At 34.3% G+C, this 72,089-nt stretch overlaps 5 protein-coding genes across 14 annotated transcripts; all 5 read right to left on the bottom strand.

Moving 5' to 3' along the window:
* Positions 1-4,064: 4,064 nt before the first annotated feature.
* Positions 4,065-5,747, bottom strand: LOC114184598. The gene is made up of 5 exons (XM_028071915.1): positions 5,729-5,747; positions 4,966-5,423; positions 4,792-4,845; positions 4,572-4,706; positions 4,065-4,490 (listed from the first exon to the last, which is right to left on the bottom strand). Exons 1-5 carry the CDS (start codon positions 5,745-5,747, stop codon positions 4,065-4,067), a joined length of 1,092 nt encoding a protein of 363 aa, XP_027927716.1.
* A 12,604-nt stretch (positions 5,748-18,351) lies between these two features.
* LOC114183776 (putative callose synthase 8) lies at positions 18,352-34,032 on the bottom strand. Its single transcript, XM_028070906.1, has 41 exons — positions 33,645-34,032; positions 32,843-32,943; positions 32,369-32,484; positions 32,171-32,258; positions 31,962-32,060; positions 31,724-31,843; positions 31,452-31,544; positions 31,275-31,366; positions 30,969-31,095; positions 30,439-30,576; positions 30,281-30,357; positions 30,018-30,186; positions 29,590-29,715; positions 29,385-29,502; positions 28,082-28,410; positions 27,592-27,644; positions 27,432-27,492; positions 27,257-27,335; positions 27,130-27,179; positions 26,787-26,873; positions 26,572-26,703; positions 26,398-26,489; positions 26,245-26,329; positions 25,989-26,149; positions 25,769-25,892; positions 25,577-25,668; positions 25,332-25,500; positions 25,014-25,165; positions 24,613-24,719; positions 24,411-24,533; positions 24,260-24,328; positions 23,987-24,155; positions 23,792-23,903; positions 22,991-23,110; positions 22,772-22,887; positions 22,331-22,414; positions 20,599-20,711; positions 20,283-20,512; positions 19,203-20,048; positions 18,933-19,118; positions 18,352-18,775 (listed from the first exon to the last, which is right to left on the bottom strand). The coding sequence occupies exons 1-41, from the start codon at positions 33,895-33,897 to the stop codon at positions 18,539-18,541; spliced, it is 5,895 nt and encodes a 1,964-aa protein (XP_027926707.1). The 5' UTR covers positions 33,898-34,032; the 3' UTR covers positions 18,352-18,538.
* A 10,477-nt stretch (positions 34,033-44,509) lies between these two features.
* LOC114186140 lies at positions 44,510-47,722 on the bottom strand. Its single transcript, XM_028074169.1, has 5 exons — positions 46,576-47,722; positions 45,824-46,300; positions 45,357-45,599; positions 44,679-45,268; positions 44,510-44,585 (listed from the first exon to the last, which is right to left on the bottom strand). The coding sequence occupies exons 1-5, from the start codon at positions 47,542-47,544 to the stop codon at positions 44,549-44,551; spliced, it is 2,316 nt and encodes a 771-aa protein (XP_027929970.1). The 5' UTR covers positions 47,545-47,722; the 3' UTR covers positions 44,510-44,548.
* LOC114184597 (disease resistance protein At4g27190-like) lies at positions 47,681-49,746 on the bottom strand. The gene is made up of 2 exons (XM_028071914.1): positions 47,781-49,746; positions 47,681-47,706 (listed from the first exon to the last, which is right to left on the bottom strand). The coding sequence occupies exons 1-2, from the start codon at positions 49,744-49,746 to the stop codon at positions 47,681-47,683; spliced, it is 1,992 nt and encodes a 663-aa protein (XP_027927715.1).
* Positions 49,747-63,161: 13,415 nt separating this feature from the next.
* On the bottom strand, positions 63,162-68,173 carry LOC114183552 (pentatricopeptide repeat-containing protein At1g53600, mitochondrial). Of its 10 annotated transcripts, XM_028070619.1 has the most exons (5): positions 65,730-68,173; positions 64,489-64,898; positions 64,245-64,383; positions 63,755-63,834; positions 63,162-63,628 (listed from the first exon to the last, which is right to left on the bottom strand). In XM_028070619.1, the coding sequence occupies exon 1, from the start codon at positions 68,097-68,099 to the stop codon at positions 65,964-65,966; it is 2,136 nt and encodes a 711-aa protein (XP_027926420.1). In that variant the 5' UTR covers positions 68,100-68,173; the 3' UTR covers positions 63,162-63,628; positions 63,755-63,834; positions 64,245-64,383; positions 64,489-64,898; positions 65,730-65,963. The 10 variants fall into 10 exon arrangements, with proteins under 10 accessions (XP_027926420.1, XP_027926415.1, XP_027926421.1 ...); XM_028070614.1 differs by having other exon boundaries at positions 63,755-64,383; XM_028070620.1 differs by lacking the exon at positions 63,755-63,834.
* Positions 68,174-72,089: the final 3,916 nt, after the last annotated feature.

The raw sequence follows: 72,089 nt of genomic DNA, 5'->3' as shown, positions 1-72,089 counted from the left end.
TTACGATATAGCTGAGGTTGCTTGTGACTCTGAGAATACAACAAAATAGTTATGTGATGAACTCCACCTCATAGTAAAGTCATTAGAGGTCCCAACTAAACCAATGGAATGTGTAGCACCGAACGGAGGTGGGTGCCTAACCAGTAATGATGTTACTCCATCTGCAACCAACAGCGGAATGGTTATAAGCCCAATTCATGTTAAGAGGAAGGGAAGACCACGTTCAAACAGACTACAACCAACTGTGGAGAAAATATGTAAGAGGAGGAGAACAAACGCTTCTAAAAATAAGGCTTTAAGAACTACAATGGTAAAATCATATTATTTTATAAAAAGTCCAAATATTATGTTTTCATTAATCACTGCAAGTAACTGTTGGTTGTATTTTTAATAGGACACTTCCTACTTTGGTGCAACATCGGACCATCAGCATGTCTCCTTTGAATGCCCACCATTACTGAACACACCCATTCGTAATAGTGGATTTATGTCTTTGTTGACATCTGTGGAGTCTGACTTTGGAAACACTCAAATTTCTTCAACAACCCACATTTGAAAAAGAAATTTAGGTAGGTCCACCAAGGTCACGTACATATACAATGTGGTGGTAAAGGGATGTTTTTGTCGCCAAACTAATATCACTGTTTTGTTATGCATACATAGTTAATTTTGGAAATGCACCTCCCATAGTTTATCTTTACTACCACATAGGTTTTGCCGCACATGAAATGCACAAACATAATATGACTGAAGTCTTCTTGTTTGTGAATGACATGTGTGTAAATGGATGGTCATTTCATATTGTAATGGTTACTCCATTTAATGAAATATTATTTCGTTCAACGTTTATGGTATTATTTATTACATTTACATGAGTAATTAATTAGCTTAATTCCATTTCAGTATGCAATAAATTAATTGTTGTCTGTTACCATTCTCATTACCTTAACGGATACAAATTAAGTGGCCAATATTAAGTTGTTGCGACACACTAAATGACGACATCTAAGACACCCTTGTGGGGGAACCCAATGTTCAACTACCACCGCCTAATATTAAATTTCCCTTCACCATTCAAACCTAGTGCTGCGTCACCTACCAATCCGCCTCCTTCGTCCACCTGTCCTCAACCACCATAATTTAATGCCTTTAATGTCACGTTTTGTGGCATACCACCCTCCCTCATCTCTCAAATAGGCCAACAAAGAACGCAAACATCACGCCCAACCCAATATTATGGAATCGACTGGTTCGTGCAGTATTGGCGATATTAATGTTCGTGATGCATCTCCTACTGCAACCAAAGTGCTGTGGACCTTCACCACGATTAACATACATGACTAGGTGCGTGGTACCCTTTATTTTGACACTGTGTTTACATACATTTCCATTATTTGACATATAACCTTTCTGACTTTCAATGTAGTTGTTTGCTCATGTGGATCGACATTTTGCTGCGGCATTTGAAAATGAACTGACCCACCAATGGACTTTGCTTGATAGCTTTGAAAATCGCTTTGTAGTTTCCTATAACATGGATAAAATGAATCCAAAATTAACGGATGGGTGGAAAGACCTGGAAAACACATACAGCACACAGATATGGGACTCATACGTCCAATTTCGTTATGTGGGCAACTCTACTTTCGAAATAACGGTTTTTATTGGCCAATGCACACCAAAGAATATGAAGGCATTCTTAGACACAACAGCGGTGGACCCTGGTACATCCCTTTTTGCGGTCACATTGACTCAATGTCAAGCAAATGCAAGTCACCTGGTAATTATTATTCTTATTTTCTCAATCCTATTCAAAACTATTAATATCCATGGATTGAAAATAGAATGGGTAACCTTATTGTTGATTATCTGAGCAGGACTTGAATGTTGATTTTGCTGAGGTCATCAAGAGCCTTGAGATGGACGTGATATATCTAGTTGGACGTCGAAGAGGAGTTGAATGCAAACTGCTTGTGTCGCAAAAAAATGAAAGAACAAAGCTTGGACAAGGATAAAGGAAGTTTTGTGCTCAAAATAGGTTGAAGGAGGGAGACAGATTGGTGTTTGAGGTGGACCAGGTTCAAAAACAACCTATAGTTGAGGTTTACATTAATGGGTGCTACTGTGATGTTGCAAAGTCCATAGATTTAGTTTGATGTTATTACATTCAGACAAATGTGTGTTCAAGTCTTGTGTGTTTTTATGTTTTCGTTCAAAAAATATTATTGAATTGTGTCATTATGATACTTTTTGGTAACTTCGGACTCCGACCTCATTTTTGTAATCAAGATCTGTTTCATGTTTGGGGAGTGAAAGTATCCCAAATGGGGAGTGGTGGTATATATTCTAGTTCACCGTACCAGGTTTAATAACCATCTAAAATTTCAGAATTTTATGAAGCAATTAAATATTTTATTTTTAATTATGACCAATCAAAATTTACAATAACAGTTTTAATATCATTTTAATTTTGGAAGGAAATAAAATGATCTTTAAACTTTCAATTGCGTTACCAAGTGGGGAGTAAAAGAATCCCAAATGGGGAGTGGTGGTATATATTCTGGTTCACCGTACCAGGTTTAATAACTAAAAAATTTCTGAATTTTGTTAACCAATTAAATATTTTATTTTTAATTATGACGAATTAAAATTTACAATAACAATTTTAATATCATTATAATTTTGGAAGGACATAAAATGATCTTTAAAATTTCAATTGCGTTACAAAGTGGGAAGTGAAAGTATCCGAAATGGGGAGTGGTGATATATATTATGGTTCACAGTACCAGGTTTAATAACCATCTAAAATTTCTGAATTTTGTTAACCAATTAAATATTTTATTTTTAATTATGACCAATTTAAATTTAGAATAACAGTTTTAATATCATTTTAATTTAGGAAGGAAATTAAATGTTCTTTAAACTTTCAATTGCGTTACAAAGTGGGGAGTAAAACTATCCTACAAGGGGAGTGGTGTTATATATTCTAGTTCACAGTAACAGCTTTAATAACCATCTTAAATTTCTGAATTATGTTAAGCAATTAATTTTTTATTTTTAATTATGATCAATTTAAATTTAGAATAACAGTTTTAATATCATTTTAATTTTGGAAGGAAATTAAATGTTCTTTAAACTTTCAATTGCGTTACAAAGTGGGGAGTAAAACTATCCTACAAGGGGAGTGGTGTTATATATTCTGGTTCACAGTAACAGCTTTAATAACCATCTTAAATTTCTGAATTATGTTAAGCAATTAATGTTTTATTTTTAATTATGACCAATTTAAATTTAGAATAACAATTTTAACATCGTTTTACTTTTGAAAGTAAATAAAATGTTCTTTAAACTTTCAACAACGTTACAAAGTGGGGAGTAAAAGTTTCCAAAATGGGGAGTGGTGTTATATATTCTGGTTCACAGTACCAGGTTTAATAACCATCTGAAATTTCTGAATTTTGTTAACCAATTAAATATTTTATTTTTAATTATGACCAATTTAAATTTAGAATAACAGTTTTAATATCATTTTAATTTTGGAAGGAAATTAAATGTTCTTTAAACTTTCAATTGCGTTACAAAGTGGGGAGTAAAACTATCCTACAAGGGGAGTGGTGTTATATATTCTGGTTCACAGTAACAGCTTTAATAATCATCTTAAATTTCTGAATTATGTTAAGCAATTAATTTTTAATTTTATTATGACCAATCCAAAATACGAAAAACAGTGTTAAGAACAACTTTTATTTTATGTAGGAAATAAATTGTTCTTTAAAGTATCAATTACGTTATCAAGTGGGGAGTACAAGTACTGAAATTGGAGAGTGAAGGGAAATGAAGTGGGGTGTTGTGTTATATAATTTGGTTCTACCACTCAATAAACCAAAAAATATTACTGCTGCGCAAAATAAATGCAAAACATCTAAATACCTGCAACATACATTTTCAAACACAAAAACACATAACAGAATCATGGACATACTTTGTCCTGTAAAATCAATCCAAAACAAACATTCTTAAATAACTCTAAATGAAATAGCAATGGTGTTTTCAAATTAACAAAATCAACCAATTTGCAGTGATTTCAACTTCTTCTTTCCATAAACAGAATATGGTGTTTTTGTGGCAACACTCTTGAATCGCATCCTAGGTCGGGCCTTCATACGGTCATACATATTGCTTTGTTGTACACCATCATCTTTTTCAACACTCATTACAGATGCACGTGGATCAATGAAAACATCATCACCAACTTCATCTCGGACCTCATCCTTCGGCTGTTGACCTTTCCAATTTGCAACCAACTCATCCAATGCAGACATAGATTGTTCCAAATCAGCTATCTCTACTTCATGATGTTGTACCAAACGCTCTAGCTCTTCCTTGTCCTTCAAATCTTGGGTTTTGTATTCAGTGCCGAAATGTTCAAATGCTTCTCTTACAATAGCATGATCAAGTTCTTCCTTTGACACCGCCATATCAACAATAGCCTACACAACAAAACACATGTCTGAGTTCAATAAAACCTTACAGATTTCAAACATAACTAATGTAGTTAAACACGTCCAAACCATGTCGTAATCAAACGCAGTCTTCATGACCTTGTCACCCACGCTCACATTCATCCAATACAACAATCGTGGGAACAAGTTCATCTTACACTTGAACGTTGATTGGCAAACAACCAAATGATCAAATGACCATAACTGAAAACAAAAATCATTAATAAAATCAATTTATGGAAAATAAAAACCATATGTAAACAACATTACAAAAAATAAATGAATTTACCTCAAGCAAATACGCGCATCCAACCACATAAAACTCAAATCGACTTGGTTCGTTCTACAACGCCAACGAAGCACTACACAAGCTAAACACCAAATACTCATACACTAATGTACCCCAATTATATTTCCCAATATTTTTCATGTCATCAACAACTTTAAAAATAACGGGAAAAACACAACCCTTTTTACTTGCAAGCAAGAACTCTGATATTCCTAACACAACATATAGCTTGCAAAATAATTCAACATCACCAACATCATCATCAAATTTCATCAAAAAATCATATATGAACTTAACATCAACTCTTTGACGCCCAAAAGTATTCCACGTCTCACTCTCCACAACTTCCTCATTTAAATCAATTTTTTCACCGACCACCCTCAATCCTAACCCTAAACAAATGTCTAATAAACTAAAGTCCACCACTTCACCACCAACATCAAAACCACCCATTCTTTCAACCCATTTACTACATAACTGAGATAAAACGTTTCTACTTATCTTCAATGATTGCTTTAACATCGCAAACCACCAAAACGGGGTGCTTGCAATATACTCCTTTTGTGCCACAGTTAACTTTTCGTTCAAAGCACCAATAAACTTCGCTTTACAGCAATGACGAAAATACATATCTGTAAAAAATCATAATGTTACGACTTTCACAAATATTATATACATTAAATGAACAATTATTTGACCACCTCAATCAATTATTTCAACACCCAAACTGCCCTGTTTTGTACACTGATAAAATCAAAAGCAGCAATAAACCCAAATGGAAATTTCACTTTACTCAACCAAAACCTCAATACATGATTGGGAAACCCTACAGATAAGTAAAATGGAATTCAAATCGCACACTTTCTGCCATATAAGCGGTTATTAAAAAATCAACCATTAACAAATACATTTTTTCTAGAAAAAGGTTTCTACTCACCGTGCTCGTTTCTACCCATCGTGCTCGTTGTTGTGTGCCGGAAATCTTCGATTTGTGGAAGCCCTAGTGGCCGTCTTCTGAAAATAGCACTAACCCTGAATACTACGCCATCGATGAGTTCTGGTCAGACACCTGTTCTCCGGCAACGCCTTCCTCTGCCTCTACTCCGACTTTCTATCTCAAGCGAACTCCGATCGCCTTTCTCTCTCCCTCTCTCACCAAAACTACCAAATTTTGCATTTTGTGTTACTTTCTCTCTCCATTTCTGTTTATTCGAACATAACCTCCGCGCACGTGACCATGGCTTCTGTTTGATTTAAAAAAAGTAAAAAAAGAGAAAAAAAGGGTGCCACGTCACCCATGTCAAAATTGAGTTCGAATTTTATGCTCGAATATCATTTTCGTTAATGCATGCTACTGTTGCATACAATTCTCACTTGTTGTTGCCCTATTTGAAGAAAATAAAAGAACGGTCAAACAACCAAGACGTTGGGTTGTTTTTATTTTTCTTTGTTTTTAAAGTATTAACTGAAATATTTAATTTTAAATATTAATAGAAAAGATTAAAGATGTTAATTATAGACAAAAAGATAAGATTTTAGGAAAGGAGATATATTAGTTTTAGGGTTTCTAAGATGTGAGACAAAGATGAGAGGGAGAGAAGAGTTGGAGAAACATGGAGAGTGAAAGAGGAGGTTGCGGGAGAAATGCTTAGTAAAGAACCAACTCCAGGTAGGGGAAGCCAACCTTCTCTTCTTCTCTTGTTTTCTTGTTGTTTGTTTGATGAATGAAACAGGAAAAATATGCATGTGTAGGGGAAGCTACATTTTATTTTTGTTCTCCTTGCTTTCTTGCTTGATCTTGATGTTCGCTATGTGTGATGCTAGCCATGGATGCATGTGTTTTATTGCTTTCACGTTGAGATTAAGTGCATAGCACAGTTTCTGGTTTCGGTTTACGCCGCACGTATGCTTTGGTTGGGGTCTGTTTCTTTTGTTTGTTGGTGTAGCCACACTTTTATTCTAAAGCCATAAATTTCTCTTTCTTTTCTTCTTTTGCTTGGGTGTTTATGGAGGACCTTAAGTGGGAATGGACTTGTTATATGTTGTGCAGAGGTTTCTTTCAGGGTTCATTACTTTTTTCCGCATCATAATGATAATTGCATAGGGTTGGTTTCCTTTCGTTTATCTCTAAGCTTGGTTTGTTGTGGGTGTAGTTTTGGTTGCATGCATGAGTTGATTGGTGGTTTTAAGTTAGTGTGTGTAGCCTTTATCACATTGTTTCTTATCATTTTATTTTGGTACAGTATATTAGTTGGTAAAGATCATGGACCATATACATACAAGGTTAAATCGTTTTCCTTTTAAGCTTTTGGGTTTCATGCGAAGAAAGTTGCAGTGTTGGAATGGGTCTCCATAGTGTTTTGGTTCCATGTTTAATTGTCTAATGGAAACCACAACCACATATAAATTTAATCTCTATGTCTTAATCTTTGAGTGCAAACCACGTAATCATAATGTAAGGAAATATATTACTATCACATTCTACCTTTCGGGATGTTGCATGATGAGGTAGTCTAGTTGTTTATTCTCTTTCTTCATCTTTTGAAATCCATGTGGCATTGGTTCCAGCATTTACGTTTCACGTTTCTTTCTTCTTCTTAGCCATAATTCTCTCTCTTTCTTTTGGTAATTTGACTTTAGCATGGTAGGGCCGTTTTTGTTTTCCTTTTATTTTACAAATCAAGATTTGGTTTGTTGGTAGAAAACCATGGTGCAGCCTTCACGTAATGCAATATTGTTTTATTTCATTGGTTTATGTATACCACACGTAAATGAGGTCCATTTGCTTTTGGTTTTCTTCAACCACGTGAATGCATGGATTTTTTTGGTTAAGGCAATTAATCTTTTTATGGGACATTTATTTTTTTTTACGTTAGCTAATTTGTAGTGCAACCGTGCAGCCATCCTATTTCATTCTTTAAAAACTTTTGGTTTTTCTTATGATTAACGTTAAAGGTTAAGAACATGGCCAACTTACCTTTTTGGTTCAATCTTTAATGCATGCAAACCACGCGTTTCTATCTTTTGCCAGTTATAAGAGAGTATATTTAAAGCTTCAAGACTTTTGAGTTGGTTTAGTATGCATGACATATGGGTTGCGTTAGTGTTCCATTGACCTAAGTCTTCTTTTCTTTAGCTTTGTTCCACAAACTTTATAGCTTGTTTATTTTTTTTGGATATCTATGACTCACTTGTGGCTTTTATGAATTTATATTGCATGTTCAAAATCATGTATGACAACTTTTGGTTCTATTTAAATTCTCATACTTTTTGTTTGGTGCTTTTTATTTTGGTTTTATTAATTGTGTTATATTTCAATGTGTTGGTGACCATTGATGAGATGAGTGTGTGGTTTGGCTTTACTTTTGGACTTATATAGTATGATGGTTATTTTATTAATAATGAGTTATATAGCCATAGTTGCAATGTCAATGCTATGTCTTTTGCTTGGCTATATGTAATATTCAAGTTGTATGGTTGTACAAGTAAAATGGTGGCTTTGTGCTTTAGCTATTTGATGATTCTTCTGGTTTGGAAACCACTCGTTGGATTTGTTGTATGAATGTATTGTTTGATAAGTTGATGGGTTTATGTTATGGAACTTTATTTTCCATGCATGATGTGATGATGTGTATTTTGTTGGTAATATGGAATCTCATGTGATGCATGTTGGGAGTGTTTTTCCTTACTTGAAGACTCTTGTTGGAATTAAGTGTTGTATAAGGTTTTTCGTACCTAGGAACCAAGTGAAGACCCTTTCTCTTGTGTGAATCAGTGGAAAGGGTCTTATTCGCCTGCGTGAAGTAGTGGTAGAGGATTAGTTCGAGTGTTGTACCCTCTTGCCTGTGTGAAGCAGTGGGGAGGGGAAAATGGTTCACCTTATTTCGGCTCGTTGTGAGTATAGTGCCCGATGTGCGATGCATCGACGTTTTTACTCATAATTCCTTGAGGAATAAGGGAGACAGTCTGGCTGCGATAGTGGGACACATCGAACCATTTGTTTTAGGAAACTAGATGTTGTTGTGGGGTGAGAGGCCGTGGAAAACCAAAGCTTAATTATGATCACTATGTGTGAAGATTTAGATGAATGTGATGTTATGATTGGATTTCAAGGGTGGTGTGTTCAAACCAAAGATTGATTGTGATCATAGTGCTTCAGTGTTTTATTTACGAAATTATTTTATATATCATTGTTTATGGTTACCTTACCCCTATTTGTTTGTGTGTTTCATGAATGTGCGATGATCGTATAACGTGTGTGTTATATGGGAACAGATGATAATGCATATGTTTTTGGCATGGAGTAGATCGACGAGAGGCTGTGATGAACTCGGGAGTTTTTATAAATATTTAGTTATTTTTAATCAAATACTGAAAATTATGTAATTTTCTTTTGTTGCAATTATTATTGGAAGTTTTTTTGACAAGCTAACATTTTGAACTACGTAATTTAAATTAAATTATAAGTTTTTTTATTAGTACATTTTCCATAATAATCATTTTCCGTTAAACGCAATAATTTTCTAACTTTCCATGACATCCCAAAATTGGGGTGTTACAATGGTGATGATGGCAGAATGAGCAGGAAACAACATCTGCTTTCAACCTTATCCTATGTCTCGAGGTTGGAAGGGACAGAGAAAAAGAGAGCAGAACAAAGAGGGAGGAAGACACCAACAAAAGAAAAAAAACTGCCTCACTTCTCCACCCACGGGTTCAGGGGATTACACATTCAGGAAGAGAACACAGTGAGGGGGATTTGACAACCAGAAGGTAGCGAAGCCGTGATTGATGCAGTGGATTTCATCTTCAAGGTAAGTGTCTTTAGCGGCTTAACTTCTGTTAGCTTTGTCTAATGATGATGCTTATGAATGTATGCGTTGAGATTGGTTTGAATTAAGCATTGTTGTTATTTTGTTTACTTCCTTCCACACTCATCACAACATCATTTTTTCTTATGTCCTTCATTCATCTCATCTTCATTTCCCTTTATTCCACAATCCACGAATACACCTTCTCTATCTTTTTTCCTCCTCCCAAGCCCCATCGCCAACTCACGTCCAACACTATCATCGATCACACCTATATTCATCTCCTCCAACCTTCTTCCAATTAAACCACCGTCCCTCAATTATCACCTTCATCTCTCACCTGCATAAAATCAAAGAATAGATACCCAAGCAACCCCCAAACATTCACGTACCATCTTCCGCAATTATTTCCACCCAAATGCAAATCTGAAACAGAGAAAGGGAGAAGCGATAATCACTGGTGGCATTATCGTCGACGCGTCTAGATACAAATGGCGACGATGAGGAGGTACAATGCCGAAATAGGCACAATGTGCTAGCTGCGAAGCGCGCGAACCCTAGACTAAGAAGAAACCCTCACGTAGGGAAGGGGGTTGACACTATTAGTGACACGCACTGGTTGCGACAGCAGCGACATTAACGGTAGTGGTGGCAAGCGTTGCGTCGACGCACTTTGGTCGCGGCAGCAACGACATTCATGGTGGTGGTTGCAGGCGCAACATCGACGACATTTTCAAGAGCAGCGGATGCCTCTAATTTCATGAGGAAGGAGAGGTAGAGTCAAGAACCTCGATCGCAGTTGCAGCGGCACTAGAAATGGCATGGAAGTTGTCCACGTGAGATGGTGGAAGATGATGAAGGATTATCTTGTTCCTTTTTAAGATTATTGAATATGGTATGAGTTGATTAAGAAAGCTAAGTGAAATTCCCACTGGACATTAAGATAGCAAGCTATCTAGATGTGAAGGTTCCTTTCACAAAGCTCAAGAGAAGAAGATGATGGATTGATTCAAAATAAAAAGGAAATGGAAAGCACATAAACCATAAAAAACCAAGAACAATTAAAGGAAGAAGAAAACATAAAATGAAAAGGAAAGAAATGGTAAAAATGTGAGAAGCACGCCACTACAAGGCTAGGCTAGAAGCCATGGCAACCTTGAAGATGAGTGGATATGTGTCGCCACTTGCTATGCAAGATAAGGCTTAAAAGTATTCACTCCCAAGGGAGGAAACTCTCACAAATGGTTAAGGCACAAGAGTGTTTTTACTTCAAAATCTTCAACCCTTTTACATGTCTAGGAGCACCCCTTATATAGAAGAGTTTAGGGGCCTCTAAGCAAATAAAAGATACCTAAGGATGTCTATACAAAAACCTAACCCTAGCTTCTAGAAACTAGGTCAAATAAGGTTACAAAAATGAGAGACAAAAGAGCTAACTATGATGTGTGCAAGGCTAATTTCGTTCTAGCACAAAAGGAGACAAAAAATATGTCTCATATGTCTCCAAAAAGTGGCCAAAGTGTGCTAAAAACAAAGGAGACCAAAGTGACACACGTACACTTGCTTCATGCCTTTTACTTTATGCTTTATGCCTTTGCTTTACTCTCTCCTCCACATCATTTATGTTCCCCAATCACCATGCACCACCTAGCATTGATTTCTTACTCCTAATTAACCTACAAAGCAAATAAACATAGATTAGCATGTTGGCTTAAGTCAAGTCAACTATAGTCAACAAGTGAAACCTAGTCAAAGGTCAACAAGTCAACTAAAGTTGATTCAACTAAGTCAACTTTGAGAATCAAAAATAACAAACACAAATGAAAGGGATGAAGGATTAGTGAACTTCCTTTCTAAAATTGCTTATTCTTCTTAAGCATGTGCCTCCATCCTTAGTTGGGGTCAATCCTTCATCATCCTCCCCTTCTTGGAGAGAATTTGACCACAAATTCTTTAAGCCTTTGTAGATGGAGCTTGACTTAATTTGGGGGAGGTTTTGCGCCTCCCTTTTATGAGCTATTGTTCCATCCTTTCTAAGGGTACTACCCCTAGCTTTGGTTAGGCCATCCCTCTTTTCTAGACCATTCTTCATCTCATGCTTGCGCATTGGGTCTTCCTTTTGAGCCTTGCAAGAGAAGGAAGAATGGTGATGTCCATTGATGGATATAATGATTGTCATAGTAATATGTCTACTGACGGACATATTAAGGATGTTGCTGAAGTTGATGAAGAAATTAAAGATTCTCACAAAAACATATCTACTGATGGATATGTTGATGATGCGCAATGTGAATATAAAGTTGTACCCGTTTATGAGGATATGAGTACAAATGATCATTTTCAAGAGCAAAGTTGTGAGGATAATACAATGGAGGAACTAAGTGTAGTTGAAGAGCCAACAGTATTCGAAGATGCATCTGAAGCATTTACTATTGCAACTGACTTGGTTAATGATGAAACAGTAGATCATCAGTAATCCTCATAATCTCATCTTCTGAGCAAAAATTTTCACCTGGTGTTGTTGACTCTACAACCTTGTAATGCGTTTTTATTTTGAGCTCACCCTTTCTGTGTGTGTTTGGCGATGATCATGTAACTCGTTACATGGGAGCAGATGTTGATGTAGGTGAGCACGTGGATACTTAGAGTCGGAGTGGGGTTAGCATGGGAATTTTTACATGGAATTATTTTATGGATTATTTTTGTACTCAGTTACTAAAAATTGTTTTATATTTGTAGGCGTTGAACGCATTTATGGATTTTGTCTTTTAGTGCTTTTAATAAAGTTTGAAATTTTCCCGCATTTTGGGAAAGAGCTTTGGTTATTAAATGCGTTTTATTTTATTTAAAATAGTAATATCCGACCGAGATGTTATAATAGGCATAACATTTCAATTATAGAGGAACATCTTCATAAATATCATTATAGGAAGCGAAAAACATAAAAACCCATAAATCCTATAATTAGGGTTCATCAAAAAATATCCTAAATTCTTAATTAGGGTTTTATCTTATTAGGGAAACATCATCACATAACTGGAGAATCATAAATCCTACAACACATGCTTTGATACCACATATAAAATAGTTAAGAATCTTTAAGATTTAAGATTCTCACACAATAAAATATAATAGAGCACTAATCCATAAGAGATCATGTGAGTATGCATTCTTCAATTTGTAACTTGTGTGCTCTCTAACCACAATTTCCCAATATATCTCTTTTCCTTTCTTTTCTCCTCTCACACGCTCTTGATGAGTTACTATGAAAAAATCTTATGGCTAGAGACAAAACTCCAATTCCTTTTATAAACCAACGTCCATCAAGTTGGTTTTTATTTTATCTTTATTTTATTTTATTATCATTTCTCATAATAACCAATAGGCCCTTATATTTTATTGAATCATAATTGGGCCTATCATAATATTTTAAATGAGTCACATAATAGACTTAATTTGTCAATTAACTCTAACATGCTTATAATAGGGTAGTTCATTCTACTACGTAGATGTCTCCTTTGAGGTAATATATAGTTTTAGTCCTTTAACTCCATTAGATTTGTTACCTTTACCTAATAATGATTCTATGACTATCAAAGATGAACTAGCCAAAGCTAATTTTTTCAAGAACTTGTATAAAAAGGTAAAGGCTCGAATAGAAAAAAAAGATGGAAAAGTTAGCCTTTAAAGCTAACCAAGGGAGGAAGAAGAGACAAGAAAGGTTCCAGCGCCTCAAGACGGTTCTTGACGAGATCGACAGTTGGTTGGATCAAGCCCGAGAAATAGATCGGGTTTGTGACAACGAACGTGCTTGGTTCACTTTAGGAAGAAGAGATTTCCTTCTAAAAAGAAAAACTTTTACCAGGGGGAGATGAACCATTTCAAGTTCTTAAAAGAATAAATGACAATGCTTACGTTGTTGATGTACCAGAAGATTATGGGGTAAACTTCAAGAAAGAGGGAATAATAGAGGATTATCCCTAGATTTCATACAAAAAAACTTGATGAGCCTTTATAATTAAATGACCTATATATGATAAGGACAATGAGCAAGAGATTGGAAAAACAAATTTATTCAAAGTTCACAATGTTACAAGTAACTAGAAATTCAAAGGATATGAAGAGTATAGCTTGGAGCACATTTGGAGAATAGTTCTTAGGAAAATTAGTTTATGGTTCTTTGTTTTTGGACTTTGGGCTTTCTTTTAGAAATTAATTTATGTTTCTATGTTTTTGAGCTTTAGACTTTCTTTTATAAATTAGTTATGTTTTTATGTTTTTGGGCTTGGACTTTTTTTTAGGGTTTTTAGGTTTTCTTAAACTTATGTGCTTAAATATAGAGGTACCAAAACTAGTGCAGGAAAGAGTTTTGGCCGCAGTTATTTTTGTCATTTTGTCGTGGTACCAAAATCGAGGCATATTAAGGGGAGGTAAAAAGGGTTAACTTTTGGCTTCGGTTGTGAACTGAAGTCAAAAATTCCATATTCTGCTTCGGTTCAACAAACAATAAAGACCATATGTGTGGCTATTTGGCTTTAGTCAAGGGTGGAACCGAGACCATATGTCAACTAATTTAGTAACTTATTTTAATTTAGATGATGTTTTTAGCTTCAGTTTTCTTATAAACCGGGGCCAAACATCCTTACTTTAGCCATACAACTGCAAGGATGGGAAAACATACAAAGTTAGCCCCCTAGCTTTTACTGCTTTAGATGTCTCTAATTGCACCACTTATCCAACCTTATACCTTTACAATGAAAGCAAAATACTAAGCGCACAAAAAGTTAACTTGAGAATTAACACCGTCCATTCTAAGCTGAATTAGCTATAATGATCTTATTGTGCACAAAATTCAAAATCCACATTGAGCATAATAAATACACCAACATCCATTTCATAAAGCTCATAAAATTTTCCCTACATTGATCATTAATTGCGACATACTACTATTTCCCGATAGTTATGCATAAAATACCAAATAAACTACAATATTTAGGGGAATTAAGAAACTAATATTCAAAGAGCTTGAAAAACTAACCACTTTAAAAAGAGCCCAACATCCATATATTTACATTTGACACTCAAATACCGTTTTTGTGATGCTTAAAATTTTGTCAAAACTTCTTGAGGAATATAAAGAGTCGTCTTGTCATACAAATGATTATTTGGTCGTCTTCCATTAGCATCCCTGATTCAAGAAGGATCAAGCCACTCAAAATTGTTGGCCATTTCTACTTCCTTCTTAGTCATATCCAATGCCATTGAATCATCGACAAACTTGACTTGTTTGCCAGAATTTAGCTAGGAGCCAAACTTCGATCTAGCATCACGACTACGCTTTACCTGTGAAGCAAGTCATCCCTGGGTTTCTAGTCTAACAACATCATTATTGATTACAATCTTACAAAAACATAAGAGATAATAAAAAAATAGCATAACAAAAAGCTAAACAAACAAAAACCTTAACAAAACACAAAACAACAACCCAAATCGCAATAATATTATACAAAACGCAAAAAAAAGGGGGAAAACACAACATTTTTCGCGTCTTCAGCTAGCCACCATGTAGGGAGAGTGTGGAAGAGCGACGACGGTTGGCACGAGAGGTGCAATAAAGAGAACGATGTGGATGAGAAGAAGAGAAAGAATAATACTACACTCATGAATTTGAACCCTAATTAAACGTTATGGCATCAGTTCCTCACCACCTGAGGCCAAAAAACACGCTTCCAATGGCATTTTTGAAATATTAACCAACTTTTATGCTTCAGGACTGTAAAATCGATGTATATAAGGCCTTTTGGCACTGATTATTGAGGAATCGAAGCAGAAGACAATGTGCTGCTTCAGTTATTAAGTGAACCGAGGCAAAAAAGTTGGCAAAAATTACAAAAATGCCATTGTGTCGTTGTATACTTTGGTTTTGCAAAAATCGAAGCATATAACGCGATGTAGATCCCCCAAACTGAACTAGTGAAAAAGCTAATGTAAACACTTTTGAGTCATATTATATGCCTTTGCATTATTTGAGAGAAGATTCTCTTGGTTCTTGGTTTAGAACTCCAATTCTTATAAAAAACTAACATCTTTATGACGAATCTTTACTTAACTTATCAATCTGCTAGATTGTATCATCCCTATCCCAGTCTTATTTCAAGTTATTATCTGATTTATTTTTGTTATACTTATCGAAGATTCAAATTAAAAAAACAATCATACTTTTTTCTATATAGAATCATATCAGGAGATGAAACATGTTGTGAGACACTTATGGGAGATAAACTACAACTGTGTTTATCTTTACCTAATTGCATAAGACAAACTCGATAATGTAGAGATAATATAAAAAAAATCTTAATTACCCATAGATTATTTCTCACGAAATTTTTGAACAAATAAAAAGTATATTTCCCACATTATTTCCCACAATTTTTTGATGGGTAAAAAGTGTATTTCCTATGCATTGTTTCTCATTTTTTTTTTCTTGGATAAGAAATGTACTTTTCATTTTTCTTGGATAAGAAATGTACTTTTCATGTATTAGTTTTACACAATTTTTTTTTTCATGTGTAAAATGTGTATTTTTCATATATTATTTTTCACGTACTTTTTTATGAGTAAAACATATTTTTCATAGATTTATTTTTTCATAGATAAAAAATATATTTTTCATTAAATATTTTCTATTATTTTTTTTTTAAAATAATTATAAGTTTTTCAAGAATGTAAACGTGAAAAATCTAAATAATAACATGTAATCGTCTGCAAAAGACTTTTAAGCAGAAAATGCCAAAATAAAATTGTGGGAAATTAAACTTCCCACGGATTCCTTTTGCAAAAAAACTCATTACAGAAATTCCCTCCTTCACACAAAATTTCGCGTTTTGATAAATCTCATCTCGATCGAACCTCAGCTCTCGAGCATTCGCGAAATCAAAGTCCTAATGTTGTCTCGCCCAGAAGCTCTGTCATCATCGTGCCCTCATGCTGTCGAACAATTGTGCGTCATCGCAGTGGCCTCTGCACACTGCCTGCGTTATCAAGCCTTATAGTCGCCGATGCTGGTATGTATGTTGTGTGTTTTTGCAAATTGGTTCTTGAAAGTTTTTGTATTGTTTTTTTGATTATAATGTTCAATATCACTTTCTGTTAGAAGGGTTTAGGGTTTCAGAGTCGCCATTTTGTTTTCTTAACAATGTCGTTTCACACTTCACTTTGCACCACTCACAATGAACTCCGACACTATATGATGTCTTTTCTAGACATCCTCAACACTGATTCGACCAATACTTCAAAATATCGTCCAACACGGTATGCTATTTTGATCCTTCACAGAACTTGGTTTTCGATTAGATTGATATCCATCGTGTAGTTAGCACACAAGTCTTCTGGAAGCTTCCACTGTAAGGAAAGTCCATTCTACCATTGACCAAATAGCAGTTGTTGCTCATTTGTTAGAGATGATGTGTTAGGATTTGAACCATGAATTCAATGGTCCTTTTAGGCCCAAAGATGGTCCACAAATTTTCTCATTCTTTGATTATTTTACGAGAGATTATGTAGCCATCCGTTTGATGGTGGTAGATTTGAATGCATTGAGGAGACTTTGAAAATACTAGGATTAGATTGTGATTCCATTGTGGATGTAACCAAAAGCAGTTTTCACTTAGAAAAGGGTCCTTGGGGTTCTCCGGGAAGATGGTCCCGGTCTTGATGCGAGGTTGGTTTTGGGTCAGTTGCATGTAAAGCCGTTTGGGCTTCTTGTGATGAAAGTTCTCTTTGAAATTTTGGAAAACATAACTTTTTGAGAATATTTGTAAGATTTGATTTTTAAATTATTAAACTATTTATATATGTTTTCTTTTTAATTATGAAGGACCTACGAATTTAGACTATAAAATTCTGATTTTTAATGTAGAAGTTATTGCATTTAGACATGGTCCAATTAAGCATGATTGAGAGAGGAAGAATCTATTACCGAACTAAACATGTGTAGAGGATAAAGACTATGAGACTCATATCCAATGTCAATTATATGTCCCAAATTCTGGTACTGTAAATAAACAAAATTTTTGGTAAACAAGATAATATTATCAATGTAACCAGTGAAATGACTTAAGGATAATAAATAAAGAGAGCTATAGACATAATGAATATAATTAATAGATAAAGAAGGAAGGAGATGAATAGTACTAATAACACCACGTGAGGAGTCCTTAAAGCCATTGACCATGATAACAAAAGGTAATAACAACCAGTAGGCAGAGATGAGAGAAAAAATATTTATTATCCTGTGACATGTGAGTCTACAGCCCCAGAGCCAAGAAAGTTTGAGTAAGTAAGTTGAACAAAAGATGTATTTGTGTGTGCAGAAGTAGAAGTAGTGGAACCAAAGTTTTGGAGTATCCTCGTGCCATTTGAAATATTCGATGAAGAGAGTAAGCTGACCCGAATTATCAAATGAAGTGTTGCAAGGGAGCAACTTGGGCAACTGAAGCATATGAAGAAGGAGAATCATGTAAGGCATAACACTTGATGAATTCTTTGACCGAGCCTATGACAATTGTTCACACTGGTGTGTCCTTTGTCTAACTTCATCATGCTGAGATAGCGATGGAGAAGAGGCCGTACATAGTTACCAGGAGAGAGAAAGAACCCTAAAATAATTTATAAATAAGAAAATACAAAGAGAGAGATGGACGTCCATTATATCTATAACTGAAACAAATACTTTTTTAATTCCCTTTTCTTTAACTTATTCAACTACACATTGAGAAATAATAGTTTTCTTTTTGTACATTAATGAGTGTGTACTAATGTGTACTAATATGAATGCAGCTATACATGCTGTAACCATTATCTAGTTCCTAAAATCTTCCTATAGAATATCAAGACGTTAATGTTTGACTGTACAGAAACAAGTACAAGAATGATGGTCAAGTCCTGTGCTTCTTCTTTTTTCCTGATAGAATTGGTTGAATTTGTAAGTGCCTTTTGAATGCCTCATTGAAAAGAAAACGAGCATGGAAGGCTTTAATGATTGGTAGCCATGCTAAAATAGCTATAGGTCCGAAAAGAACTATCCCCATTCCATAATCAAATTCTCTAGCAAGTGCACGTGTGAAGTCCCACAGCCCCGTGTGCTCTATCTTTGGTCTTACAGCTTGTGCAATCTGAAGTCCAGGGAAAACAGAATTGTTATTTTCATAAAGTTGTTTTTTGGTCGTGGATTATCCAGATGAAACTCCAATTGTAATTGAAAAGTTTATGTAACTGCATCTAAGTTTTATTTGCCATGAAATTGAAAATGTGATAGCTTAAGATTATTACCAGTATCAATCCCCATGCAGTTGGCATGAATGCTAGACAGCAAACGAAAAGGTCCATCAATGACAATTGACATATAATAGAAAGAGTAAAGATGAGGGCAAGAACAGCCAGGAACAAGAATGCTTTGAAAAGTCTGAATCCAAGCTGATAGTTAGCACTGAGTAAATTCCTTCCCATGTTTACGGCCTGCATGAATTGTAGAATTTGAAGGATTTTTGCTTACACTATTTGCTCATATATAGAGTAAGGGAGAGGGCATGAAGAAGTTACCTTGACCAAGAGGAAAATTGCAACAATGACAATCCACGAAAGGACATAAACCAGAAAGTTCTTGCTATGCTGAGAGATGTCTAGATGATAGACGAGACCATACTGATAGATGAAAAAACGGAGAGAAAGCAATATTTCAGTAATCTTAGAAGCAAGACCTGACCAACGAAGATGAGTTTGCTCATCATGCCACCAAGAATGCCAACTTTTGTCTTGTTGAATTCCTATACCACCCCGTTGTCTGATCCATTTATTCCACTCTTTCCAGTCATCTACGGTCTTGGTCCAACTGAAGCCAGCAGGGTTAAAAAGAAAAGGTGCACATAACCAAGTTAGAGACATGAACCAAATGGCATACGTTATCAACACATATGCCATGTTACTTTGGTAGGACCTCCTGAACATGTTATAAACAATCAACAGCAGCAATAACTCAAATGCCTTAACAAAGTGGCTTCTTGAATACAATCTATAGTTCTCAGTGAAGCTAGCATGGAAGACAACTTTACGTCCAGTTGGTCTGTACTTTGCACCCCCATGCAAAAGCGTTCGTCCATAGTAATGTGTTTTTGTTCCAAGGGCAAAAGTGAAGAAAACAGCAGCCAGCTGCAATTGCATCAGGACAAAGTCCTTTAAAGCTGTCAGGAAACCTTTTTCAAGTCCTATTTCCATCACCATTGGCAACCCAGTCAGAAGTCCAAGTTGTATGAATGATTGTGAGGCAAGAGCTGTTTCTAAGGATTGCACATTCTTCAGTCGAGCCTCAACGATAAGTGCTCTTTCCAACCCACTAAGCACCAGGTATAGCTGTCCGTATAGAAATACATATATTCCTATCACTGAAATCTGTCCAGTTATTCAATACAAATTTAGATTAGTCAAACCAGATGCCACTGTCATTTGCATACATAGCCTTAGTGGGCTTAAACTTTTTTTGCTTTATAAACAATGACTTGTTATCAATTTCAATACTTGATGACTTGTGGTGGAAAGGTGAAATGGATAACAATAATAGGATATGTGAACATTGTGTTTGAATTAAAAGAGTGTAAAATGAATTTGATGGTTTAATGAAATTACCAAGCTGCTGAAGTAAAATCCAATTGTTGTGAAATAGCATGACAGCATCCGGAAAAAATCGAATTGCCTACCAAGGCGGAAAATGTCACGGCTTATAGTTTGCTCACAGTTTCCATTTGCTACTTTAGCTTCAAATTTTGAGATTTGGTTAAGAGCTACATCACGACCTTTGCCAATTTGCAGGTATTCATGATAGGAAATACATCCTCGTCTTAATGTTGAATTGAATCCTGCATCACATAAACACATTTGTAGTTGTCTCCGTTATCAAAAACAATATTTTCTCAGAATATAGTTTTGAACTCATCACTCCTACCAGCAAAAACATCCTCACTCAAGTTAATTGTTTTAGATGCTTTGCTTATTCCTCCTCTTGTGATATGAAAAATCCTATCAAATACATCTGGATGGCCATAGTGGAACCGCACCCTGAGTGAGATAAGAGTTAAAAAAACATGATTAAAAAATTTGGTCATGTGATGAGATGAAAGTAGTAATTAGAGGAATTAGAGCCTTTTGAGAGCTGAACTGAACAAAAAGGAAAAGCAGAATGAGCCAAATGTACATGCAAGAAAATTCTACTTTACTGATACAAGTATACTACTTTAAGAAAATAAGATTCACCTTTAGTTTATTAAAGAGAAACTAGAGTATGAAATCGTCCTTGAAAAACTTTCAATGAGTAAAAAAAAAAATTACTCTTTCGATTGCAAAACGCCAAATTTTTGCTTGCTTTGCAGCACAAGTACAAAAATTACTACTGCATGTGTATACAACTATAAAAACAAATCAAGTATGTAAAGTTATCAATTTCAATTATTGTAGGTTTGCTAGATTATTTGGACACTTAAATGAACTTTTACTATTTTAGAATATCTCTAATGAGAAAGTTTCTTATAAGAATTTTATAGTAATTTAAAACATTATTTTCATGTAGGTTATACAAAAATGAGTTCCTTGAAATTGAAAAAAGTTTCTTATATAAGTAACCTTTCATTTTAAAGAACTCATATTTTTGGAGTTCATATTCAAATAACTTTTTTTTAATAAAGAAATGTTGTAAGAAATACTTTTATGGTGTGTTTGAATGAGGCAATTTAGGAGAGTAATTCATTTATTCAGAGAATTTGAATTTCTTTTAAGTAAAATGACTTGTTTGGTTGAGGAAATTAAGAAGAAATTGAAATAGAGAAATTTTAAGAAGGTATTTCAAATCACTAAAATAGTAGAATTTGAAATTCACTCAAAAAGGAAGGAAATTGAAATTCCACAATTTGTGAAATTCATCATAGTTCAAGATTAGAGGTGTTAATTTGGCCTAGATGACCCAGATGACTTAGATGGGTCAGGCGGACCCAATGACATACACAGGTTAGGTCGACATGATGATCCAAACAGATCGGGTAGGCCCATCAACACAAACTAGGTAGGCCTGACGACACAAATGGGTCAAGTGGGTCGATGATCAAGGCAAGTCAGGCAGACCTGACAACCAAAACGGGTCTGACGATCCATACGAGTTAGGAGGGCAAGATGACCTAAACAGGCCCAATGACCCAGACAAGTCAGACGGGCTTGAAGATCCACAAGCTGGATGGGCCCGATAACCCAAACAGGTCGGGCAAGCCCAACAACTAAGATGGGTCGAGCGGACCGATGACCCAAACGGGCTGGGTCGACGACCTTAACGGGTCTGATGACCCAAACGGACTTGATCGGCTCGACGATCCAAATGAGTCCCACCGACCCGATGATCCACACGGGCCTGATCAGCCTGACAACCTTAACGGGTCAAGCCCGCCTGACAATTCAATTATTAAAATGAATTTTTATTTCAAGAGAAATTCAATTATTTTATCCAAACAAGAAATTGAAATGTAAGGTATTCCAATTACGCTATCCAAATAGATTATTTAGAAAATGAAGGGAATTCAATTACAAGAATTTCAAATACAATGCATTTCAATTTCTTTGAATTGTTGAAATGCTTCATCGAAACATAATGTTAGTTTCTCTCATTTTTTAAATAATGTTCTGTGTTTATTTACCTGAGAGGATTAGCCAGAAGCCTTTGACCAATAGTGACAAAGCTGGTCTCTTGATATGACATGAACCAAGCCAGAGAAGACACACTGAAGTTAAAACGCATAGACAAATCCTATTAGTATATTTGATTAACTTACTAATATTAATGCAAAAGACATCTATGGGTAAGGGGAAAAAGCAAGTAGAACAAATATGAGTGTAAAATAAGACATTTGGTTTCAAATTATCCTCTGGAAACACGTTTATATTCTATCCTGGAGACATTTGATTTTATAAGGTTCTCATATTATGGTATCATGAAATGCTGTCTTATACTTAGTACCAAGTTTATGCATTCAAGAAACATGTGATCAACATTGTGCATAATATGAATATGTATATTTTTCTAATGAAAGGAACCTTGTTGAATTTCCCTTACTATGTATGAGATACAAAGGACTAACCTTCCTGTAAAAATGTGTTCCCTTAGGCCAAGTATTGTAGGAGGACGCCTTCCTTGGCGTCGAAGAAATTCTTGGAGAAGGTTTCTCATCTTCAGAGCTTCTTCCAAGTAATTATCCTGTTAAATCAGATACTCGTGAGAACATTGAAATGAACAAGTTTTATAATATAATGACAGAAAATAGTTAATTTGTTAGAAAGTAAACAAAAATTAGGCCTACTTGGTTCATATCAATTGTTTGGAGTGCTTCACCACGAGTGAATATTATTGCATTGTTTTGGTTTTCAGGCTTCCCTTCTCCAAGATGCGGTGTACCTGGTAGTTTTATCTGATATATTGTCTATAAAAGAAGCAACAGTTTTATCATGTCAATAATGATGCATCTGAATTGTTACATGGTTATACGTGTAATAATAAAATCAAAGATTTGAACTGTATCAAAAAATTATCTGATTTGATAAAATATTTGAGTTTAACTTTAAAGAAATATAGTAGTTTTGAGCCTTGGCCTTATATAATTGCACTTTTAGGGTAGTTGTACTCATGTTATGACATCAAAGTTTGCTAAAATAAACTGTGAGGAGGATGTTCATTCCAATCTCATTCTCTCAATCTTATCACTGAGAATATTGTAGTGTTTTTTTGTAAAGGGTTACAATTTATCTTCTCTATGAATAATATTGGTACATATAGTTTGGAATTTGCCATACCAAATGGAATCTATGCAATGTGAGCTTTTACCTCCTACCTCATTTTTCAATACTTCCAAATTTACATTAATGCGTTTAGAAGAACTCATTTTTTGTTTTAAATATATGAAAAAGAACTAGTGACTAATACTTGGTATCACTAATGTCATTAAGTAACAAGATTTTGGGCTTAGGAAACTATAAGAAATAGAACAAGCACAATAAAAGTAAAAGGCAACTCAATACTTTTATGGCAACAAAAACTCAACCAGCTTGTAAATACAATCCTTAATATCTATAAGACATTCTTTTGACGATGTAGAAAAAAATACCTGTTCAAAACCATTGACAACTTTAACCAGTTTAGATGAATATACTTTGTGAGGCCTACCCTGCACTATCTCTTCCTTTTCCTCAACATAAGCAACACGAAGAGATGGATACCTGCAATTAACACGTAAGGTTTATTGTGTGCTTATTTTATAGCAACAAGAAAGTCATCTTTCTCTTTGCTTGAAAAAGGTTACCTTGTCATCAAGTCGATCATATCTTGATAACGTGGATCATTCATAGCCTTTTGGGATGCAAATGATTGACAGGAAATAACATAGGTGTATTTCATGTCTGCTAGTGCTTCTAGACGAGCAAACAATGCGCGGTTACCTCTTTCAGCAGTCTCATAACCCTCAAGAATATCTGCTCTAACAGAAACAGTCATCAAGTTATTTGATTATGTTAATTTTTTTTCCCTATATTTCTTTTCACCATATAGACAATGTTACTTATACTTGGTCACTGACCTTCTTCTTCAGCCATGTCAAGAAATGCTTGTAATTTTAAGGCTTCTCTGTAGTACATCATCCCTCTAACTGTAAAAAATATGATTGCAGTGATCACATAATGACTTATAATTGAATGAATATCCAAACGAAAATAGCAAGAAAACTGAACCTGTTCTGCTTAGTGTTTGGCCACGGAATGAAGCCCACAGTCTAAGATCTTCCACTTTGTGTTCATCTTCTAAACTTCGTCGGTTTTCACAACCCATGCGTTCCAGAAAATTTGTCCATTCATCTATTGAAATCGCAGTAACAATTTATGATATAATTCAAATAGAATGTTTAAGATACACATAATTTCACATGTAAAGAACCTGGATATATCTTTTGCATGTAGAAGATGATGGAGTCCTCCTCTTTATCTGAACCAAGCTCCTTAACCGAAAAATTAATGTCCTCGATGTAATGTGGAGTTATAACACTGCCAATCACGTTATATATATAAGAGAGGGTTTTGTTATTGAACTACAGGACTATAACAATTTTCACTAATCCTTTTTTTACTAGTTTTTAAGTCATTATGTTATTTATCTCTGAAGTGTTGTTTCTTAGTTTGATGTGCCTGTCACTGAATAAAGAAATTCTCATTACGTCTTTTATGATTGATGAATGTTGGATAGTAAGGTTGGTGTGGTTGGTTCAGATTAAATATTAAGTAGTGTACAATTTATTGTCAACCTATAGAAGGAAATGCAATGGTGAGATATGTAATTACCAGAATGGCATCATATTGTGAACTTTTGGAGCATCAGGCATATCTGTGAACAGAGAAGTAGCAAAGAATGATATGCGTCTTCGAGCATCTAAGTTTGCAGGCACATCCATTGCTGTTTCTTTGACCGTAAGCAACAAATGAAAACGCTTGATCTGCCATGAACAGGTTGATTATATCAGAGCATAACAAGAGTTGATTTCTTTCTCATTACTATGTAAATGTGCCAGCATTTTTAGGTGAAGTTGTGAGTATAATAACCAGTCCCTTATGAAAAGAGAATGAATGACAAGAAAACGTTATAGGGGTATTAAGGATCACCTTTTCCATCATAGGACCGTTTTCTGGCAACGGAAATTGGATAGAATTCTCATTGGAAAATGGATAAAAATCCCTATTCATTTCCACGGTGTCAAATAGTTGATCATCATTTCTAAAATAGACAAAGCCACACTCATTTTGTTCGGGAAAGTGGAGCATATCCAATATTCTGTACAGATTTAGTAAGTCATTAGAAGCTGAAGCATAGTAATATATTAAAGGACGAGATTGTTAAGCAACAATACCTGGAATCAACCATCATATCATTTGCCACCAATTCAAATATATCTAGCAGGGCTTTCACAACTTTGTGCTGATTGTCTTTTTCTCCTTCCATCTTAAGGAATTTATATCAAAGTTACTAGGACTGAAAGTTACAGATCATGCAAAATTTTTCAATAAACTTATCCTTTAGTTTAGGTCTAGGAAACAATTACCAGAAGTTCAGCTAGCTCAACAACTTTAGCATGTAGGGCTGGGAGAACTTTCATGTTAAAGTTCTGCAGAAGAGTTGTTTCTTGGAGACTCTTTTCAATTTCGCTCAGTATATCACATATGATCCTATTGTCCATAAATAGGGTCAGATTATCAAAAAGAAAACTACAGTAGTTCAAGAAGGAAGATTGAAATCCAGGTAAACATTCTATTTCTTTTTACCTTTTCTCCATGCTACCCTCAACCAGAATTTCAAGAACATATTTTAGAGACTGGTAACACTCTCTTACAGCATAAAACATGTATTTGTCTTTTGTGATTTTCTTCACAAGAATCTCTTCCTTTCCCTCAAAATCTTTAGCAATGGTCAAAGCTGTAGAAAACTAGAATATGTACAAGAGGAGTTCATTAATGAATAAGATGTACATGTACTAATTCTACAACTGTAATCTCATACTATTTTGGTTGAAAGTACTACCTTATATGCCAGGAGGAAAACGGGCCAACGAACCTTGGAAGAAAACAATTCAGAAGACACAGGCATCATCATCAAATCCATCTCTCTGTTCAAAACAAATCACTGTGAGGTGATTGAAACATAGCAGTGCTAGAAAGTTACAATAAACAATACCTGTTACTGATCAAGTCTTCAAGACGTAGCTGATTTACTATTTGATTCCATACTACAACAAATTTGGCAGTGGCATTTTTTTCATCCGGCAACTGCAACACAAATTACTGATCAACATAAGAGAACAGGTACACTGAAATAATGTTATCTTAAGATTGCTAATTTAGAACACACCTTCTGAAATATATTGCTGAGGAGACCTTTTCTTTTCTTTTTACCACGTTTGGAAGATGGTGGGATCAGACAGACGTTGAATGCTGAAGGTAAGGAGTCAAATCTACTTCTAAGCATTCCGAGTGTTCTTATCTATTTTCAAATAAGAAATATAAGATGACCATTTCGATTCTGTGGGAAATCAAAGAAACAAGCAAATAAAAACCAGAGCTTACCTCACCAAGGTGATGCAGAATGCCATAAAGTCCACCAATTATTGTACAGAAAACAGAATACCAAATTTGTGTGTCCATAAAATATACCTTTAATAAACAAAGAATGAAATGTTATTAACTATCCACCAATATTGTTTTCTTAAATTTGAAGGAATTTTATTTAAACAAGTAATTAGAGATGACAATGTGAGACGGATCGACTGGCATAAAAAAACATGGGACGAACTAGGATTTGAATACTTCAATCAGTAGTACATGTTTTCCACCAAGGCTAAATTTTAAAATGATGATTTGAAATTAAAAGCAAAGAAGTCTACGAGTCAGAGCAATGATTCCAACTCACAATTACTACAGGGCTCCATACAGCTACAATTGCACCAGCATTGCTCTTGACTGCAGCACATTCCAAACGTTTATCAGCGACAATAACGATCCCTCGTGTAATGAAAACAATTAGAAATGCACCTTACCTCTTGGAAAAAGCTCATGCCATTCATAATGAACCCCAATTTTCATAATCTGTCTGGTAGGTGCTATGAGTGGTTTTATCTGCATGCATTCATATTGCATTGCTCACTAAGAGTAAGTTGCTAAATAATGAAACCAAATTCATGTGGTCGCATAATCGTGTTCTGTTATTATTACCTCAAAACTGTAGCTAAACAAAAATTTACAAGATAACACCAGTATCCAGAATAGTGTGTACCTGTATTGGAAAAAACAAATTCACCATATTTATATAAAATATAAATTAAGATGGATACACTAAAGTAAATAATCAGAACAAATCAGCAAGGTACTGTACTTTAAAACGGAAACCTGGTCTTCCTGCATCCCTCGACCAACATAGATTCTAGGCTGTATGATAAACACATGGTGACACTCATGTTACAACATATATGACATGAATGAATATTAAGTCAATTTACATGCACATGTAAATCACTCGAAAATAATTTATACTTGTGAAATTCTTGAGCTGATAGACGGGTGATGAAAAAGGAACAAATCAAAGAGATGTAGTCCTCCCAAATGAAGGAACAGAAAGAATAAAAATTCATTGCTCTAAAAGATTGCGTATGTATAGTAATATCACTAAAATGATGTTAAAAAAAATCACATTTTTGGGTACATGCACTCATTAAAACAAGAAACAGACAAAAGTAGACGCTGAAATGCTTACAGAGATCTGGAGTGTAATTGTATCAGAAGTTCACTAAATCGCAAATTAGTCTAGCAATTCTGCAAATTTAACTTGGTGTTCGAAAATATAGTAATATATAAGAGGAACTTACCTGAGTCCACCAAGACAAAAGTCTGCATATCTTGTAATTAGAGACCTCAATATACTTGGCAACAGCAGGGACAAAAAATAACACAACTTGAACTGCATTAGTTGTCAGGTATATTGCCGCTGCAACCATATAGGAAGTAAAGCACCATTCCTCAATCAAACTTCCATACTTGGTGGAATAACAAGTATATTTTCTTCTCGAATTAGCATAGCATACAGGAAGGACAATAGTCCATATAATGGCTAAGACCAGCTTCGTCACTAGTTTCACCTTTTGAGAATATTCCATCGTATGTCTTGCTTTCCACAAAAGGGCAATGTCTAAAATTGCTGTCATCAAAACATGGCAAACTTTATTATCTTGATTATATGAGACGAAGAACAACGGGCACACTGTTTATATATAATTTCAAGAATGTTATTAGGAGAATTGAAAACTACACGGTAAACTAAACTTTTGGTCCTTTAACTTTTTTTTTTTATGTTCAGTTTAGTCCCTGACTTCTAAAATTTTCACTGTAGTCCTTTAAGCTGTAATAATGACTTATTTTGATCCTTTCCATCATATACAGTTAACTAAAAAAGTTAATATAATCTGATGTGACTGTTGTGTGTGTATGTACATGTTACTGAGTTAACTATTTCCAATTTGGTAATATTTCTGTTTGAAAAAGAAGAAATTAATCATTGAGATGTTACCGTTATGGTTGTGGTAGGATCTTCCTCCCCAAATTGGCAAATTAGGGTTAATGTTGAAATTCTCATAATTTTATAACTTTTAGTTGAGTCCATATAGAAAATAACTTCCCAATATATATGTTTGTTATCAAGAGAGTATTCACTAAAATCCTACATTGAATAGTATAAAAAAAGATAAAAGTAGAAAACTACTATAAAGTGAAGAGTTATGTTGAGAGTTGTCATCATAACTTAATTAGTAAGTGTCTTGGGTGCCTCTTGGGTGTAAGGGTAAGGATAGTTGTGTGTCATACAACTTTTGCCACCAAATTATATGAAAAGGTTTGCAAGTTTATCTAGAAAAATTTATAGTAATTTAACTTTTGTTAAGTATTTCTGAATGTAATGGTGCCGAATGACATTAAATGCGACATTTGTGGGGTATGTCATTCTTCTCAATATAGTTTTGTCCCACAAGGAAGAAGGGGAACCGTTTTGGACAGCTCCTCCTTAAAAAGTTGCTAATAAAGTGTAACATTGATACCGTAGTAGCAAGTTTACTTCTATATGTTTCATCCAATTAAACAAACTTCAATGCCAATTAATGATATAAAAGAGCACCATACCTTGAATAAGTTTTAGAGCTGAAGAGGTGATGAAGATGCTAATAATATCCTCAAATACTATTGCATCAAACAACTGCAGTGGCGAGCCCAAGTCATGACAAGCAATGATTATTATGGCCTGAGAACCAACAAAAGTCAAATTTCAAGATTATATATTATAAGTAGCTGAAATTTGTATATTATCTGCACTGGATTTTGAGTAAACCTGAAGGGATAGAATAAAAAAGCTCCACATTCTATCAAAGCTTCTAAAAATTTGCCAGAATGAACGAATCTCTACAAAATTTGTCTTCCCCAGCCATTGTGGTTCATGGATTTCCTCTGTTTTATCCTGTGCATGGGAAACAAATAAAAACCAGTATATTATTCAGTATAGAATGGTATAGTGTATTACAAGAGAAATTGAATAACTGGGTTAACATTTAATTTGTCAAGTGGGAGTTCAAAAGACTCAATTCATGGTAGTTGTATCAAATGAAAAGAGGGTGTTTCAAGATTTCAACCTGTGTGACCTAGAGGTGACAATGCTCAAGCATTTGAAATTTGAAATGTCAACATATAGCTTTAGTTTAATGGGTCAAATTCACCAATACAAAATCTGAAGTATAATGCATTTGAGAATCTGGGAATCACCTCTGTTTCTTCTTCATCCCTCTTTTCTCTTTTTTTCTTCCCTTTTGTTTTACCAGGTGACCTATCAAGATCATTCTTGACATCTGGTTTTGGTTTAGTTCTAAGTTTTACAAAGAAAAAGTCATGATCTAGACGCATGGGCCAACCAATTTTGAAACACTCAGGAGACCTGCATATGTCGAACAACAGTAAGGATCTGATGATATGGAATGAAAGGAAAATGAAAAGAAGTGGAGAAATCTCAGTCTAAATGTAATGCTGACCAGAAATACTCATTCAGATCATCATAGTTTCTCCATATAGAATGATCAGCTGCCCCACCATTGCTATTGTCTACTTCCTTTTTATTCAAAATAAATTAGTTATATTGAAGAAGACGATCCAAAACAAAAGAAGGAATAGATTAGATATCTGATACTACCTTTCTTATGACAGTGTATATTGGTGTCACAACATTGTTAAGGAAAGACTCTGGTTCTCCTCCATACGCAGGCATGACCTTTTCCCATGTTGTTAAGCTGATAGCACCACTTAAAATACCGTGCAATTCATATGCCATCTTCAGAACTCACAAAAGAAGGAAAATAAATTAGACAATAATCACATGATGTAATGTTGTTAGAAATTTCAGCCAGTGAAGAACATAGTTGTATTCCTGAGTGCATTATATAACTTCATCATGCATGCTAACTCAGTTTTCTGTGATAAAAGAATAGCAATGATATAAACTTATTAAGATTCTATCAACAACAAAAAGGTACTTACATGGATCAAACAACACTACAATGTTCTACTGTGAATCAAGGATTCAAGATTCTACCTATGAACTAAATTTCGTTACATACCCTTTGCTCATGAAATGTTTAAAAATTTCAAATGGCATTTGTAGTATCACATAAAAACAAAAGATGTTTTCATAAACCAATAGACACTTGTGGAGTTTCAACATACATGATGAAAAATATAGCAGAGACATTCCGGCATGAATCTCAAATTAGCTGCCTCCCCCCATATGAGCAGGTAAAGCCCAATGTACAAAATTTTATATTGCTGGGCTTCCTGTTTCACAAAAGGTAAACTGCAACACAAGTAACAGGCTTACTAAGTAAAAACAGAAGGTCAGAAAAAAAAAATAATGTAGACAAAACAAATTATGGTTCAGAGAAAAAGAGAAAGGTAACACCCTGTATTTTATCTGAAGAACAAATACAGTATAAATTATTGAAAGTTACAACAGAATTGGATCAATAAACATACCGTATATTGCTTTTTCTCTCTAAAAACTTACACCAGTTGGTATAGTTTTTGAAAAACTTTCTCATCAGTTCATCCACACCTCCTTCCCCTAACTGGTTTATAAAAAGGATGATATAGTTTATATTGTCAATTATCATAAAGTAAAATCAAAACATACATGTTCAAAAGCAAATGCACCTTCAAAACAGATGTCTGGTTGTGAGTTTGACGAGTCTGCATGTTGGATAGGAGTAGAATAAGATGTTCCCTTTGGTTGGCAACATTGGCTTCCTGAGGTCAAGCACAAGTATAGAATGAAAAACAATGAAAGACTAGAAAGAGCAATGCTGATCATACATTGCTAAATGATGTCCTCAAAACTGAACAAATAGGGAGTAATTTTTCTTTTTCTATGCAACAATCAAAATTTTAAAGAAAAGTTTGAGTCCAATTTAACTAGGAAAAGTGACCTGAAATCCAAAACAATGCTGAAGAAAATCAAATAGATCCACAAAGGCTCCATGCTTATTGAAATCTTGGGCTGGGGGTAAACCACGAACGTTGCGAATAACTGCAATGGCAGCCTTAATCTGTATCAATTTTGTTAGTGGAAAACTCAGTCCATTGAATTAAAAATGAGTCTTGTGTTGCTTGGACATAAGATATCAATGAAATGGGAAAATGTGAATCATTCAAGAAATGACAGACCTCAGGTTGCTGCATAATGGCATGCTGAATATCTCCTTGCTCAAGTGGAAGAATGTTAAATTCAGTTTTTCTATGGATTCCATTTCCTTGAATAAGTGCCTATATTATAAAAAGTGAGAACTCTAAGGTAAAGAAATGCATGGTAAATTCATATTATTCTTATTTCTGACTAAGCAGATCATGAAATTACTAGGAAAGGGAAGATTCACCTGAGAAGCAGCTGGATCTGTAACTGTCTTTAGCACTTCAAACAGAACAGAAGCAATATCTCGTGCATTTATCAATTTCTGTCTTCGACTGTTTGAATATAGCATCATATGAGTCGGTTTAGTAGGCAATTAAGGTGTTTGAAAATTTTTGTTAAATGGGAAAATGAGGTAATTCAAAGTTTAAGCATGCTTAGGTACCTTTGTTCTAGATCGAATGCTTTATCATGTCTGATATAATAATCCCTGTAGGCACGGTAAACACTCTTAAGTTCACGAATATCACTTGTTCCCCTCTTTTTTGTAACGTGCTCATCCTGTATGTCACAATTCACAAAACAACATGCAATGTTTAACTCCCTAACCTTATAACCAAAACTAGGCATCAAGTATTAATCCTATAGATGTTTCTGATAGAGAAAATATAAATGGAAACTAATTGAAAACTTTTTATCTCATGTTTTTCTTGGGTATATAGATAAGTCACAACTCCAAAGCTCAAATAGATCATGACTTCAAATTTATCTGAAACAGAGACCATTCTTACTTTTACATTCATTTACTGCAATACTTGATTTTGCTATAGACTTGTTATATTAGGCAATAAAATCTGTTGAATTCATATTCACATCGAAATGAATAATCTTGAAAAGGAGTTTCAACATTCTTGTTTACCTGTTCAAGTCTATGAAGTAGTGAAGTTTTGAATTGTCTAACACCCCTTCCACTAGAATTTTTGTCCAAGTTGTGTGCAATCACAAAGGCATGAACACGGCCTGCAAAATTTGGTTTACTGGGACAATTTTAAATGCATATATTGATGATAATCAACGGAGAATCTCATTTTGGTCAAGTAAAACACTACCTACAACACAGGAATATATAAAATTCTAATGGGAAGTCTTTCATGGCTTTATGGCTTACAATCAAAGCGAAAAGTCCAACACCTAAAAATTGCACTGTGCATGGTACAACTGTTTACCAATTGTAGAATGATTTAAACAAGATAACAAAATCAGGAATTTGAACAGCACGGATAATTCTCCTCTCCTTATTAGGTGTAAACTTTTATTGAGATAATTTGCGCTTTTAGTGCAATTTCTGGATTGAGATTAAGGCATTTGATATATAAATTGAGCCTTCTTTCTAACTTGTATTTATTTGCCACAGTTAGTAAAAATACACTTCAGTGGAAAATTGATTAAGTCATCCCCATTATGTAACAACCACTGGCTGTGGCCGTGACCTTCTAGTCCTAGATACTCATGTCCCAGTAACTAATCATCATTTCTTTCAAAGGACATTAAAAATCCCACTTTATGCACTCTCCTTTACACAATAATTCTTCATGGAGATAAAAGAAAGGACTCTGTTTTCTAAGTATAAAAAACATGGTCAATCGAAGTTCACACATTTCAGAAGAACCAAGAAAGAAATGAACGAAGAGAGCCAGACAAAGACAATGAAAAGGACTCACAAAGATATGCAACACGAGGCTCCTCCTTTCCAAGCAAGTTAGCCACTCGAAGGAACCTTTGAATTTCGGAAGCAAAAACTGTTGGCAACCTTTCACTGTCAAAGGGTTCTGGAGCATATTCCTCGTTGCTGCTGCCATTGGTAATGGCCAACGTGACATGGGGTGCCTCTGATGTCGATGCTGATGCTGTTGATGTCTCTCCTCGTTCGAAATAGATGCCTTCAATGGGTTCTGCAGGCACAATCTCTGACATTGCTCTGAGCTAAGAAACCAGCAAAAGGGTGATGACACGCATGCAAGGTATATATGTTGAATCTTCTCCATAGTGTTTGCTTAGTGAGGTAAGCTTTGGTGCACTTTGCTTTGTGGACTAATTGGAAAGTTGAATGCATTCTTTTACTTTTTCTTTTGGACCTGTTTCTGATTTTGTTTTAGCTTTAGAGTGTGTGTGTGTGTGTGCGCGCTTTGCTTTGTGCACTGATTGCAAAACTTAATGCCTTCTTTTTCTTTTGCTTTTAGAGCTGTTTTGTTTTGGCTGTAGCATTCTTTCCCTCTAAGAAGATGAAGGAGGGAAAAAACATAAACAAAGACACGTGTTCCTCACTCACTGCTTTCTTTACCACAAACACGAGTTGTTAATTCTGAATATATAACATTATACTGGGTCCTGTAACGTGACATGTTTTCCCATAAAAAATTTCTTAATGCTTAAGAAAGTAAAAGAAAAAAGTGGCCACAACTTTTTTCTACCGATATTGTAATCCACCCCACTATAGTAATCTTATTTGCTTCATGCAAATTGTTTTATAATAAGGGCTCACTGAATATCACATGCGAGAGAAATGTTATTTGCACAACAAATTTTACAACAAGTGGAGAAAGAAAGAGAATTAACAACAGAGAGGAGGCATATAGAGAAAAAAAATTGCTGTAAATAAATTATTGCATGATTTGTTGTACAACACAATTCGAAATTTAAATGGAAAGTATGACAGCTTATTAAAATGACAGAAAAAGAAAATATAAACATTAAAAAATTTGAAGGGTATACAAAGCAAAATACAAAAATACCTTAGGTCTCTAAAGTGAGCAAATAAATAACAAATTAATTAACATAAAGACTGAAAGTTGGAATTAAAAATTGTGATTCATGAGATTTGGTTGAAGCGTTATTATCTTTCCAGCGTGGTATTAAGGTCACCATCCTAACAGTGTAGTTTCCGCTGTTCTTATGAATATTGTAATTTTGAAAGTCTTGGAGCAGTGAGTTTCCATGACAGAAACTTGAAGTTGCAACTCTTTGAGGAGTTGAGAGTGTGAAGAAAGATGAGAGAGGTAAGCAATATATACAGAAAAAAACTCACAAGCCAATTATCTTTATTACCAATTTTTTGTTTTAATTCCTTTAACTTGAAAGAAGCAATCTCATTTTCATTTCATGTTGCGCATCACATCTATGTCTCTTTTCAACATGATGGAGTGGCATCGTATCTAGTAATTTGTATTTTATTTAGGTTGCAAAAGGATTTTTGAGCTTGTTAATTGTTATTGACTTCAAACCATTCATGGCTTTGATAACAATGACTCCTTGGGTTGTGAATGCCTTTCAAAATGGATCTAAGGCTGTTCTTTCTGGGAGTTTCCTCTTTTGTCGCTTATTTAATTACATTTATTTAATTTCTCATTGCCACCTGTGTTTCTGTCAAAGTCAAAGGTCTTTCAAACTTATGTGTTGTTCCGATTGTTCTCGGAGCACTTTTTAAGTGAGTTAACTATACGAGTTGACTCAGGGTTGTGCTAAAAAGTCGTTAGTTCAATCCGCTTCACATTTCGGTGAATAGGAAATTTTAAAATTTGGTATTACGAATCGGTAGATAAGTGAGTTGATTTATTTGCAAATATTTTAGTTTTTGTAATTTATTTTATATATTTATTGTACTATAATAAAAGTAATTTGACACAATTTATTTTTGATAATAGTGGAATCAAAATATTCACTTGATTCTTGAAATATTTTTATAAAGATAATTGTTAGAGATTAAAATATTAATGTATTTAATTTGACAAATAAATAAATTAAACATTCAAACTATTTAAATATTATTGAACAATATTTTAATATTTAAACATATCAAATTGTGAACCTATATAATTAAAAGTAATAAATATTATAATAAAAAGAAATTAAAAAATTGTAAAAAAAATAATAGTGTTGGTTTTGGATAGTTGACCTGCAACCTACCTTTAATCGAGCTCAAATCTGTTTATTCTATGGATTAATTAAGAGTGTGTTTTAGAGGGTGTTGAAAAATTAATTTTGGAGTAATTGATTGTTGGATGCAGAAGCTGATAATATTATCTTCTCTTTTAATGTGAACTTTTTAGTTCAAAATCAATTTTAAAATCAAACAAATCATGATTTTAGATTGAAAAACTAATTACACATACGTGAAACCAAATACACTGTAAATCACTTTAATTCAACGTATTTTAAAAAATCAAATAAATTTTTTTCAGCCTAACCTTATTCAAACCAATAATGAGTTAGATTGACTCACGGATTATTGTCCATTTTGACATCATTATTGATAAGGTAAAAGGTGATTTTTGTATCATGATATGTGGGAAAAGTGTCAGAAATTTAGGTGGTGTTGGGGATGCAAAGTATGTTAATAGTGCTAGAGTTTTATTTATGAACAATAGGCCTCAACTGAAGAAGCAGAGAAAGGCTTTGCTCACATTTGTGTGATTTGTGGAAGAAGCCTTTTGGACCCAATTCGGCTCTGTTGTTTAGGATGGAAGGTGAGACATTATCTTGATTATTATTAATATTATTTTAGTTTAGTTTCACTCTAACACAACCATACATACACCATTGTTCATATCATTATATCATTATCAAAATGAGCATAATTCACATTTCAATTAACCTTTGTCATATGGGGATAACAGCCACCACCTTGTGTATTACATATTATGTATTACATATTACATAATTCACATATATAAAAGTGTTTTGTGTATTTGTAGTAATTTTAATTTTAATCTCCATGTCTCTTTTAGCTATAGGCTTAATTATTGGAAGATTGTTGGGAATAGTCCAAGTGTGAGTCAAAGTTCCACATTGGATAGAATAGACAAAGTTAAACACTATATAAGAATAAAGACCCATAACATCATTGCCATAAGGTTTTAGTGTTAAAGTGGTGTCAAATACCTTATATGTGTAAGACTAATGTCATATAACCATATGGAACCACAATCTCTCAATGACTATAACCATAACCAATATATAACCAAAACATATGAAAGAATATATAACCCATCAGTGGTATCAAAGTTGATGGTTCGGAGTGATTGACCGCATAACCATAACACAAAAAAAGGGTCACTAAAGGACTGACTGCATAACCAGTTAAAAGTGGTGTCAAATGTCTTATATGTTTAGGGTTTAGGGTTTTGGGGTCAACTTCAAGATCTTCTCTCCTCCACAACAAGGGTGTCTTCTTATCAAAACTAGGGGTGTGATGAGAAATCCCTGTAGGTTAGGTGCCTCTTAAGCCCTTCTTTCTACTACAAGGTGACAACCTAAAAAATGGAGGTATCACTAGCAAACCTACAAACACAAGAATGCAAACAAAGGTTGGAACATTAAACACAAGAGAAAATACTAAATGAACTCAATGGAATAGGTTAGGAAGAGGTCTCCCTATTGGTCATGCTTCTAGTAACTCTCTTAGGAATAGTCTCTCCATCCTCACGAGGACTCATAGACTCATCAAAACTCATTTTTCCTACTGTATAAGGAACACAAGAAACATAGAAAGATCCCCTTTCTCTAGAAAACATCATTGGTTGGAAATCTTTCTACTATGCAAAAGTTTCCATAACACAATAATTAGGTAAAAGAAGAATTTGTTGGTGTTATGTGACTGTAGAAGGGGGGATGAATAGAGCTTGTATACAAATTTAAACAATTTTTGCGCAAACAAAATAATTAAAGTAAAAACATAGGGAGATAAAAGCACACAAAGATTTATATTGGTTCACCTACCGTCGAGGCTACGTCTAGTCTCTTAAGCAACTTGCTTAATATATTCCACTCAATTCTCTTGACTAGAAACGAGCATCACCTTCTCCAAGTTACAAAAAGTTTCAAACTCTCTAGTATCATGAGTACAAACCTCTCAAGGCTGCACCAAGTACAAACCTCTTTAGGTATCACCTTCTTAATCTCCCCCTAAGATCAAGAGCACTCAAATGAATATTACAACAATTACTTTCAAAGTAAGAGAGTTACAATTCAACTCACAGGTTACAACTTCAGTTGGTAAAATGTGTTTTGTCTCAACCGAAATTCTCACAATTCACTAATGATATAACAATTTCTCAATACAATGATCATAGATGTATTAGAGTTTTTCTCACAAAGTTTAGAGTTTTGTCTTTTGTCAAGTATGAAGAAGAAGTTATCATTTTTCATCCTTTATATAGGTGTTGCTTTGATAACCGTTGAGGATTTGAGTTTCATAGCTTCATCACAATCTTCATGATTTCTCTCAATAAGGAATGACTTGATCAATTCTTCACTTTGATTCTTTAGAGTATTTCTTCAACATCATTATTTGAGACTTTAATTATTTCTTGCTAATGCTCTAAGTAATATCTTCTTTCCCTTCTTGTGTGAGCATGATCTTAATTCGAATTTTATTTTCCTGCAAAGTTCATCATACATCCCTGTAAAGGAAGTTTTGTGCAATATGATTTTGTAATTGAATCTAAGAACAATGATATATTCCAATTGCAATCAATCAATAATTTGGTCTGCAGTGATATAGATTATTTCCATAAATTCATTTGACTTGACTGTTTAATTCAAAATTATTCTTTTTTCAGAGTATAATTATCAAATCATAATTCTTTAACGTTGTGGCTCATATAATCAATTCTCAATTTTAAATGATTAGATAAAATTACCAATTCAAATAATGAATTAGAGATTAAAAGAAAGAAATGACTTAGCCAATTAATACAACTCATTCTAACTCGTCTAACACGTGTAGAAATCCTATACTTATTTTTTCGACTGGTTTGGTCAATGCACTCGTCTAGTGAGTCTACATTGTTTATGTCGTCTAATCCCTTGATTGTCTAAGGGCTTGAGTTGTCTAGTGACTTGGGTCGTCTAGTGCCTTAGAATGTCTAATGCCTTGGGTCGTTTAATGCATTGGGTCATCTAGTGAGCTCATTTGGTGGTATCCTCTAGTTGTACTTGTCTACTGCATAGACTCATCCAATGCCAAGACTTGTCTACTACATGTGCTAGACTTCCAGCTTATATCAACACTTATAAAACTTAAGTATTAGAGATTAAACATACGAAAACATTTGTCCAAAATATATAGTTTAATTTACAAAACATGTTTGTCAAATATTTCAAATATATGTACTAATTAGATATTTCAAATATTTCCTCGTCTGGTTGTATGAATGTTTAGTATCATCAAAACTATTTTAACTCGGGGACTCGTCTTCAACAAAATTTGCTGTGTAGAAATGACTCTTAATAGGATTCATCAACTGTCTAGATGTTAAGCCATATAAGTTCAAGAAATTCACCACAACCCTTAAAAATCTAACATTTCCTCTAAGAACACAAAAATCTCATATGTAGAGAGAACATGGGAAGGAAGTTGAAAACCTTTACGACCCGCCATAGGAAGCACCATTTTCTCCTGGACTAGCTGTGTTAAACATCTATTAAGCACCTCTTCTTCCAAGCAAAGAGGAATAGGGGAAAAGGGACCACCCTGTTTAACACCTCTCCCACAAGAGGAATAACAAACCAATCTTCCATTCACTCTTAGAAAACGAAAAAGATTTAAGAATATAAAAAATCCATGAAGAAAAAGTTACGTGATAACCAAAACGTTCCAGCACTTGAACCAAAAAATGCCAATTAAAATTGTCAAACACTTTAGGAATATCAATTTTAACTACCACATTGACTCTTATATTTTTTAGACAACATTTATGGCCTCCAAAGTAACATAAATACAGCCCTTGGTGTTTTCCCTTTATAAAACCATTTTTGATTAGGGAACACTATTCTACTAGCTATGTCAGCTAGTCTATCAACCAAATTTTAGAGATAACTTTGAATCTAAAATTAGCCACAATAATAGGTCTAAAGTTTTGAATATTCTCAACCCCTAAAATTTAAGGTATTAGAGATATCACATTAGAATTCATCCATAGTAGCATGACCTAACCCCTTTTGAAAATTTGTTACACTGCTTTGCAAACATCATCACCAATGATATCCCCGCAAGCCTGATAAAAACAACCACCAAACCTATAAGAACTTAGAGCACTATCACCATTGAGGTTAAACACAACACATAATTTCCTCTTTCCCAAGACATTGGATCAACTTTTGATTTTCATCCTCGGTAACCAAGCTAGGAATACACTTGGAAACAAAATGTTGCATCTCTAAAACAGAGCAATTAGCCTGAGCATTATCAGCATATAAATTGGTATAAAAGTCCAGAATATGTTTTTCAATTTGGCTAGGATCGTCCAGATTTTGACCATTATAAACTAATTTTTGAATGGCACTAGCATTGGTCCTTTTTTTCATTACCGAATGAAAAAAAAGGCAGTACTTTTTGTCTCCATCCTTAAACCAACTCATCTTAGCTTTTTTCCTTCCAAAAGCTGGCTTGGCAGTCTAGTATAAAATCTATTAGAATTGTATTTAGTTGTTCAGACTTGTATTTTGTTCTTTTCTTTTTCTGTTATGTGTTGTTTAGTTTATGCTTATTTTCTTTTCTGTGTTTTAGGTATTTTTACAGTTTTCTGTAAGTTGTGGCAGTTCATTTGGTTTTGGTAACTGTCCACAACTGCTCTGTTTTACTATTAATCAGAGTCTATGTAATATAGACTCATGTATGTTTCGTTCACTGTAGTTTTTTTTACTCAATCAATGAAACACTTTCCTTAGGTTCAGATCTTGGTTTATGATGGCTTCTTCTTCCCACACTTCCCCAAACCCTTTCTTTTCGCATCAAGTTACTGAAAAACTTGATGATACTAATTATCTTCTTTCGAAGCAGCTGGTTGAACCTGTTATTAAATCACACAAACTTCATCGTTTTGTGGTTAATCCTATCATTCCTCCATGCTTCCTCTCTGAAACAGATCGTGACAGTGGTATTGTTAATCCGGCTTATGAGGAATGGGAAGTTCAAACCAACTCCTTCTCACGTGGCTTCAATCTACTATGTCCAAGGGCATCTTATCGCATGTTCTTGGTGTCGTTCATTCGTATCAATTTTGGGATCACATTCATGAACATTTTTTCACTCAAATGAAGGCTCGTGCAAGACAGTTGCACACTGATCTCCGTGCATAGAATCTCGAAAATAAATCAATGAAGGAATGCTTGGGTCATATTAAATCTATTGTTGATGACCTTACTGGAACTGGTTGCCCCGTCAAACATGATGAACATGTTGATGCAATCCTTGAAGGTCTTTCTCTTGATTATGCTGTTATCATCTCTGTCATTGACAGTAAGTTTGAGACTCCTCCTATCAGTGAAGTTGAGGCTTTGCTCCTTGCTCATTAATCTCGCACTAATCGGCATCAGTCCAAGTTCTTTCCTCTATCTGTGAATTACTCTCGTGCCACTTCTAGTTCTTCTTCACTTCGCCTCTATGGTCGTGGTCAGTTTCCTCGTGGTGGTGGTTTCCCATGTGGTGGTGCTCGATCTGCCACATGGTCGTGGTGGTCGCTATGCGAACTTTCAGTGCCAATTTTTTTCAAATATGGACACACAACAAATGTTTTTTTTTTTTTATCGTGGAGATCTTAATTTTCAACCTCCTGATTCACTTGTTTTGTTTGATCCTGCCAGCCTGTTTCGTCATCCCCTACTTCGCCTGCTTCTCTCAAGCCTTCCATATCGAGCACCCAATCTTCTTGCCCTACTACTAACGTTCTGTCTGCCATGCTTACCAATTCCACTGCTGATCCTAGAGTTGTCAAGATGGGTTGGAACCCACGAGTCAACTTAGCTCACCACGGGTTCAGGCTGAGTTGGATTGAATTTTTTTAAAAAATTTCAATACCAGTTGATTTTTGAACTGGCTCACCTAGAACTCGGCTCACCGGGTTGAATCCGTGATGAGCCGGGTTGGCACCAACCCGCACATAAAGGGTCACACAAGTTATTTTTGTTAAGTTAGGCTTTTTATTTAGGTTATGTTAGGTTGTTTTTTTTAGCCAATACATATATAATTTGTATTTTTGTGATTTTGATTTGTATTTGGATTGTATTAAAGTTTATTTAGATTTTAATTAGAATATAATTTAGTTTTGACTGAAAAAAAATAAAAAAGTTGTATTTTTTTAATTAACTGAGCCTGTGAGCCGACTCGTTTAACCCACAAACCCGTAGTTGGTCACTGTTCATTATTAACTCGTGGTCGATCGAGCCGGGTCAGGTCGAGTTACCCGTTTTTACGGCTCTAGCTGATCTGCTTGCTTTACATGGATTTCAGATTTAGGGCTTCTTTTCATGTAATTGGTGACTCTCAGAATATTCAGCAGTTTGCTCCTGGTTTTGATTTTCATGAGACCTTTTCTCCAGTTATTACACCTGTCACCATACGCATCATTGTAACGGTTGCCTTGACTAATGCATGGGATTTGTTTCATTTAGATGTCAATAATTCCTTTTTGAATGGGTCGCTTGATGAGACTGTTTATATGACCCAACCTCCTGGTTTCGAAGCTGCAAATAAATCCCTGGTTTGTAAGCTCAATAAAGCAATCTATGGTCTCAAGCAAGCTCCGTGACAGTGGTTTGATACACTTCAACACACCTTGCTGACACTAGGTTTCTCACACAGTTTATATCTTGGTTTATGTTGATGATATTCTTATTACAAGATCCTCTGCCTCTCTTATTTGTCACATTACTCATAGCTTGGATTCTCAATTTTCTTTGAAACAATTGGGCAAGCTTGGCTACTTTCTTGGCATTGAAATTCACTATCTCTCCGACAAGTCTTTGATGTTGACACAATGTAAATATCTTAGTGATTTGCTGCATCGCACTCACATGGCTGATGCTCATCCCGTCTTTACTCCTATGGTTTCTTCCGGCAAATTATCCAAGTCTGGCTCTTCTACTTTTGCTGATCCTATATTATTTCGTTCAGTGGTTGGTGCTTTGCAATATGTTACACTTACTCGTCCTGATGCTCTTACCAAACCCCTTTCTGCCACTCGCTTTCAGTTTCTAAGAAGCAAACTCAATGTTCAGGATTCTGCTCCTCCCTCACCTTGAGTTTGAGGGGCTATTAGAATTGTATTTAGTTGTTCAGACTTGTATTTTGTTTTTTTGTTTTTTTTCTGTTATGTGTTGTTTAGTTTTCGCTTATTTTCTTTTCTGTTTTTTAGATATTTTTACAGTTTTCTCTAAGTTGTGGCAGTTCATTTGGTTTTAGTAAACTGCTCTGTTTTCCTTGTTAATCAGAGTCTATGTAATATAGACTCATGTATTTTTCGTTCATTGTAGTTTTGTTTTACTCAATCAAGAATTTTCCTTAGGTTCAGATTTCCGTTTTCATCATATTCTATTAAAATCCAACTCCTCCATCAACATTTTCTCGTTAGACACGAGCTCATCCATCTATACATTTTACTTATTCTAACCCATCTTTATACTTGTTTATAACCGCCATACCCACCCTAGAGAGGGATTAAAATTACTTTATTCTCTTAAATGTATGGACTATAAAGTGAATAAACTATTTATAGAGCTTAAAGGAAAAATGAGACACCTTAAAGCCCATGTTTGTTGTCAAAAGTGGTCAAGGATCAGGTATGAACACCCACCTTTCCATGAGAGTGGGTTCAAATTCCTCTTAAGCAACTTTGTCTTGAGTAGGTGCAACTGAATGGAACTTCTTGCAGTTTACACCTATGTATCAATCCTCAAGGTAGACGTCGGCAAGAAACTTAAGCATGGCATATTGAAGATGACTCTCTGTTCTACCTCTTTTATTATTAAAAATAAATAAAGGAAAACCATATTTATAACCCAAATCATAAACTTCCAAAGAGAAAACAAAAAGTCAATTGCAGTCTTGCTGAGCGACCTCTAAATTATACACAATTTTCAGAAGAAACTGTATGCACTTGCAACAATCAACCAACATGATGGGTTTGAGCAATATAAAAACACAGAAACCAGAGAAAAAAAAGAAAATCACTACTGTATTGAATAGAAGAATACTCTGAACACAGATCACACATTCAAATGCACACAAAGAAACAATCTACATTATATAAAGACTGTAGTATAGCAGCTAGAAAATCTGTACACATTGTCTATTGTCTACAATATTAGTATAAACATACAAATGCACATAGAGAAACACTACCCAAAGAACAACACAATAAGACCCGCATAGCAAAAAGGACAAACAAAGATAAGCGACACAAGATCCTGTAACATGCCATGCTTGGCTGTAATAAATTTCTTAATTCTTTAGAAAGTAAAGTGTGCGAAAATTAAAATATTGAGTTCATTGAAAAAATAAAGTTACCAAGAATTTTTTTGCAGTGGGAATAAAATCCTCCAATTGTCCAACTGGTTTCTTTGAATCTATATTCATCCATAGCATCAGTGGTGCACTAAATTGATTGAACATAACATTTAAATGGAAAAAAAAAGAAAAAATGTAATAGCTTATTAAAATCACAAAAAATAACTGAAAGACAAATATAGTGAATGATTAAAAAGAACAAAAATATAAAAATCAAAACCACAAAATACGATATGTAGATACCTTACTTGAGAAAATGATGGTTTCTTAATTTCCTTCGGACTATGATGTTACAATGTTAGACTCCAAATTCATACGTCTGAAAACTCAACAAAATTAGAACTATAATATAAACTCTAGAAGTTATCATGAAAAATGGAGATTCATGGCGCTTAGTTGAAGTATTAATTACCTTTTCAGAGTGGTATTAAGATCACCGTCCCAACGAAGATCTTCTTGACTCCATCCAAATCGTACTTGTGAGAGAGAGGGTGTGATTAAATTTCCATGACAAAAAGTTTGCATATTGGGACATCTAATCACACTTGCTTTTTCAAGGGCTGGAAACTTGAAGTTGTAACTTTCCCGGCAAAAGCTTCTAAGCCTTAGTAAGTGCTCCAAGTACAATTCTTTCAATTCCATAAAAACTATCTCAATTGCATCATCACCTTTATTTTCTTCTAATTTCGTAAAAACGGCATCATCTTCTTCAAATTCCATAGAAACTGAATCACTAATATTCTTATGCTTGCCAAGGGCGCCACCTCTATGACTCTTTACAACAATGTTCTCTATGTTAATAGACCTCGATATTTCAAGCACTTTAAGTTGTCGAAGCTCTTTGGCCACAACAAATGGAAATACATCATGCAGGGCACGACATCCAATAATTTGTATTTTATTTAGCTTGTGAAAAGAATTTGGACCTTGCAGGTTGTTCCATATTGATTGCAAACCACTCATGCCATTGATAAACAGTGTCTCCAAGTTTGGGAATGTAGCCTACCATCAGCAACATATCAACATATACTCTAAGTAAATGTATAAGTATGTATTTGTTAGATTCAATATGGAAGTCTAACATGCTCACCTTCTCTTGTTGGACAAATATCTCCACCAAAGCAGGACAAGATAGAATCTCAAGATGTTTCAGTTTTGTTAGTGCTCTAGCTGTGGAGGATGAGAACAAACTTTCTGTGTGATTACGATAATCGTCCTCAATCAAATTCTTCAAGTTTTTACTGTAAAAGGGGACTCGCAATTTTTCATCCCATATCTTCCCATGTGAACCGATGTTAGACAACCTCAAGTCTTCAAGGTTGGGCATTGCAACCTATTAGCATTCACAATCATATCAAAATAGTATTCTACTTGTTTATTGATAGGGTAAAGAACATTATTAAGATAAATCATATTATTTGCATAGCTATAATGAGCTAGAGAATGAGTTAGAAAATGAAATCTATGCAGACATTGAAACTTGAGTAAATTAAATGGATTGGGTTCATATTCCACATTATAGATTAAAAACCAGCATGATTGGAAGTAGTCATATACCTTTTCATTGAACAAATTATTAAGTTCATCATCCTTTTGACCATTTTTACCCCTCAATCCAAGTTGTGCTATGGTGGTTAAGTTTAGATTACCAGAAGACTTCAAATTGGGACATCCAATCACCTCTACTGTTTGCAATGATGGAAATTTGAAGTTGTAACCTTCTTGGCAAAACTTTGTGAGCTTTGGCAAATATTCCAATTTTAATTGCTCCAATTTTGTGAAAGTAATGTTATCTGGTGCGCCTTGAATATCTTCAACAATCATCTCTATCATAGACATGGATATTTCAAGCACTTGGAGCTGGAGAAGCTCCTTAGCCATAGCAGTAGGAAAAACATTACGCAAGGCATGACATCTAGTAATTTTTATTGTTTTCAGATTGTTTACAGAATTCGGAGCTTGTTGATTGTGCCATATTGACTTCAAACGATTCATGTTGATGATAACCAGCATATCCAATTTTGGGGAAGTAACCTGCCATCAATAACACAAATATAGATTTGAGCTAATACATCGGCATCAGATCTAAGAGACAAAACAATTATAAGCAATGCCAACAAGTAGCAATAGGCAGGTTAAATGATATTTCCAATAGGTGATTAAAAAAATCAAATTTGTTTCTACATTGAAACTTGTGTAAGGGTTAATGACAAAGTGCATAGTATTCTCTTTGAGGAAACTTGTAGGAGTTCAATATTTACATTGCATAAAAACATTAAACAATGAAGAATAAATAATGTGTTGATTACCTTTTGATTGAATAATGGCAACGAAATTGATCCATCATCCTTATCTATTTCCAATGGCAAACTAAAACTGCAAAGATTAGGTAGTGTATCCAAGGTAAGAGAATGCAATTTAGGGAGCACAATCATGGGAAATTCTTTCCCATCCTCAAATTTTTCCTCCGATATGATCTCTTCTAGAACATTACAGTGGGAAATTTTCATTTCCTGAAGTTGAGAAAGGTTTTTAGCAAGGGCATACGGAAGTAGTTTCTTCAACTTATAACAACTTTGGACATTAATAACTTGAAGATTTTCAAAAAACTGTGTACCAATGTCTTCCATATGATTCAGATTTTCATTCTCAAACTTTTCCTTTGATATGATCTCTTCCATATTTGTACAGTCAAAAATTTCCATCTCTTGAAGTTGAGAAAGGTTTTTAGCAAGGGAATATGGAAGTAATATCTTCAATTTATAACAACCCTGGACTTTAAGAACTTGAAGTTTTTCAAAAACATGCGTGCCAATGTCTTTCACATTGTGAAGATTTTCATCCTCAATTTTTTTCTCAGATATGATCTCTTCCATATCTGTACAGTCAAAAATTTCAATCTCCTGAAGTTGAGAAAGGTTTTTAGCAAGGGAATATGGAAGTAATATCTTCAATTTATGACAGCCATGGACTTTAATAATTTGAAGTTTATAAAAAAAAAGTGTGTCAGTGTCTTTCATATTATGTAGATTTTCATCCTCATATATGATCTCTTCCATAACCGTACAGTTGACAATCTCCATCTCCTGAAGTTGAGAAAGTTTTTTAGCGAGGGAATACGGAAGCAACTTCTTCAATTTATGACAACCATGGACTTTAATAACTCGGAGTTTTTCAAAACAATGTATGGCATTGTCTGTTATATTATGCAGATTTTCATCCTCAAGTTTTTCCTCACATACGATCTCTTCCATGGCAGTACAATCGAAAATTTCCATGTGTTGAAGTTGAGCAAGGTTTTTTGCCACAGAATACGAAAGTAATTTCTTCAACTTACAACAACCTTGGACTTTAAAAACTTGCAGGTTTTCAAAACATTGTGCTGCAAGTGGACCATAGCTTATATCTTCCAGATTATGCAGATTCCAGAGAATCAGTGTCTGTTTTGCAAATGGACCATACATATTACGCAGATCACAAAGAATCAGTGTCTCCAAATTGTAGAAAGCGTCACTGTTTTGGACATATAAATGTCTCAAATGTTGAAAAGCTTCCCTATTCAGTTCATAAAACACATCATCAGAAAAGTTAATTTTAGCTAAGCTCAAGTCCTTAATTGTAGTGAATAGCATTTGTATCCCATGGTTTAAAAAAATCTCTGTATTCAAAGAGTCAACAAGCTTAAGAGTTGTTGAAATTTCCCGAGCATCGCAAGACCAAAATGAAGACCACTTCCACATATTGCCAATAGATATGTTGTATCGTTGTAGCTGTTTAAATACATCCATATCTGTAGGTAAAACTGAAGCATCATGGATTGACAAGTCCAAAGTTGTAAGCCGGTCCAATTTCCTTAGCTCACCTAGACTTGGGTTGTTGCTTTGGCTTTCTACTCCTTCAGCCTCCCATTGTATATTACAATTCCCCATATACAACTCTTCCAAGTACACTAAGCTATATATAAGATATCTGGGGACGCTTTTTAACTGATAGCAGTTTGTTAAATTCAACATTCGAAGGCGAGTCAATTGCCCTATTTCTTTTGGGAGCTCTTGAAGTTTAGATCTTTCAAGGGAGAGAATTTCTAAACTTGTGAGTTCTGCAACCATTGTTATATCATCCAATACACACTCATATAGATTCAATGATCTAAGGTTTTTCAAGAGACGAAAAGAAGGAGGTGGGGAAGGCGCAAAGCTCATTCGATGTAAATTAAGAACCTTCACTTCTCCCATCCCAGCAAAAAAGTTATCAGGGATTGTCAATTGGCCAAGATTACTTTTCAGTGACATTTGCTTCAACTCTGGACAATCTAGCTTCTTAGGAACCTCATCTAAACTATAACAAGGCAAATTAATATAATGACATTTTTTAAGTTGATCTATATCCCATTGTTCTTTTTGTGTAAACTTTGGTACTTCATAAGTCAGGTGAGTCCTTGAGGATATTGCTTTGGCCGTGTCACGAACACTATCATGCATTCTAACATACTCAATTTCCACTTCAAGCAACAATGAAGATGCCCTAAGATCATCAATAAATTTGTAATAATTATTTCTTGCCTTTGTTAATTGGTGTGAATCTCCATATAACCCCCAATAGCATGAAAATAGTTCTCCAGTGTGTATACGGCCAGGTCCAAGTGAAACAATGAATAAGAACAATGTCCTCAGTTCATCACTTTCTAAATAACGATAGCCTAATTCCAAAGGGCACACAACTTTTTCAAAATGTCCCTTTTCATTCATCCCTTTCAATTGCTTCAAAGCATCCTTCCATGTAGAGAGGTCCTTTGTTCTTAAAGCCTTTGCTACAACAACTATAAAAAGGGGGAAACCATTGCAGCACTTAGGCACATTTTGTACAATGGAATTTATTTCATCCAATTCGACAACACTTTTGTTTGTGGAAATTGATTTGATTGCTTGATCCGCAATCTTCTCAAACAACTTCCAACTATCCTCATCAGATAGAACCTCAAGTCTAAAATTATTTTGAGTACCCATTTGACGTTTAAGAACATTAAGACGTTCAGACGTCAACAATAACTTGCATCCTTTATGGTCATCACCAAAAGGAATCCCCAGTTCTGCCAAATCAACTTGCCCCCAAATATCATCCAAAATAACAAGAATATTCTTCTCCTTGCTTATCCTTCCACGCAATTTTTGCATTCTCTCTTCTTTAGTCTCTTCATCAAATTTCAAAGCCAAGGCATCAGCAATTTGGCCTTGAATATTTTCCACATTTGGAGAATCAGTTACCTCAGCCATAGCTACAACATCAAAAGAACCATCTTTCAGGACTTCTTTAGCTAGCTCCTTCATCAGTGTTGTTTTGCCCACGCCATCAATCCCATACAACCCAATCTTGCAGATGTTAGGATCTTTCAACACTTGTTGAATTTCTTTTATTGTTGGTGGTTTAGAAATTTTGTCAAAGTTTCCTTCAGATAGGACCCGATAAATCTCTTGTGTCATCTTTTGCAATTTCTTGCTATGCTGGAGCCTAAACTGTATATTAGGAATGTGTATCGGATAATTTTCTTGAAAATCATTGAAAATAAGATTATTTGCCTCAGCAATTGTTTCATCCACTTTCTTCAGCCAAATCTGGACATTGTTTAGAATTTTTTCTCCATTTCTTTTAGCTTCATCAACAGTTTCTTGCACACTACTTTTTCTTCCCTTCAGGTTTTGAACCTCGATTATGAGCTTTTCTTGGTTACTTTTGTAGGAGGTTATGTATCCTAATTGACTTCTAACATATTCAGTCGCAGATTCACCTAATTTAAAATCCATTGCCACCACTTTCTTCTTGACTTTCTACTATTTTAAACCAAAACAAAACCCTGGAATGTATTAAAAGGAGCGAATCAAAATTAATCAACTGAAAATCACTCTTAACTCTATTGATGGGTTTATTTAATACCACATAACAAAGTGAAGAACTATGTGATAGACCTCTTATATATAAACAATATAAGAGGACAAACCAGAAGTAAAGATTCTACAGGGTCTATAATAAATAAGACAGTTATTATAATAATTGTTGACAATTTTCTTAATCAATTTGGCAGTTTTTAGTGTTTTATGTGGGACAAGCATAACTGTCTTTAGGCAGTTATGAGGACAGCAGAAAAATAGGGAAAGGGGAGGAAAAAAAGGATTAGACTAGAGAGAAAAATCAGGAAAGGGAGAGACAAGGCACTCAGTAACTTCGAAAATGTGTACTATCCTAAGGGTTGTTCTATTTCAGTTTCTGTGTTCTATGTATTCTGGTAAAGTTGGAAGGCTTGTTGGCAATGCGGGAAACCATAGCGAAAAACACTGAACATTCAAACGCAGTGCAAGCATTTGGTGGAACATTCTGGAGCAAAGGAAGCTATAGATCTACCCACAAAGACCAAAGACAAAGCATTTAAAACATTAAAAGTTGGAAGCAATAGAGAAATCCAAGGACTTGACAACACTCTCGGTGGAAGAGCTTGAAGCGCATGAGCAGCGGAGAAGGAAGAAGAAGGAGGAATCCCTTGATCAAGCACTCCAAGCAAAGGCAACCATTAGGGAGAAGAAGGTTCCTTATACTCAGAACACTCGAGGCCGAGGTGGTAGAGGCAGAGGAGGATATGAAAGAGGTCAAGAACAGGTCGGCCAACAAAACTGGCGTGACCAAGGACAAGGTGGAGGTCGAGGTGGTAGAGGCCGAGGAGGTCAGTCGAACAACTCAGGAGTTGAGTACTTCAAATGTGGTAAGTATGGTCATTTTGCCAAAGACTACTACTCAGGAGTCAAATGTTACAATCGTGGGAAGGTTGGACATTTCGCAAAGGATTGTCGATCTGAAAGCAAGAAGGAAACGAACTTCCTTTTTGAGGATGCTAAGGAAGAAGGAATATTGATGATGTCCGGGAAATCAGGTGCCGAGCTAAGTCTGAGCTATTCTGACAACTCAGTTTGGTACCTTGATACAGGAGCAAGCAACCACATGAGTGGGGACGAGAATCTTTTTAAGGAGTTCACCAAAGTTGAGGCTGGACACGTATCATTTGGAGATGCATCAAAGGTGGTAGCAAAAGGTCAAGGTACAATCTGGTACCTACAGAAGAACAACCGAGTTGGAGAAATCAGAGACATGTACTTTGTACCCGATCTCAAGAGCAACATATTGAGCATGGGCTAACTAATGGAGAAAGGCTACTCGGTTCTTATGAAAGACTGAGTACTATACTTAAAAGACAAGTCAGATCGATTGATTGCCCAAGTAGAGATGAAGAAGAACAGGATGTACAAGCTGGACTTGAAAATAGTCCAAGAGAGATGCTTGAAACTTGACGTGAAGGATGAAGCTATTGTGGCACTTCCGGTTTGGCCACTTGCATTTTGGTGGACTTGCCGAGTTGGTGAAAAAGGAGATGGTGCGAGGACTCCCGACTGTGGAGTTTGAAAAGAAATTCTGTGAAGAGTGCATGCTCGAGAAGCATCCAAGGACCTCATTTCCAAGGACTGCCGAGTACCGGGCAAAGGAACAACTCAGATTAATTCACACAGACATTTGTGGACTAATTACCCCTGAATCTTTCAGTGGGAAAAGGTATTTCATTTCTTTCATAGATGATTTTTCAAGAAAAACATGGGTGTATTTTTTGAAGGAGAAATCCGAGGTGTTCCAAGTGTTTAAAAGGTTCAAAACAATGGTTGAAAAGGAAACCGACATGCCTATCAAATCTGTTAGGTCTGACCGAGGAGGCGAGTTCATCTCACCCGAGCTCATGAAATATTGTGAGGAGTAAGGCATAAGGAGATTTCTGACAGCACCATATTCACCCCAACAGAATGGAGTAGTTGAGAGGAAAAATCGAACCATACTTGACATGGTTCGTACAATGTTGAAAAGCAAGAACGTGCCTAAGGAGTTCTGGGTGGAAGCAGTGCAATGTGTCATCTATGTGCAAAATAGATGTCCACATGCTAAGCTGAATGAGAAGACACCGCTAGAAGTCTGGAGTGGAAGAAAGCCGAGTGTGTCTCACCTCAAAGTGTTTAGCAGCATTGCTTATGATCATGTTCCAGCTCAACAAAGGACCAAACTTGAAGATCGGAGCAAGAAGTACGTGTTTATTGGGTACAATGAAAAAACCAAGGCGTATAGGTTGTTCAACCCAATAATAAAGAAGGTGATTATGAGCCGAGATGTTCAAGTTGATGAAGAGAGCGAGTGGAAGTGGAACAACTCGGAGAAGGAGTCTAAAAGCTTGGAAGTAGATACACCACCAGCTATGAGAGATCATGAGACTTCTGATGGAGAAGATGAACCTCTACAGCCTAGAGCGCGAAGCTTGTAAGACATATACAACTTGACTGACGAAGTACATGTTGTATGTTTCTTGGCAGATTTGGAAGACTTGAGCTTTGAAGAGGCCGTGTAGAAGAGAAGTGGCAAATGGCAATGAATGAAGAGATCAGAGCAATCGAACGCAACAACACGTGGGAGCTAACCGATATGCCCAAAGGAGCTCGGCCAATTGGCATAAAGTGGGTGTACAAGAAGAAAACAAACGCTGAAGGAGAAGTTGAGCGATATAAAGCTCGACTCGTAGTGAAGGGGTATAAGCAGAAGGAAGGAAGAAGTATTCGCTCCAATGACGAGGATGGAAACAATCAGGTTGTTGATTTCCTTAGTAGCTCAACACAGATGGACAATCTCGCAGATGGATGTGAAGTCAACATTTCTGAATGGAGTCTTGGAGGAGGAAGTATATGTTGAACAACCACTTGGATACATGCGAATACGCGAAGAGAAGAAAGTGTTGAGATTGAAGAAGGCACTTTATGGCTTGAAGTAAGCTCCACGAGCATGGAATGAAAGAATTGACACCTACTTCGAGAAGAATGGGTATGAGCAGTGCCCTTATGAACATGCTCTTTACATAAAGAAGAAAGGAGAAGATGTGATGTTCATTGCGCTCTATGTCGATGACCTTATCTTCACGGGGAATAATGCTGAGCTAATTGAAGCATTTAAAGAAGTGATGAAGAAGGAGTTCGAGATGACCGACTTATGTCTTATGAAGTATTTCCTTGGTTTAGAAGTTGTTCAAGGGAAGGACGGCATCTTTGTGTCGCAAGAAAGGTATGCTGAGGAGGTCTTAAAGAAGTTTAAGATGACGAGTTGTAACCCGGTTTCCACCCCTATGGAACCAGGCACAAAACTTTCTAAATATGCAGATAGAGACCGAGTTGATGCGAGCAAATACCGAAGTCTGATTGGAAGTCTCAGGTATTTTACAAATACTAGACCATATTTAATGCTGAGTGTTGGAATAGCAAGTCGGTATAAGGAGGAACCGAGGTATACTCATTAGAAGGCCCTAAAGAGAATTCTAAGGTACGTGAGAGGAACAATGTCACTTGGTCTGATATATAGTAGGACGGATGACTACCGACTAGTCGGCTACTCAGACAGTGACTGGTGTGGAAATGTTGATGACCGGAAAAGCACATCCGGATATGTATTCTTCATGGGGAGCACAGCGTTCTCCTGACTTTCAAAGAAACAACCCATTGTAACACTATCAACATGTGAAGCAGAGTACGTTGCAGCATCCTGGAGTGTCTGCCATGCAGTTTGGCTTAGAAACCTTCTAAGCAAACTGGAATTGAAGCAAGAAAAGGGGATTGTGATCCGAGTTGATAACAAGTCGGCCATTGAATTGGCAAAGAACTCGGTCAATCATATGAGAAGCAAGCACATTGATGTTCGTTTTCACTTCATTCGAGAACAAGTGAAAGAAGGAAATGTAGAGTTAGAGCACGTCGAAAGTCGAGCATAAGCTACAGATATGTTTACAAAGCCACTGCCATCCTCTCTGTTCGAGAATAACAAGATGATACTCGGAATGAAGGACAAGAAGAGCATTTAAGTTTAGGGGGGGATTTTGTTGTGTAAACTTAAATGTGGGTAGTTGGAAGTTGCTATATTAATTGTCTAGAAGATTGCAAAAGGTTAAGAGTGGGTCTATCTATGATTAAGCATGCAATAGAGTTCATTAATTGTGAGTTAGGTAGTGATTATATTTAATGAAGGTAGTTGAAGGATCATGTCCAAAGGTCTATAAAAGGACCATGTAGTGCTTCATTTCAAGATACAACAAATCTGAATACAAAGAGTGTTTATCTAGATAGACTTGTTTGTCAACCGTTATTAGCATGGTTCTGACCCATGAGTGTATCGTCTCTGGTAAGTGAAGGGAATGGAATCACTTCAAAACAATACATGGACACGTAGATATGTTTGTTCTGGATTGGTTAGTTATAAATGGATTTTCAAACAAAAGAATGGAAATCCAGGAATTGATCAAGGACGATTCAAAGCAAGATTGGTGGCTACAAGTTTTACTTAGACAAAGTGTGTTGTTTGTAATGATGTTCCTGTAGGAGATATAGGTGAGACCATCTACATGAAACAACTAAATTATTGGTGGCTAAGGATAATGGTTTATGAGTTGACAGTGCAAAGTTAAATTATTATCGTCTATTATAATAACAAAAATGTCGTCCAAGAACCACCAAGTTTACAAATGAAAGAAAAAACACATTCACATCAAACTATATTTTATGAGAGAATTGCTAAGCATTTATTGTGGTGATGAAGGTCTCCAAAGATCACAATCCCTCTTGTATGATTACTAAAGTTATCGTGTGATATGTTCTTCTTTTCTTGATTTTGAATCTTGTTCTTAAATTATTTGTTTCAGATGATATTGAATTTTATTATACCCCGTATGTTTATTAATTTTATAATTACTAACTTAACGTAACACCAAAGATTATTTTTCTACAAACTTTATCTTTGAACAAAATAAAACTAATAATGTTAATTAGATAAAAATAAATATATCATTCGTAATATATTCTGTTGCTAAAATATATGAATATTTTTTATATATTATTGAAATATATAGAATTTTCGTTAACCTTTAAAGAATTTATTTATCTATTTTGAATTTTAAAATATAATTAAAAGTAAAATAGATGTAAATATAAATGTATACATAAAAAAAAATCTACTTATATAAGGAAATTCTTCATATATTGAACAAATAATTTATTTGGATACCTTCGTATATTTGTACAAAATATAATAATAAATTAATAAATTAGTTGTATATTTTATAATTATTTCCTATATTTTATAGAAAAAAATTATAATTGGGTAGTAGTATAACTTTTTGACGGCGCTAATATAAAATACTTAGTTCATTCAATTTTTCCCATATAAAAAATATTTCATCTTTAAACTTTTTATTTTGTATTTTATTGAATTTTAATTAATATATTATTTTTAAATGATATAAGGGATGTGAGTATAATTGAATTAAAAGTGCAAGTAAAGCTAGTTTTGTTTTAAATAAAAATTCTTCCTTTTTCTTGTCTTCACATTTTACAACCTATATTTTTCTTACATTCATCACATTATTCATGTTTTCTTGTTATTCCCTTATAATTACAAGAAAACTACCCCACTTCAGCATATTCAAAATTAATTGTAACAAAAAAACATACACAACTAATTTATCCAATTGCCACCTTTTTATATAACAATGCAGAGAGCATTCCTTGACAACATAAAACTCTCTTTCCATAGAATTTATTTTGCATTGATGCTTGAAATTTTGTTTATCATGCTACCATTTTCACATTCATGTCATTTATTTTAAAAATAATATGATAAACCATTTAAGTTTTCCTTTGGATTAAAATCAAGCATGTAGTTAGTGTATTATCAAAGCATCAACAAATATTATCAGCAACAAAATGAGGAGCAAATAGATCATCCAATTAGATAAAAATACTCCTATCATTTAGAATATTGCTATATTTTTTAGGAGAAAGAAGATGGAAGAAAAGGAATAAGATAAGGGTTTAGAAATAATGTGATGTAATGGTTAAACCTTACACAGATGATGAACACAAGAAACAGCAAATAATAATCCTTTTTCTTCTTTTCTCTTCTCTTCTCTTCTCTTCTGCTATAGCTTCATCAAACATGGAAATGCAAATGATTTTTAAAATTTATTTAACATTAGTAGTGGAATCAAGAATGGAGATGACTAAAAGCAACAAAAAGAATATACCATGCTGAAGAGGGTTTAAGAATTGATGCTATGACATTCTTGCGGTGCAAGAATTCTTTCTTTTTCTTCTTTTTCTTTTTTTTCTTCTGTCTATTAGTAGTAGCATAAAACATTGAGAAACTAAACTTTTTATGTGTTTTTACATATTAGATCTATAGTTTCTTGATGAAACGTTAACATATTCTATACAATAAAAAACATTTATATAAATTTAGTTTAGAATCAACCCACATATATATCCTAAAAAATTTGTGGAAAATCAAAGAAACCTTTTGTATAAATTAACACTTGTTTCAAAAGAGCTGCCACCCTTTGAAAGCAAATCACATAAAATGTTATTTTCATTTAAATATTTCGTGAAACTTTACAAAACCCATATGAAAATTAGCAACAACAAAAAATCATTTGATAGGTACGTAGAAAAAGTCTAACAAATATGAAAATTTCTAATTGTGTTTAAAATACCTTTTTATAATAAAATTGTCCCACGAAACTTAACGCGAGGAGTTGTGAAATTTCTTACACATAAAGCAACTAAATCATATTTTTCTGGTTTTCCAATGACTAAATTGGAAGCGTTCCATACATTCACATACAAGATTAATTATTTATTCTTAATACAAAATTACTTATCTAAAACGGATGTCTCCCAGAAGGAACAAGTGACTTAGTTTAGGGATGTTCATTCATGTCATACTATATGCATCCAGGTACTCCTTAAACTATTTTAATAATATGTATGATGTAATTTTTTTACTATTTCTTTTGATTTTATTTAATTAAATTAAAATTTTAATAAGTAGTATCAAAGTGTTTATTACTTCTAGATTATATATATAATACCTTAATGATTCTTTTTTTGGTCTATGAACCCTAATTTATTTGAGTGTAAACCATTCACCATTTGGGTTATTCTTTCTATTGAGTTTATTAATTCAATATTTTTCCGAAGTAATCTATATTGAGTAAATTTATTTAATAAAAAATTAAACAAATGTTAGTACGATAATATTATGAGAGTAGTGTTTGCTCCAAAGAACAATACAATTTGGCCGAATTACATAGGATGACTAGGGATAGTTATAAAGTGTTTTAGTTCTATTAGAAATTAGTTTCTCTCTTTAAAGATGGAGAATTAATGTTATGTTGGATATCTTATGAGAGGTTAATTATATGATATATGCATATATGTGATGTGGTAAAATACATTTTTTATGTATATTATTAATGACTTATTTGTTTGCATGTGAACAAGTTACTAATTTGTTTGTTTTTTATATAATGTTGCCAATAGAGTTGTCAATTTGGCCCACTTTACAAGGTTTTGTTCCTAACCCACATGGGCTGAGGTCAAAAAGCTCACAGGATCAAAACTCCCCCGATTGAAAAAGTTCACATGAGTAAAATGTCCACATTGTTGGAACACACGATCTCCATTGCTCGCATCATCGGAGCAGCATCAGACGTAATCCATCGCACGTTTCAACATTGGAGAAGAGAAAAAATTGTTCTACCTAACATAGAACTTGACATCTCTGACGAGAAGAGCATCAAACGCAGATCCACACTCGCACTTCATCAGAAAACACACTAGTCCCCACAAACCTCCAACCACCACCACGGGCACATCACTGAAGCAACTACTATAGACCGTGCCCCCTCACCAGAAAACACACAGCAGCACGACAAGTCGTATCCCATCAGCACAGCGTAAACCCCCAATACTCCTCCTTGAGCATTTGCCAAAGATCGTCGCACCTCGCTGCAACTCCACCAACCTTCTCCTACTACAATGCAATAACATTGGAGAAAAGATCGTGAGCCACACGAAGCTACACATCCACAAACGTAGTCGCCAGAAAACGCACGTGAGCCACTACGAGCTCAACCCAGCTACCAATCCAAACGCAACAACCCACCGGACCTCCAAGAGCATCAACAAAAATCGCTACATCACGCAAACCACAACAACCATGGAACACCCAAATTGTACACCATAGAAGCCCAGATCCATGAGATACATCGCATGACAACCGGAGCAGATTTGCAAACCACGAAGCACCTCCTCCATACACCTATTGTAGATCACAACTCATGCACAGATCAGATCTCCATCGCACGCACTCATTTAGCTACGTGAGCACCAACCGCGACCTCATCTACATATCTAAGAGCACACTCACCATAAAACATGATCTCCACTGCAGATCTAGCGCGACTCACCATCCTTGCACTTTGTCGGACCTCCACGAACCCAGCTGTAAATTCATCGCACAAACACAACACCTACAGTGCTCGTTACATCAAATTTCTCTGTCACAATTGACAACTATTGCATTGCAAATGTCATTGCAACTTCGGCAGCCAAGGATGATTCTCCAACAAGGATACTATATTATCCTACCAAACCATAAGCTCTTAATACTACTATGATAGGAAAAAAACGCGTTATCATGAAGAACATCACTCCCTTTACCCATGAGAATCACCCTACCAATACAAAAATAAGATCAACACAAGAATATAACATGGAAACTCCAAAACTAGAGAATAACACTATGTGAAAATTTTTACAACACATAAACAACTCTCTCATACCATTTGACCCTAAGTACGTTCATACTCTCCAAAACAAGAATTTAACCAAAATCTCACCACACTCTACTACAAGAGTATAAGAAAGTAAAATATAAACTTAAAGTGTCTTTGACTTAAGGCAGCTAAAAGTATGAATGTGTAGTTCATTATCACCCACACCATTGCTTATCCTGGGTGATGTAAGACTCTTTAATAAGTATTATTTTCATCAACTCGAGAAAGAGAAACTACATAGAAATAAGATTATAAGTAGTCACTTGACTTTTATCTCTCTGAATAAGAAAAGAAAAAAAAAAGATCATAAATGCTTTGGAGGGGCCTTCTCAACTAAAGAAACACAAAAATGGTTAAGGAATTAACATGCCACTTTTGCCAGAATTAGGGACACATGTACAAATAGTATCTATGTCACTTGGTGTTTAACGAAAGGTGAACTTATGTTTTACTTTGTTCTAAAATTATTTTGGCGTTTGAACCACTTAAAAAGAATAAATGAGAAAATGTGTTCAAGAGATATTAACTTGAATCACAATATTTATTTAGATTCATTTGTAAGATCAATTGGTTACCATATAAGCTCTAGGAAAGTGAAAAACAAAAAAAACAAAAAAACATTTATGATACTAGGTTACATGGGATACAATACAAAACGACTTTTTCTCATAACATAAATAAACTATTATAATAACCTTTTTTTACTTTTTTTAATATCTTGTTTAGATAAAATAATTAAAATATCTTAAATTTCAATTTTCTGATTCGAATTAAGTAATTGAATTTTTTTTAAGATACAATTTTATTTTAAATATATATTTTAAAATCAAAATTTAAAAAGAAATAATTAAATTAAACTATTAAAATAATTTTTAATATATATATATATATATATATATATATATATATATATATATATATATATATATATATATATATATATATATATATAGTAGAGCTATCAATTTAGTCCACTCAAAAAGTTTAACTCTAGTCCATGTGGGTCAAAGCCAAAACAGACCACAAAGTCAAAAGGCCACATAAGGGGACTTCTCACTGCACCCCCAAGCCTTCTCATTATCCCCAATAATTATCCTTTTGCCCCCTAATTAATTTTTATCTCTCAGAGTGAGAGTGAGTGAAAGTAATGTAAATAAAATTTACTACGCCACCGGTACTTTCTTTTTATCTATGCAGAACTGCACTCCCAACCCCAAATATTTCCACACGTTTCGTTTCTTCTTTTCGTTCCTCCACAATTTTTTGTGTTTTCTAAACTCTGGTCCCTCTGGTCTATGGTCCCTGCCTGTCTGTGCTTCAAGCTCGGAGTGGTCGCTGTCTCTGATTCAAGCTCCCAACAATTGTCCTTGTTTTGTTATTTTTTTTTCTTTTTTTTTTAAACAGATGTCGAAATCCGCTTCAGGAAATTGTGAAACGGATGTCGACATTCGTTTCATTATTTTTTTGGGGTTTTTTTTGTGAAACGGATATCAAAATCCGTTTCAGAAATTTATGAAACGGATGTCAACATCCGTTTCGTTATTTTTTTTGTTTTTTTATGAAATGGATGTCAAAATCCGTTTCAGGAATTGTGAAACGGATTTTAACATCCGTTTTGATTTTTTTTTTTTTTTGAAATGGAAATCAAAATCCGTTTCAAAAATTTGTGAAAGGAATTTCGAAATCCTTTTGATTTTTTTTTTTTTGTTAGTTTTGGTAAATAGTCTTGTCCATTGCTGCACCCTTTGTTTTCTTCGCCTTCTGGGTAGGCATAATCCGCGTATTCACCAACCTTGGAACCGGTGTGTGCTTTCGCAATTCTTTCTTCCCAGCCATCGCTTATTGCACCGCCCTTATCAGGGACCCTATCACACCACACTTTTCTTGATCTTGATCGTGTTGCTGATCCACAACACCCACATCATCCGCAACAGCTACATCATCACGCACTCTCTCTCTCTCTCTCTCTCTCTCTCTCTCTCTCTCTCTCTCTCTCTCTCTCTCTCTCTCTCTCTCTCTCTCTCTCTCTCTCTCTCTCTCTCTCTCTCTCTCTGTTGGCTTGTTCATCACGCACTCTCTTTTTGTTGGCTTGTTCAAGCTCTTTGGCAGCAAGTTTCGAAGCTGCCTCAGCTCGAGTCTCGTGTTACCCAGATGCCATTGAAAATATGTTCTTTTTTTCTCACACTGTTTTCATGGTAGAAGTTTGATTTTTGTATAGGATATGATATAGAAATGTTGAGGAATGGAAGCAGGATTTGATGGTTTATATATATATATATATATATATATATATATATATATATATATATGAGTGAATGGATTGAAAAATGGAAAAGGGAAAGGAGAAGGTAAAGTGACACGTTAGCATGAGATTGTTCTTGATGGTGACATCTAATGTTACGTAAAGGATGTATATTATATATAATATGGATGCATTGGATTAACCTAGATATATAAGGATTATAGGAGTTTGTTCGGTCGCATAGAAACCTGACATCATCATCACATGTTTGATGAAGGTGTATATTATAGTTATGGAGGTTGCAATTTCTCTTTTTTGCTTACAATTTTTTTTCTCAACTTGCACTTTCCAGAAAATATGTGGTAAAAAAAATTGGTTCTGTTCAATTTATGTCCATCAAAATTGCCATGTTTTTAAGCTAATTTTTTCTCTTGTAGCAGCAACAGTTTGATGAAACAAGAAATTACCAAGATGTCGACAAAAGAATCGGATGTCAACACATTCATGATATTAATTTCCAACCGGATGACGTGACTGATGGTGAGGTGAGAGACATACCAGTAACGAAGTCTCTTGGAATCTATGATTCTTATGCGACGGAACCAGTAACGAAGTTTCTTGGAATCTATGATTCTTATGCGACAGAGGAAACCGGTTTCAAAGGATGTAGCAATGAAGACTATGTACCAAAATTTAAAAAAAAAAAAAACTCAAATGGATTTCGAAATCCGTTTCACAAATTCTTGAAACGAATTTCGATAACCATTTCAGAAAAAAAAATATCGAAACGGATGTTAAAATCCGTTTCACAATTTTCTGAAGCAGATTTTGACATCCGTTTCATAGAAAAACCAAAAAAATAACGAAACGGATGTCGAAATCCATTTCACAAATTCCTGAAGCGGATTTTGACATCCGTTTCAAAAAGAAAAAAGAAAAAAATAACAAAACAAGAACAACTGCTGGGAGCTTGAATCAGAGACAACGATCACTTCGAGCTTGAAGTACAGATAGGCAGGGATCATAGACAAGAGGGACCAGAGTTCAGAAAACACAAAAAATTATGGAGGAACGAAAAGAAGAAACAGAACGTGTGGAAATATTTGGGGGTTGGGGGTACAGTTCTGCAGAGATAAAAATAAAGCACCAGTGGCACACTAAATTTCATTTACATTACTTTCACCCATTCTGAGAGATAAAAACTAATTAGGGTTAAAAGGGTAATTATTGGGGGTACTAGAGAAGATTTGGAGGTGCGGTGAAAAGCCCCCTACATAAACAAAAGCTCACTGGGCCAAAAGAGTAACAAAAATGAAAATAGACAGTCTGGGCCGAAGGTCAATGGTTAATATGTTCTCACTAACAAATTTTGTTTGATCACTAGACTTTTTAAAAAAATACTCAAATAAAATTGACTGGCAGTGTTAGCAATAGTGAGTATTAATGGGTTGAATACCATGATATTTATACTTGTGCCCCATCAACAAGTAGTATCCATAACAAGTAGTATCCATACCATTGCAAGTATTCATTAAGGATATTTATATAATATCTCTTATGGATTTTACGTACAAGTACAATATTTTTGCCAATCATACTTATGTTTCTCTAGATATGAAGGACTCACTTTGTTCTGCCTTTAATTATTTGGACTCATAAGATTAATAGGTTTACAATTAATCATTCATGTTTCTTTCAAGATATCAAATATATATTTACTTTGAGAAACCACAATACCTTCTTTTGGCGGAGTCATCTCAATGACTAGAAAGTATTTGAGGCACCTAAGATCTTTGGTTTGAAAGAGTTTACAGAAATGATGCTTTAGTTGAGCGACTTCAATGGCATGTTTTTCTATAGATCACTGAATAACCACAAAGACTTTTTCATTTCAGCAATTAAAATTTATATGGGGATGAAATGATTAGCCTTAACCAAGTTCACCACAATTGAAGCAATTTGGATTAGTTGAAATTGACGTGAACATTAGAAAGAATGACAAAGAAACAAGAATGAGGTGTTTCAATTATTTTGATCTACCGGAGATGTTACATCTTGCTAAAAGATGATTGTATTCGCCAATGGCATATGTATGCAACAAGCTACATATATATTTGTCTTTGTTTCCGCTACGACAGATTTGCAGCTCTGGTTGATGTAATTATTGCTTAATGTCAATCAGTGTAGCCTCTTTTGACTAAAAACACATTCGTTCAAAAAGGTCATAGTTAATGTTACGATTGAACTGACTATAGGATTGAATTTGTTCGCTAGATGTTGTCGAAAAACCATCATCTTCCAAGTATATGGACTCATCATTGTCTTCCTCTTCACTAAGTTCATCAATGATATCTTTGACAATGCGTTTTCCTCCATAGTCATAGAACTTCCACTAACACCCCATGTGTCCATTTTCAATTTAAAAAATATCATGACTATTTGATTATATGCATATATGTCTATGAGCAATACAACATCTATAATCAAAGCCATGGCATTTATCGCAGAGAAAAAATACCTTTTCATTATCTTGAATGAAGATACAAAGTGCTTCACTTTGGTAAGTGTATCACAAATGCTTGAAGAAAGTTTAGTTTGCTAACCTTATAAAAAATTGCAGAAGAAAGTGGTTTACTCAATCATAATAGCTATGTCAATACTTCAATATGTATGCTCTTGGGGGAAAACGAATTAACCAATTAGGGGGAATGAATAGGGGGATGCTAAGCAGTCAAAGATGTTAGGAGAGACAGAAAGGGATAAAAGGAAAGAAGGGAATAGAGATATTTTCTTTCTTATTGGAGAGAGAAAACACTCTTTAGAGCTTATGCACTGGAAGGAGCTTAAGGGCTATTTTCTGATTTCCAATACAACATTTCTGCATTGATGACTCTAAATCTCAACTAAAACCAAACCCAACATCTCCAAAAAAGATAGTACGGAAAAATCTATATGATCCATTCAAGCAATTGAAGTATGAAAATAAAACACATAGTTTAGGAGCAAACCTGGAAATCCAAAAAACACACCGAAGACGAAAATCATGTCTTCCATATTGGTGTTATTTCACTGACAAAACTTCTATATGAACTCCAGAAGAGGATTGAATTGAGAAGTTTTTTTAAGCGCAGTACCCCATACAGCATCCTAGAGCACATGGAGATAGGTCAGGGCTTCAGAGAAGAACCTAACTTACAAAATAAATAACCAGTCTGCTAGTTCTAGCTCTAAGAAAATAGTTGTCTCACTTACTCCAAGTCTTCCAAGCAGTACCCAATCTACAGAAACAATACCAATAAATTCTTCATCAACTTTTCCAAACCTCTTCCTCCATTAAAAATAATATTAATAATAACAAGTCACCACAGATTTGGTTTAAAAGAACACTGAATTGTATTTTCCTGTATAAAATCAAAGCATATAAGCAATAATGGAATAGAATAAACGGTCAAGTTCAGTATATAAGGTTATCTTATCTGATTTCTTTCAGGACTCGGTGGTGTGAGGGTGGAAGTAGAAAAGAAAAGACCTTAATTCCAATGTAGTAGTATTGGCATTTCTCATCTAGTTGTCACTGGATTATTATCTTTTCCTCAGCTTCACTTGAATGAATCCTACTCCAGAGGAAGGATAACCTAATTGGCTATATATAAAAGTTGCACCTGCAAATAGTTATCACGGTACTTAGTAGCTGCCAAAACTCGTAACTGCAGAAGATCATGGAATAAATGAAGCTTCGATTAAAACAGTTGTTTTGTCAGTTCAAGAAAAAAATGGAATGCGTAGAACTAGATGCAACTTTTAGAATTGTCAACATGCATATTCAACAACCCAAGAACTGACTTCATACTCTAAAAGTTATTTTACTTGTAAAAAGTATATAGCACGACAAACCAGTGCCCTCGTCTTATTATGAGTAGAGGGTTACAGTTAAACATCTTAGGAAAACAACAAAAGTTTTGTCAAAACAGAAAAACCTTTGTTACCACGAAGGTGAACTTGATACGACATACTAAAAAGCATTCTCAGTACAGACATAAATACATATATACATGCATGCATATATAAATGAATTGTTGGAGACCCGTAAACAAAGATCAAAGAAATATTTTTATAGGTAAAATTATAGGAGAAACCACTTTGATTAAGCTTCATACTCTTTTTAATACAAGTAATCAAATTTCTTGTATATGTAATCAAATCAATAAATAATAATATACACAAACTCATAATTCTTGACAAAATTATAAACAATTATGCATGTATAGTCTCTACTACACATTTAAAACATGCCCTGAGTATCACCAGTACTCCAACACCAATGAAATCCTTCAATTTGAACCATTCCAAACACATTTCAGAATTTTACCTTACTGAATTATCTCACTGAACCCTAAACAATATTTTATGATAAAATAAAAACCAGACAGAATCATTGATAATATATTCCCTAACCAAACACATTTTAAACATTGACCAACTCTAACACTTACGTGGTCAGTACTGATCCATACAGTAGTTGAGGTATGAGGCAATGATGATAAAAAATGCTGAAATGGCACACATTATATAGTGTGGAGTGCGCTAATGATCTTTTTCTTAGACGTCATTACAACTGGTGCATCCAAGAATATTTGGTTGAAAACGGAGCCAGCTCACTTACACAATAATGACGCTGCACCAACAAAGAAGTAATGTTCGTAAAAGAAAGAAAAGAAGACTGACAGTCAGCACCGACAACGACACAACCACTGCATTTCCCTATCCATGGTCAGTATTGTGGCTTTCATTTCTTCAATATTATCATGTGATTGATCCCCTGCAAGAAACAGATGAACCTTATCTTTCACTGTAATCCAACTACAACCTGGATTTTTTTTTATTCCTTTAAAGTTTTTGGTCTTTCTTACTAAGTCACTGTCAATCTTTTCCCCAGAAGCAGAATACATGTTAGATAATACCACATAAGGAGTTGCATTGTTAGGCTCCATCTCAGTAATGTATTGAGCTGCAAGCTTAGCAAGGTCAAGACGGAGGTAAGTATTGCTTGCACCAAGAATAGCCCCCCAAACCCCAGAATGGGGCTTAAATGGCATTGAACGGATTAGATCAACAGCTTCATCAAGCAAACCTGCTCGGCCAAGGAGATCGACAATGCAAGCATAATGATCAACTTCTGGCTCAATTCCATAACGTGATTTCATGGAGTTAAATAAGTTCCATCCCTCTTCAACTAATCCTGCATGAGTACAGGCTGAAAGGACAGCAAGGAAAGTAACATGGTTAGCTTCATGACCTTCACTCTGCATTTTTTTATAGATACTGAGAGCCTCTTTGCCATAACCATTTTGTCCAAACCCATTGATGATTGAGTTATAAGAGATGACATTTGGTTCAATGACATCTAAGAAAATTCTGTGGGCATCAATCACATTCCCACACTTGGAGTAAAATGATATAAGAGAGTTTTGTACAGACAAATGATACTCTAGGTTCATTTTCAGAATACAGGTATGAATCTGTAGCCCTTCATTTAGCGCCACCAGAGCAGCTGAAGCTGCGAGGACACTACTAATAGTTAAAGGATTTGGCCTGCATTCCCAAATCATCCGAGCATACCAATGCAAAGCTTCCTCATACTCCTTATTATTTACAAACCCAGATATAATAGTCGTCCAAACAAAATCATCCTTCACTGGCAACATATTAAAAAGCTCGATGGCATTTCCAATTCTTCCACTCTTAGTAAACCCTGTGATCATGGCTGTCCAAGAGATCAAGTTTTTCTCAGGCATACTCTCAAAAACCCTATACGCAGCTTCCACTTCATTGTTATGAACGTATCCAGAAATTAAAGAATTCCAAGTAACTATATCTTTGTCGCTCAATATACAAAATACTTTGTCTGCGATGTGGGTGCAACCAAACATGCAATACATAGTAATCATGGAATTACTCAAAACACTTTCCAATTCAAATCCCAAGCGTGAAACCAGCCCATGTATCTGCATGCCCTCTGGCATTCTACAATAATTTCCGCACGCTTTAAACATGATAGTCACTGTGGTGGAATTAACATCAACCAGACCTTCCCTCCTCATGTCCTTAAACAATGAAAAGCCCTCTTGAAAGAAACCTTTCCCCATGTACCCATCTATCATTGCACTCCAAGAAACCACGTTCCTCTCAGGCATCCTGTCAAACAGCTCCCTGGCAGCAGCAACCCTCCCATCCCTGCACAGACCATCAACCATGGCACTCCAAGAAATCACATCCCTCTCAACCATGTTCTCAAAAACCTTCAACGCCTCATTCACTTCACCTGTCTTCAAATATCCATTTATCAACGCATTTGAGCAAGCAGGGTCCCGGAACTCGTGTGGAGCCTGACGGTACAGTTCCTCAGCCATGTGGAACTTCCCTGCCTTCACAAAACCCGTGACCATGGCAGCATAGGAGACCAAGTTGCGTTCAGACAACACTGAAAACAGCTCATAAGCTTTGGCTACGTTGCAACCATTGCGAATATAAGCCGAGATCATAGCGTTATATGAGACCGTAGTTCGTTGAGGCATTTGATCGAACACTTTGCGGGCGTTTTCTATTTGGCCATTTTGAGCGTAAACAGTGAGCATGGCAGTCCACGAGGCAGTGTTCTTCACGGGCATCCTGTGGAATACCGACTCTGCGTCATTAACGTTGCCATTTCGACCATTCTCTGCGATCTGTTTGTTCCACTGAATCAAAAGTTTGCTATCTCTAACACCTCTATTTATGGAGTCACTAGGTTTCGGGTTATGCTTGAATTGAAATTGCTTCAACTTAGTGATTCGTTGCTGTAAACTTCTGAAGTGCTGCTTCATATTCTAGAGCAAATTCGGGGAAGATAGATAATTAAGAGAAAATTGAAACATGAACGTTAAACATACTCCTCGCAGTTAATATACAAACTAACAAAAATAATTCAATTAAATTTTAAGAGCATTATATGGATACAAAATATAAATAATAATAATATTTAACAGAAATAAAAAAAAACGTATAAAATCATTAAAAAACAATATATTTTTTTAAAATGTGTCTTAAAATAAAAATCAACGGGAATAATTAGCTTACTGAACTTTTAAGAAATTAACATGTTCATGAAACAGATAAACTATAATCACAATAAGACTTTCTTCACACATAAATAACTTATGATGTTCTTTTAGGATTTGTGCCTGCAAATAAAATATTTGGTTGGAACTATCTCTGACAGGACAAGATGATCCAAAAGAATTATAAGTTTGTTAACGTATCTTACTTTGCAAAAGTATTGTAAGGATTTAAGAACTTTCAATCTTAAAAATGATAGACGTTTAAAGAGAATTTTGAGAACTACAATAATATAGCTAAATTCTATATTTATTAATATTTTTACTAATGTAGAAAAAATAGTATATAAACTAATATAATTAAAAGGGTACAAAAATCATACATTTCAAAGGATTTTTTTGGTTTTTAGAATTTTTTTAATCATTAATAATTGAATTAAAACTAAAATTGAGAAATATAATAAGAAATTTAAAACGTACTTGTCAAGTCAGTATTATGATCACGTGTAGTATCATTGTCACGTGTTAGTGTTTCGTATCTTATATTCAATTCAACCCAAATTTTGTTAATTTTATTTAATTTAGTTCTAATTTTCGATAATTTTGTTCAATTCAGTCCTAATTTTGTCCATTTCCAAATTGATCAAATTTATTTTTTATATAAATGTTATACTGAAATTTGTATTAAAATAATGTGAAGTTTTAATAAAAATGTAAATTTTAATATAAATGTGAATTTTAATAAAAATATGAAAAAATATATTTATTTAATATAAATGTGAATTTTAATATAGATTTGAATTTTTCCATGTGAATTTTAATATAAATTAAGAAAACAAGAACATTTAAATTAATTAAAGTGTAAGAACCTTTCAAAAAAATGACAAAATATATCTATTTAAATTCTTATATTTCAAATATTATCTAAAGATGTAAAAAAGAAAAGTGCATCAGAAACGGTAAGAGTTAATGTAAACACTGGTTCTGAAATTAATATTTCATTCTCGATGAGAAGTAAAAACAATAAATCATGTTTTAAATTTATTTTTTTTAGAAATGAAAGACGACTTTCTTATTTTTTTAATACACGGATATTTCATTCTAAAGATGTGTTGCGAATATTTCAAGTTGAGTCACGTATATATGTTTAGTATATATGTTTAATATGTATGCGTGTTTGATACTTTAAAATATTTAATCGAAATTTATCAATAAAATATATAACTTATATAATAATAATTTTTTTATAATAACAATAATTTATAATTTTTTGATAACTTTAATATATATAATTTGAATTTGAATTCAATAATCATATATTTATTTAAAATTATTGTAATAGGTCATCTTCTCTAACAATGTCATGTAGAACTTCTTTATATAAATCTACAAATTGTATTATTTAAAGTACAATATTTATATCCATGAAGATATAATCCGTAACAGCAGAAAACAAAATTATGAATTATTCTATCCTAATAACCTTTGGATAGAAAATTACAAGAAAGAAAATAGAAAAAAGAGACAAAGACAATATAGTACTTAAAAAAAATTAGGATGCATGAGAGAATTCTGTAATGTAGGAAAAAAAGGCGATATGGAATTTTTGTAAAACTTTGATTAGAGTTGCATGGAAAAAGTATGGGATGCAGCAAGAATCCCAAAAAAAGATAAAAAATTAAGTATGGTATCTTTCATAAGGTATAATTACTCATTTACTATCCCAATTTTTCTTCGTTAATTCAATTTGGTTCTCGTACTTTTGATTTATTCAATTTAATACCCCAATTATCTAAAAAGATTTAATTTGGTCATCTTCGTTAAGTTGAAGTTAACATTGTGTCCGTACATGACACATGTCAAGTCATGGAATTTTTTTTTTAAATTTAATTTTTTTTAAAAGGTATAATTATTTATTTGGTACCACAGTTTTTTGGGTAAGTTCAATTTGGTCAACACACTTTTGGTTTGTTCAATTTAGTATCTCAATTATTTAAAAGGATTCAATTTGGTCATCTATGTTAAGTTGGAGTTAACACCGTGTCCGTACAAGACACATGTCAAGCCATGAAATTTTTAATTTTTTTAATTTAAAAAAATATTTTTTTTTAATTTTAATTTTTTTCAAAAAATTTAAAAACTGCCACATGTCAGTTTACCATCGTGCCACGTGGCAACTTACAATCATGACACGTGACAATGGTAATAGTTATTTTCAATTTAGTCCTCTATTTAAATTTTTGGTTCAATTTAGTATCCAATTCTTTAAAATGATCAAATTTTGTCCTTTCTAATTTGAGACCAAATTATTAACTAAGTTTAATTATAACTTATATATACATGTTACAATAACTTTTTCTAATATATACTTAAATGATTTGATGTATTTATTAGAAAAAGTTATTGTAAAATGTATATATAAGTTGTAATTAAGCTTATTTACTAATTTGGTCTCAACTTGAAGAGGACAAAGTTGGATCATTTTAAAAAATTGGGTACTAAATTGAACCAAAAATTTAAATAAATGACTAAATTGAAAATAACTATTACCACTACCACATGTTATGTTTCTAAGATGTCACGTGACATAATGATAAACTGATACATGATAGTTTTAAAATTTTTTGAAAAAAATAATTTAAATTAAAAATTGTATGGCTTGACATGTGTCCTGTACAAACACAATGTTAACTCCAACTTAACGGAAATGACCAAATTGAATCTTTTTAGATAATTTGGATACTAAATTGAACAAATCAAAAATATGGGAACCGAATTGAACTTAACCAAAAAAATTGGGGTACCAAATTAGTAATTATACTCTTTCCAAACATAGAAATGCAAGTAAAAACTATGGAATGCATGAAGAGAGAGTCAATTAACTTAACAAGAGGTCAGGCAGAATATGCAGCCATTTTGGGCTTCCGTTGCAGTGTGGTCATAAGTAAGTTGGCAGCTGCTTCCTCCTCCTCTATTTATTTCAACCTGCACTTTCATGGAATGGTTGAAGGTCATATTTATCCTTATATTCTTTTTTCATTTTTTTCTTCCTTTCATCTCTCCTTTTATTTTCTTCTTCCTATTAGGAATGACAATGGAATAATACGGAGACGAATGTAATTATCACATTTCATATCCGGAGTAAAAATTTATATCCATTTTTATCATCATTTTTATACCTAATGGGTATAAAATCTGTGCTTCACCAATATTTCACTAGATAACATTAGATGATGGTATACATATTCATGTGTCCATATTTACTTTTTTATTGTTTTAATATAAATTAATTGACCTAAAAATGATTTTATATACTATTGGACGAAATTGTAAAAAAAAATGTATAATTAAAATAATTATAAGATATAAAATATCTTGAAAATCTGAGAAAATTTTCTAAATATCAAACTAGTCAAATCATTGATAAATAATGAAATTTAAGCGAAACAAAAAGTTCTATAAATAAAACAAAAATAAGGATAAAATTGAATAAAAAAGATAAACTTTTTTATATTATATAGTAAATGAATGGTTAACGTTAGGAGTGTCAAAAATATTCGTACCTGCGGTATCTGCAGATAAAACCTGTAATGGGTAGGAAACAAATATTAATGTAAAGGATGGACAACCATGTGTCATTCCTATTTTTCTTAATGTTGTATTTGGATTAAGATGTGGATTTGGAAGAGTGAATTTGCGTTGATTTAAATTGATTTGTAAGTAAAGATGTGCTGTTTGGATTAAGGAAAAGATTATATG

The sequence above is a fragment of the Vigna unguiculata genome, chromosome 5, assembly GCF_004118075.2.
Source record: "Vigna unguiculata cultivar IT97K-499-35 chromosome 5, ASM411807v1, whole genome shotgun sequence".
Lineage (NCBI taxonomy): Eukaryota > Viridiplantae > Streptophyta > Magnoliopsida > Fabales > Fabaceae > Vigna > Vigna unguiculata.
The sequence above is the reverse complement of the archived record's forward strand: the minus strand, read 5'-3'. Positions and strand labels throughout refer to the sequence as shown.

What these genes read in the sequence shown, in the direction of transcription:
- LOC114184598 (XM_028071915.1), bottom strand. An exon ending in GATGCGCGTATTTGCTTGAG is followed by an intron (nt 4,707 to 4,791) that starts GTAAATTCATTT and finishes TTTTGTTTTCAG; the next exon opens with TTATGGTCATTTGATCATTT. An exon ending in CTGCGTTTGATTACGACATG is followed by an intron (nt 4,491 to 4,571) that starts GTTTGGACGTGT and finishes TTTGTTGTGTAG; the next exon opens with GCTATTGTTGATATGGCGGT.
- LOC114183776 (XM_028070906.1), bottom strand. Translation starts at nt 33,897, where the DNA reads ATGTCAGAGATTGTGCCTGCAGAACCCATTGAAGGCATCTATTTCGAA. An exon ending in GATCTGAATGAGTATTTCTG is followed by an intron (nt 30,187 to 30,280) that starts GTCAGCATTACA and finishes CGACATATGCAG; the next exon opens with GTCTCCTGAGTGTTTCAAAA. An exon ending in TATGGAGCCCTGTAGTAATT is followed by an intron (nt 26,874 to 27,129) that starts GTGAGTTGGAAT and finishes TGTTTATTAAAG; the next exon opens with GTATATTTTATGGACACACA.
- LOC114186140 (XM_028074169.1), bottom strand. Translation starts at nt 47,544, where the DNA reads ATGGAAATTTTCGATTGTACTGCCATGGAAGAGATCGTATGTGAGGAA. An exon ending in TGCCATTATTCAATCAAAAG is followed by an intron (nt 46,301 to 46,575) that starts GTAATCAACACA and finishes TATTGATGGCAG; the next exon opens with GTTACTTCCCCAAAATTGGA. An exon ending in TATTTGTCCAACAAGAGAAG is followed by an intron (nt 45,269 to 45,356) that starts GTGAGCATGTTA and finishes TGCTGATGGTAG; the next exon opens with GCTACATTCCCAAACTTGGA.
- LOC114184597 (XM_028071914.1), bottom strand. Translation starts at nt 49,746, where the DNA reads ATGACACAAGAGATTTATCGGGTCCTATCTGAAGGAAACTTTGACAAA. An exon ending in ACATTTATATGTCCAAAACA is followed by an intron (nt 47,707 to 47,780) that starts GTGACGCTTTCT and finishes TTTGCAAAACAG; the next exon opens with ACACTGATTCTCTGGAATCT.
- LOC114183552 (XM_028070614.1), bottom strand. Translation starts at nt 68,099, where the DNA reads ATGAAGCAGCACTTCAGAAGTTTACAGCAACGAATCACTAAGTTGAAG.